We start from the raw sequence: 72,089 nt of genomic DNA on the forward strand, positions 1-72,089 counted from the left end.
TGTGAATAAATAGATTTAATGGTTTGTCGAGTACTTATGTTGTACACTTTCTTAAATATGTGGTAGAGTTATTTTGAACTTGGCCAAGGGACAATGTAAATATTTTAAGTAGCATTGTCATGGTAGGGAGGGTAAAGACTTAGGGAATCATTAACATCCAAAATTCCCAATACTTATCAGAATCTTCAGCTTATCTACACACGGTCGGCGTGTATCATTAATATCAATATAAAGCCATTTCTTTTGTTAATCGATAATCCACTTTTGAATATTGTTTATGAGTAAGACGCACTTATTAAAATGTAGTAGCGTTCGTACTATCCTAAGCTAAAAGAACCCCGACCTACGGCGAGCTAGACCCGAGCATAGCAAGAGTGCGCATCCCTAGCGAAGGAAGTACAAGGTCCTCTTTATTAGTAATTATCACCCACTATTAAAAGACCCACTAGTTAAAAATCGATCGAACTACGTACACTACAAGTTTTGAATATTGTTTATGAGTAAGACGCACTTATTAAAATGTAGTAGCGTTTCGTACTATCCTAAGCTAAAAGAACCCCGACCTACGGCGAGCTAGACCCGAGCATAGCAAGAGTGCGCATCCCTAGCGAAGGAAGTACAAGGTCCTCTTTATTAGTAATTACCACCCACTATTAAAAAACCAACTAGTTAAAAATCTATCGAACTACGGTACACTACAAAAGCTCCTCACTGTGTTACCGGTTTGTTAATTTTCCCATGATTTTCAGGATTCATTTTATGGAAAGCTCATCGCTGTGTTACCAGTTTGTTAATTTTCCCATGATTTCAAGGATTCATTTTATGGAAAGTTTATCGCTGTGTTACCAGTTTGTTAATTTTCCCATGATTTCCAGGATTCATTTTATGGAAAGCTCATCGCTGTGTTACCAGTTTGTTAATTTTCCCGCCAATTTTGCCACCAGTTAATTGTCCCATGCTTTGAAGGATTCATTTAATGGAAAGCTCATCACTGTGTTACCAGTTTGTGATCGATTTAGGTACAGTGAATCTATTTAGATTTTTTGATCTAGTAGCGTTCTTATCATACTATGGTTTGAAAATTTGTTATCCTATTAGCTTTGAATTCAAGAAATATTACGATTTTAGTTTAGAGTCTAAAAACAAATCCACTGTTAGCTTTGAACAAAAAATCTATCTTTGTTGCCATTGCTATGTCTGCATTATCAATCAAGCTTGTCTAACTCTACCCCTACAAAACTTTAAGTTATTTTTCAATGTCATGGGCATAGAAAATTGCCGGCATATCCTGCGGCTTTTGATATTCCCAGACTGTTTCAACATACCTCTGTATGCACTCCTAATTTGCGGTTGCATATTTTTTTCCTGCGCTTTTCAACTTTTTTGTGTGATTTTGGCCATAATTATTTTTCTGGCTTCCTTTGAAATGCACTGGTCATACCTCTGTATGCACTCCTAATTTGCGGTTGCATATTTTTTTCCTGCGCTTTTCAACTTTTTTGTGTGATTTTGGCCATAATTATTTTTCTGGCTTCCTTTGAAATGCACTGGTCGTGAGTTTTCGCCCCACACAGCACCATCGTCCGATAGGTGTATGTTGCTTAATAGTTGACCCATGAAATGGAATCGGTCCACTGTGCATTTCTCGCTGCACGTCCTCTTGGTCGCACGCTATATTCTTCAATTTGTAAACATATCCTGCGGTGTCGGCGTTGAAAGCTGTTCTGAAAGGGGCGGCATTAGTTGGCCACGCCCACACTCCGTCACCGCCGGGGGTGAAATGCATTTGCTTCATTTGTTTGGCGTGTATTTCATGTCAACTTAATGTTTATTAGAAAACGTCTACTCGAATCGCGCGGGGCAGCAGAAAGGCAAAGGACGAAGCTCCAGCTGTCAACTGACGCAACCCCTGCCCAGTGGAGCTCATTCATCAGCCAACGGAAGGAAGGAATGGTCTCTGCCGTTCTCTAAACGCCACTTGGGAAAGGTAAACTAGAATAATTCCGAACGGCAGACAAGGTTTTAGTCCCCCATCCTCTGCTGTGCTGAAAAGTCATCTAAGTTCAAAAGCCATTTTCCTATTAGCATAGCAATGTGAAAGTACTAAGAACAGTAATTAGAAAAAAATTAACTCAGTCCTAGGAAAAAATCTATTAATATTCATCGCATTTTCTTGTATATCATATAAGGATTTTTTTTTTAAGCTTGATTATGTTCTCAGCTCAGATACACCTACTCCAGATTTGTTTTGTTGATAATCTAGTTAGTGAAATTCCAATCCACAGCAGAAATGTTTTGTTTGAGACTAAAAAGGCATAAAAAAGTACTTTGAGGCGCATTTGCGTTATCAGTAAAATTATTGATAAGTCGATTCTCAGTTCTTCAGGGAGTAAATTCCTATCATGAGGCTCTCATATGAGAGTCTCTCTCACTGAGTAATAACTATAAATGGAAACTAATTGGCATTTTTTAGGGATCTATTATTTAAAAAAATATGTTTTAAAAGAGGAATTACTTTAAATATTTATACTCACCATATGCGTTTATGCGCGAAGATGTCGGCTACAGCCTGTTATCAATCAAGTTAAATAGAAATAGAAATATAAATATAAGTACACATATGTATGTAAGCACATAATATCATAACATGAGCGGACTAAGCTCCCATATTAGTTTAGTACATGCAAATGCATCTCGCAGCCGTGTTCTGCTGAAAATAAGAGTAAAATATCATAAATAGCGTGAAGTTTAAACGTAGAAACATGTTACTAGTAACAATAAGTTTGTTGGCCATATTTTCGGGAGCTTTTGGGAGAAGCAGAAGATAGCGATGAGAGTGAAGATCTAGGCTTCGGTTTACCAGATTATACCATACTCACATCGACCACATCGATCCAATCGATCACAACTGACACAATTCCTAAAACAGAAATACAACGGAAATGCGGCCCTTATAACAACAATACCTGTGTTAAGCGATCTGATTGCCCAACCACTATGACCAGTGGTGCAAAACTCACCGTAGATCTAAAGGTACGGTCGAAAAATGGCTGTCATTATCTTGAGGTTTGCTGTCATCCCGATGACATGGTAGGTTGCTTGGAAATGTATTTTAAATAAGTGATCTATATTATGCCTTTCTCTACTTTCAGCTGACTCCAGTGAACGCGTGGATTCCTTTAGGGTACGTGCAATGCGGCATTGGCAATGTTGGTGGCATGTTTATGAATCTAATAGGTGGTCGTCTGGAGACGAGCCTCGCCGAATACCCGTATATGGTGGCCATTCTGGACACAAGTCACAGATTTGTATGCAATGCTGTTTTGATTGGCTACAAAGTAGTTCTCCCAACAGCCACTTGCTTAGCTCCCGAGCAAACACTTCTCGTAAGGGCTGGGGATTGGGATCTGGCAAGTGATCGCGAGTTCGTGCCACACGTGGACCTCAATGTCGAACATCAAATTGTTCATCAGTGGCTCCTCTAATTTGTCCCACCGAGAGCAGCAGGTACTATGTGGTTGGCGCATGGAGCACCAGCCTCAATGGATCTATACAGTTCACCGATGTAAGAAAGTTCAAGGAATGGATTTATCGGGAGGTACTTGCGTACAATATTGTACTTTAAATATTGTAGATACTTGTTCCTTTTCAGACACTAATTATTAATACAAAATATAATTATATAGTAACATATCCATTATTACACCCACAACTCCCCATAAGATAATTATAAGCAACATACACTAGTATAAGCTCATATACACACATTAATGTATAAACACAAAATATCTAAGTCTAAGCACAAAATGTAATCAAAGAACGAGAGCCCTTCGATTAACCTTGGACACAGCGTCATGTTCCAAAGCCACCCTTTCTCACAGATCGCAAATCATAAACATAGACACTTGTCGCCTTATCATAAACACAGACTCTCGTCCCCTAATCATTTGCATTCGACCACTTGGCGAGCCAACTGAAATAATAAAATTTCGCGATCGGCGCCTACGCCTACGCACTTGTCCCAGGATTCTCCAATTACCCCTATTCTTCAGAAGACTCTCTTCCAACAAGAAAATAGAGGTTTACAACCCTACTCTCTTAAATTTCGCTCTTTGCCTTCCCCAAATTGCCTATAAAACAGCAAGCATGCCTCCATGCAGTAGTTCAGTACTGAGTACGTTATCAACCGCGAAAACACCGCTTAAGCCAATTTAACTTTCCAATTTCGTGATAATCAAATGGCTCTAGTTGTTTCCATAAATGGAATTAATAAAAAGGTTTAATAAAATATAAAACTCAATCGTGTTTTTTTTTTTATCAAACCCTCGGTCTGAATTCGTAAATGGCGCAGTCGGTAGGATAAAAAGAAAAAGTTGTACGACTCGTTTGCAAATATCAATCTAGTGACAAAAGATCCTTGTACGACCAAGCGTATCTTTTAATGATTGAACCACGCGAATCGGCGCTAAGTGAACGTAAATCGTAATACAATAAAACTCTATTTATCCGCAAAAGAACTACATATATTCGGTGGTTGTCACACAACAGTCAACCTACTGCATACGATTAATAAAAGTGTAAAAACAAAAAACCAAAAGACTCTACAGAAACAAAAATCAACCATGGCAACCGAACAAATCCAACTATTATCAGAATCCCACTTGAATCAAGCCTTAAATCAAATTAGGCAAATACCTTCATTCAGTGGAGACACCCAAGAGCTCAGTGCCTTTATACGAAGGATAGAGTTCATACTCCAACTGTATCCAACAACGGACCCCACACAAAAACATGTATTCTTCAGCGCAATAGAGATGCAGCTTGCAGGAGATGCCTAACGAGTCTACTAAACAAAGCCCGACTAAACAAACATTCTTTATTCACAATTTCTCAGAAAAATATGATCTACTATTAGGCAGAAACTATTTAGAGTCAACCAACACTCAAATTAACTATTCAACACAAACAGTCAACATAAATGGCTACCCATTTAAAATGTGGTACGATCACATCCAAAAAGATGAGTCAAAAGTCACCAATGAGTATTCCAAGTAATCTAACCTAGAGGAAACCCCTCTACATACCCAAAAAAAGGAAAAATCCCTCCGTAAAATTAAGCGGAAACCCCACTTAAAACCAGATGAGCCAAAGCCATCCAATCCAGAAGAATCCAAGACTACCAATGAGTGTCCCAAATCTTCTGAATCTGAGGAAAACCCTTTTATTACCCCTTACATAGAAGAAGCCCTTCTAGTAACATCCTCTAACTACGCTTTAAACGACGAGTTAAGAGAATCCAACGTATTCAGATTAGAACATCTAAATACGGAAGAAAGTGAACAACTTTCACACGAATACAGTGATATTCAGTACAAAGAAGGTGAAAATTTGACCTTCACAAGTACGATTAAACACTCTATTCAAACAAAGCACGAAGACCCTAACTAAAAAAAACCATATAAATACCCCCAAGCATTTGACCAAGAAGTTAATAAACAAATCAACGAAATGATAGAACAAAAAATAATTAGGAAATCAAAATCCCCCTATTGTTCTCCAATTTGGATCGTCCCAAAGAAAAGCGATGCTTCTGGCAAACCAAAATTTCGATTAGTCATAGACTATCGTAGCCTCAATGAAATAACCATTGACGACAAATTCCCTATTCCTGTAATGGACGAAATATTAGACAAGCTTGGACGCTGTCAATACTTCACAACCATTGATCTAGCTAAAGGTTTCCATCAAATTCAAATGGACCAACAGTCAATACCCAAAACCGCATTCTCAACAAAACATGGACATTACGAATATACTCGTATGCGTTTCGGTTTGAAAAATGCACCAGCAACCTTTCAACGTTGCATGAATAACCTTCTAGAAGATTTAATCTATAAGGATTGTTTAGTCTACTTAGATGACATTATCGTTTACTCCACTTCACACATAATGTCATTGAAAAGGGTATTTGATAAGCTACGATCAGCAAATCTAAAATTGCAACTTGATAAATGTGAATTTCTAAAGAAAGAAACAGAATTTCTCGGTCACATTATCACGACAGACGGTATAAAACCAAACCCTAACAAAATAAATGCAATTGTTAACTTTCCTATACCAAAAACTACAAAGGGAATAAAATCTTTCCTTGGACTCTGCGGATTCTACCGTAAGTTCATTCCCAATTTTGCAAAAATAGCAAAACCCATGACACTTAAATTGAAAAAAGGAGCAACAATTAACACAAAAGATAATGACTACATGTCCGCCTTCGAGAAACTTAAAGTACTCATTACGTCCGATCCGATCCTAATATATCCTAACTTCGAAAAGAAATTCTCATTAACGACAGACGCAAGTAATATAGCTATAGGCGCTGTATTATCTCAAGAACACAAACCTATTTGTTATGCAAGCAGAACTCTAAACGAACACGAACTTAACTATTCAGCAATAGAAAAAGAACTATTAGCTATAGTATGGGCAACAAAATATTTCAGATCTTACCTATTCGGTAGAAAATTCGACATATTAAGCGATCATAGGCCACTTGTATGGCTAAACAACATAAAAGACCCTAACATGAAGTTACAGAGATGGAAGATAAAACTTAACGAATACGATTATAATATCCAATACCTACCTGGTAAAGAAAATCATGTCGCGGATGCTCTATCCAGAATTCAAATTCAAGAAAACTTCCTAGGAGAAGATGATCCAATCTCCCTTCCCACAGCAGCTACTATACATAGTGCATCAGAAGATAACCAAAATCACATTCAAATAACAGAAAGGCCCCTTAATTATTATAACAGACAATTCGAATTCATAAAAGACAATTTTGACGACGTCCAGATAATAAAATATTTCCACAAAACTAGAATAAAAATCAGTTATAAAGAAATGACCGACACCCTTCCTAAAGACTTAATTAAAGAATACTTCTGTAATAAGAAAAGTGTTATTTACTTACCTAATGAAATCGACTTTCAGATATTTCAAAATGCTTATATTCAAATCATAAGTCCCGACAATTTCACTAAAACCATGAAAACCAGTAACAAACTAATAGACATTCAAACATATGCCCAATTCAAGGAAATCATTCTTAAAACACATAAAGAATATTTACACCCTGGCATAGAAAAACTAACACAACTAACAAAACTAACAGATCAAAGAACTTTGTTATTACCCCGATTACCAAAAGCTTATCCAAAACATCATAAATGAATGTGAAATCTTTAACATCGCTAAAACCGAACACAGAAACACAAAATTAACTATCGAAACAACCCCAGAAACCTTTAACCACAGAGACAAATATGTCATGGATTTCTACTTAATAAACAATAAACAATTCCTATCATGTATTGACATTTATTCTAAATACGCCTCCCTGATAGAAGTAAATAGTAGAGACTGGCTTGAAGCTAAAAGAGCTATTTTACGTATATTCAACGACATGGGTAAACCCATAGAAATAAAAGCCGACAAGGACTCCGCTTTCATGTGCATCGCACTTAAACTCTGGTTAGATTCAGAAGGAGTAACCTTAAATATAACGACAAGTAAAAATGGAATTTCTGACATCGAGAGATTTCATAAAACCATTAATAAAAAATTAAGAAAAAAATCACAAAATTCGAGAAAATACTGTACAATCACAAAACAAAACACAACACAACTGGTCGAACACCAGCAGACATTTTTATTTTTGCAGGAACCCCTTGCTATAACACACAAGAAAATAAAGTGAACAAAATTAACAAACTCAATGAAACTAGCCAAGACTTTTGTATAGACACCAATTTCAGAGAATCCCCTCTAGTTAGATCAAAGACGACTAACCCATTCAAAAAGACAGGAAATTTAAGACAAATAGACGAAAAACATTTTGAGGAAACAAATAGAGGTAGAAAAATAATACACTATAAATCTAAGTTTAAAAAGAAAAAGAAAATTAATAAAAGTAAATATAATAACGATAATTCCAGGCCTACTCCCGAGCATGATACTCATGTTATGCCTCCTATCGACAATTAACACACAATACTTAGAAGTAACACCTATCCAGGCCAAAAACGGTTACCTAATCTTTCAAACCGGATCATTAGATTTACCAATAAACTATGAATATCACTACTTATCTGTTAATTTAACTAAAACCGAAAACACTTATGAAGAACTTATCAAGCAAGCTCAAATCTTTGAAACTCTACCACAAATTCAGTACCTAACAGAAAAACTTAACAGAGAAATGAACGGTATAAGAATTGCAAAACGTAGTAAACGCGGTCTCGCTAATTTTATAGGAACAATGTACAAATACTTATTCGGCACCCTAAATCAAGAGGATAAAGAAGAATTACAACAACAAATAGGTGACATCGCTAAAAATAATGTACAAGTAAGCGAACTCAACCACGTAATAGAAGATTCACTGAATACATAGAAGACATAGAACTTGGTATCTTTAACCCAAAACTTTTGAAACACGATTCATTAACACACGTCAATTCTGAAAAAATTCTTAATATCAAAACTTCTGCTTGGCTTAAATCTGATACGAACGAAATCCTGATAATATCCCACATTCCGAGAGAAATAATTAAAACACCAGTTTTTGAAATAATACCATACCCAGACGAAAACAGTAACATACTGACTGAAACAATACATGACAAATATTTTTTACACAATAATTAAACTTACACAGCAAGTTCCCAAAGCTTGGTCATAAATAAATGTATAACTGGTATACTAAACCAACTCTCAACACAATGTAGATACAGTAAAACACATTCTGATTTTGAAATAAAATATGTAGAACCTAATATAATTACAACTTAGAACCTTCCCAAGACTATTTTAAACCAAAATTGTATTAATAGAGAAATTATAATAGAAGGTAACAATATGATAAAAACATTTAATTGTTCCGTTCAATTAGAAGATATATTAATTAGCAACACAATGTTAGATTACACTCAAACTATCTATGTAAATAATAACGTAACAAAAGTTGAACCACTAGAATACAATCACACAAAAGAAATAATCGAATTACACAATCAGACGAATAATATCTTTCAAATAATAACACTTACAGCATTAATCATACTAGTTATAATTGTTGCATTGTACTTTATTTATAAATATAAAACTATACCCCGAAAATTAATTGTAAAATTCAAAAATCAAACCCCAGAAAACGAAACTATTATACACCCTGAAACAGAAAACGTTGTACCCCAGGTAAATACCACTGTATTGTACCCTAAAATAAGCGCCTGAGGACAGGCTTTTTTCTTAAGGATGGGGAAGTAACATATCCATTATTACACCCACAACTCCCCATAAGATAATTATAAGCAACATACACTAGTATAAGCTCATATACACACATTAATGTATAAACACAAAATATCCAAGTCTAAGCACAAAATGTAATCAAAGAACGAGAGCCCTTCGATTAACCTTGGACACAGCGTCATGTTCCAAAGCCACCCTTTCTCACAGATCGCAAATCATAAACATAGACACTTGTCGCCTTATCATAAACATAGACACTTGCCGCCTTTATAAACACAGACTCTCGTCCCCTAATCATTTGCATTCGACCACTTGGCGAGCCAACTGAAATAATAAACATTCGCGATCGGCGCCTACGCCTACGCACTTGTCCCAGGATTCTCCAATTACCCCTATTCTCCAGAAGACTCTCTTCCAACAGGAAAATAGAGGTTTACAACCCAACTCTCTTAAACTTCGCTCTTTGGCTTCCCCAAATTGCCTATAAAACAGCAAGCATGCCTCTATGCAGTAGTTCAGTACTGAGTACGTTATCAACCGCGATAAGCGGCTTAAGCGGGCCAATTTAACTTTCCAATTTCGTGATAATCAAATGGCTCTAGTTCTTTCCATGAATGGAATTAATAAAAAGGTTTAATAAAATATAAAACTCAATCGTGTGTTTTTTTTTTATCAAAACCTCGGTCTGAATTCGTAAATATATAATTTATTTGGTAATCTATCCTTTGCGAGTATCGGGTGTAAATATTCATACAACATAGTTTTACAATATAAGTTAATTACGAAAAAATACATTAATGGAAGCTAGCTTCGACATTACCTTTGCAGTAACTTGAACTGTTTCTTCAACTTGTCCGACTCTTCTTTCTTTTTTTTTTGTCTTATGTTATATGTAATATTACATGTTTTTCATATACCGATAGAAATTGGCAGATCTAATTATAAAACGAAAAAATATCAAATCTTATTTTAAAAGGAATGTGCTTAAGGGATGAGTTGGCCTAAGCTTCTGCTATGTTCCAAAAGTTGTTAGATGGAGATGCCCAGTAAGCATATATAAATCGGCTTGCCGGTTGGCCGACACGTTGGGAATCATAATCTCCTTTTCTGCGCAACTTTTTATATCTGCAAAAAAATATTTTGCGGCGTCACTGAGATGGCGAGCCCCTACTAATTTTAAGCTATAAACTAGCTACAAGTCTTCATTTTAGGGATTTCTACTTTCCAAATTTCTTCCATTATTTATAAAATATCCTTAGAATATACTCTGCATTTTGTTTATGAAGGACTTAACTATGGTAATGAACATTTTTCTCTAGACAACATTTTGAACACTAAGGACGGACTTTTATTACCTTTGCGCTTGTTTATTTTGCCTGTTTTTCTTATAAGAAAAATAAATGAATAAGCCTCTGAAAGAAAATTAAAATCTCAAAATGGGCTTTAAAATTTCCGAACATTTTACTCTACATCGTCAAATCAAACGCCGAATTCTACACTCAAAGGGAATTCTACCGTAAGGCGACGAGAAAATTCTTCGATACCATATTGCATGGAAATTTTTGGGCTACACGAACAATAGCTGGCACTAAAAGAAGTAAATCTTATATTTAGAATTTCCGAAAAGTTTAGAATCCTTTTTTTTTAAATATTTGTATGATATTGTCTTTATGATTTAGAATCTGCACTTGATTATTCCTGTCCGCCTATTAAACGATCCACAGCTTCTACAACCACCTGATGATGACGAAAAAGCTCCACCAAAATTTGAAGAAAGGTTCTCTCCAGAAGTTATCGGACCATTTCCGTTCATTTCCGGCATTGAGCGGCCGTTTGACCGGCTTATCTTTATTTACAGATAGTAAAGCTAGATTAAAATAATAATTTTGAGATATTTATGCTTACTATCGGTATTTCAGGGAACCTTTGTCTAAATTTATTAGCAGAGGCAATTTCGATTCCTAGGAGCTGAGGTGACATCTTAAGCTTAACAAGAGTGTTTTGAGGAAACTGATATAGGCACCGAAACTGTCGTCCCATTTATATAAATTTCAAAAGGCTTATCAGCAGGACATGAAATACCAGTGGACTTCATGAACTTTACTGATTTCTTCGAACTTTACATTATTGTCGTTCGATGTTGACGGGCTCATGCTTTTCATGGAAGCATTGCTTCCACTTAGAACCTATTATACAATTTATTAAGAATTGCAATATGCATTAACTTTAATTCTCTCTTGATCAGCAGATAAGCTGGGGTTTCCCTCGACAAATAGGTATAAATACGCTCAGATTTCCAGCCAAAGTCACAGTGTCTTCCAGCCTCTCCAGCCAAGCTAAAGATGTCTCCTAAATTCGCACTTGCAATCCGGCTCCTCAGCTGCGTTCTCCTAGGAATGGCCAATGCCCAGCTAAACAGGGGCCATCTGAAGACTGTGCGTTATCCCGTCAGTACTAAATATTGTTATTGATTGGGAAAATATTTTAATCAACATTTTGTAATCATAACTAGACGCGCCCTCGGATGAATGGGGAAAACAAAATGCTTATATTCAAATCATAAGTCCCGACAATTTCACTAAAACCATGAAAACCAGTAACAAACTAATAGACATTCAAACATATGCCCAATTCAAGGAAATCATTCTTAAAACACATAAAGAATATTTACACCCTGGCATAGAAAAATTAACACTTCAGTTCAAAGAACTTTATTATTACCCCGATTACCAAAAGCTTATCCAAAACATCATAAATGAATGTGAAATCTGTAACATCGCTAAAACCGAACACAGAAACACAAAATTAACAATCGAAACAACCCAAGAAACCTTTAACCCCAGAGACAAATATGTCATGGATTTCTACTTAATAAACAATTCCTATCATGTATTGACATTTATTCTAAATACGCCTCTCTGATAGAAGTAAATAGTAGAGACTGGCTAGAAGCTAAAAGAGCTATTTTACGTATATTCAACGACATGGGTAAACCCATAGAACTAAAAGCCGACAAAGACTCCGCTTTCATGTGCGTCGCACTTAAACTCTGGTTAGATTCAGAAAGAGTAACCTTAAACATAACGACAAGTAAAAATGGAATTTCTGACATCGAGAGATTTCATAAAACCATTAATGAAAAATTAAGAATAATATCAAGCGAAAATGAACCCGAAAACAAATTCACAAAATTCGAGAAAATACTTTACGTATACAATCACAAAACAAAACACAACACAACTGGTCGAACATGTAGTGACTAACGTAACTTTACACTGCAATAACTCTTCAAGACACCCTCGCCCTCGCCCCGCACCAGCTCATGGTTTAAACCCCGTTCGCTCCAAGAAGAGGCCACGAGGCGACATAACCTTTTGGCATTTGAATAGAACCTTTAAAGTTTGACCTACAGCTCGACAATGTCAACGTGAACTTGGGCCCAACTTTACGCACATCATGGAGTGGATATTTAAGGTCGTGAGTACTACAAAACAACAATGATAAAAATCTTATTATGAATCACCTATAATTAAATTCTAACAAAATGCCACTCGAACGTCTAAATAAAATAATATCTGCATTTGACTAAAGATTATATAATTATATTTGGTAATTTTATATTCAATTGCTTATAACTATTTGCATTGTACTTTACTTTTATATACTTTATTTTACCCACTGAATATAAACAAAAATGAAGAGTTAGAGAATGACTAGGATAATTATGCGTAGATAAAAATATTGTTAGTTTGTAAAAGAGATTTAATGGAACCGTTTATTAAACTTAATTTGTATAAATGGACTTATGATTGAAGATATATTGGAAAAATAATGAATTGTGAATAAATAGATTTAATGGTTTGTCGAGTACTTATGTTGAACACTTTCTTAAATATGTGGTAGAGTTATTATGAACTTGGCCAAGGGACAATGTAAATATTTTAAGTAGCATTGTCATGGTAGGGAGGGTAAAGACTTAGGGAATCATTAACATCCAAAATTCCCAATACTTATCAGAATCTGTAGCTTATCTTGACACGTGTCGGCGTGTATCATTAGTATCAATATAAAGCCATTTCTTTTATTAATCGGTAGTCCACTTTTGAATATTGTTTATGAGTAAGACGCACTTATTAAAATGTAGTAGCGTTTCGTACTATCCTAAGCTAAAAGAACCCCGACCTACGGCGAGCTAGACCCGAGCATAGCAAGAGTGCGCATCCCTAGCGAAGGAAGTACAAGGTGCATTTTTGGCGCCCAACGTGGAGCACGACAAGTACTATACATTTTTAAAGCCAATGCGTGGGGCACGACAAGTACTACACATTTTTGGCTCAGACGTGAAGCTCGAAAAGTCCTTAACTTGTTATAGCACACTAAGCTCTAAAGTAATCCATCCACAGTTAAAACACAATATAACTAATTCCAATAAATTAACATATTGGATTGAGAGTATCTATTTGGAAGGGATAGTAAAACTTAGGAACATGCGATTCAATTTGAAAGAGAATTGATCGACCAAGTGGAACTGTTTCGAATCCACAGGAGCTCATCACCATACGTTTCTTTCCTTAACTTTATTTACAATTTGATTTTTCTGGAATACATTATACTTACACTTCAATAAGTCTGTATATTGTCCGATTTTCAAGTAAATAAAAGCATGAGGCAATAGACCAGCTACAATCCACTAACAAATAGAGATACAACTAAGATTGTGATAGAAGTGATCGACATAAAGAAAGACAAACCAAATAATTACAACATATCTTAACAACAATATTATGGCAGCGAAGAATAGAGCAGGTAATGCAGTTGAAGTTTCACAAGGCGTTGAAAATAGCTGTGTCATATGTAAAGAAATCTTAGCACCAACCGTTTTGTCAGCAACAACATCGTGCAGGCATACATTTCATAAAAAGTGCATTATAAACCACTTAAAAAGCACACAAACATGTCCAATTTGCAATGCAGATTGCAACGAATCGAATTTATCTCACTCTAATAACACTCTGTTCGCTGAATTAGATGCTGCAACAGCTGGCACATCCGGCGTAAACGAATGTCAAGATAATAATGATAGTTTCCCATTAAGGAGAAATACCAGATCAGGCAGGATCCGAGGTACACCTCCTAGACGAGGAGTGTCTACAAGAAATACTTACAGAGGAAATTTGGATAGGATCTTAACAGAACCTCCAACGAATTCCAGTATGGCTCTTTGCACTCAACCAGAGTTGATGGACTTTATACAGTTTACTTTTAGCCAACAACAGGCTCATGGATAACCTTACCTCTTATTTAGGGAAGACTATAGAGACATCTATTAAAACTCATTTAGACAACTTACAATTATCTCAGCCCACACATACAAATTCCACACCTGACAATGTCCAACTAAATACAGATTTGAGCAGGAACAATTCCAATCAAAATCGGTATTCTCAGAATTTAGACAATAATGTAGAAGAAAGAGGCGGAAACAGGAGCAATGCAAGCTCATATGTTAGCCCGGAAAAAGTATCAGGAATCATTCAAAAATGGGGATTAAAGTTCGATGGTAGCAAAATAAGCATCAGGATAGATGAATTCATTTACAGGATATGCTCACTCACCAAACAAAATCTAGGTAATGATTATAGACTTTTATGTGACCATTTGTACCTTCTGTTTGCAGGAAAAGCAAGCGATTGGTATTGGAAGTTTCATCGAAACAATCCAAATTTCGATTGGAACACATTTTGTGGCGAATTTAGGAAGAGATTCGAAGATATAGAGACAGATTATGATATTTGGGAGGGAATCCGAAAACGCAAGCAAGGAGAAAATGAAGCATTTGAAGATTTCCAGGAAACCATGGAACGGTTGATTGACAGACTGCAAAATGGAGTTTCCGAAACACAATTAGTTGAGTTATTGGTTAGAAATTCGAAGCCTAGCTTACATCATGAGTTGTTGCATCTTAAAATCCCAAACAGAACACAACTCCGATACGAAGTGCGCAGGCACGAACAGTTTTATAACAATCTCAGGACGTTTAAGCCGAAACCTTATCGCTCCTGCGTGGCAGAATTAACCACTGAAGAAGAGGAGACAGGTTTAGTAAGAGTAGGTGAAGAAGTAAACCAAATTCAACGTCGAAATACCACAACTTGTTGGAATTGTGACAAACAAGGCCACAGATTCGATGATTGTATGGCTAAAAGAATTATATTTTGTTACGGTTGCGGACTTAAAGAAAAGTACAAGCCGACTTGTCCAAACTGTAATCCGGGAAACCGACAAAAGGATGTTTCTCTGAGCAACAAGATACATTCGTAGATTCAGAAGTTGCTAAGTCAAAGTCAACCACTGAAGCCCGTGAATTTCAGGAGATGGAACCTTTAGGTCAGCCTGATATTCATTTTTCTTTTATACCCTTACACATAAGAATTCAAAATTACAATAATAAGCGTAGAGAAATATTTAGTAAAGTAGATAGTATAGGGACTCATTTAAAACCCAGACGATCTACTAGCCGATTGAGAGAATTTTGGAAGAAGGTTCGTCGTGATCGACAGAAACTTATTTCCGCTATAGTACTTAGCTCTGACCAAAGACTCTATACGGATATCAATAAAGAGGGTCAGACTTACAAGGCTTTATTAGATTCTAGAGCAACAATAAGTTGTGTAGGCGGATTAGCTGCTCAGAACTTCCTTAAACACAACAACGTAAAAAAATGTTCTGGCGAAATTCGCGCTGCGAACGGAACAAAAAGCAAAGTAGTGTCAAAACTTATAACTTCCATTAAGAATGGAGATACGATAGACAATCTTGAATTATTTATAATACCAGAACTTCAACAGGATGTATATTAGGCATTGATTTTTGGCAAAAGTTCGGATTATTAAATAAAATTACGAGCAATCCGACCATCGCTGAATTAGACATCGGTACTTTGGATGATGATGAAGGTTCTCCAAAATATCATGAGCTGAACGAAAGAGAAAGACTTCGGTTTGAGACAGTAATAAAAACATTTCCATCCTTTGCTTCCGAAGGTTTAGGTCGTACTACCTTGTCCACACATAGCATTGATGTAGGAAATGCGAGTCCTGTTAAACAACGGCATTGGCCAGTTTCACCTGCCATTGAAAAGCTGATGTTCGCTGAAGTGGATAACATGCTAGCCTTAGATGTTATCGAAGAGTCAACTAGCGCTTGGAGCAGTAATTGCGTGTTAGTAAAGAAAGGAGACAAGTACCGTCTATGTCTTGATTCTAGAGAGGTAAACAAGGTTACTCAGCGAGACGCATATCCTCTACCTCATATAGACCGCATCTTAAGCCGGTTACCACCAGCTAAATTTATAAGTGGTATCGACATGAAGCATGCATATTGGCAGATACCGCTCGACGAAAATTCTAAGCAATACACTGCGTTTACAATACCGAATAGACCGCTATATCAGTATAAAATGATGCCCTTTGGTCTATGTAACGCGGCCCAAACTCTTTGTCGTCTTATGGATCGAGTCATTCCAGCTCATCTTAGGAATAGAGTATTTGTTTATCTTGACGACTTATTAGTTTCGTCTGAGGATTTTGAATCCCATATGCTTTTACTACAGGAGATAGCTTTATGCTTACGTAAAGCAAATATCACTATCAATGTCAGCAAATCTAAATTTTGTATGAAGGAGATCATATATCTCGGTTTTATAATTGGGAATGGACAAATAAGAACCAATCCAGATAAGGTTAAAGCGATAGTAGAATTTCCACAACCAACTTCGATTAAGCAGTTACGAAGATTTCTAGGATTAGCGGGATGGTACCGACGGTTTGTAGAAAACTTTGCCACTATTAGTTTTCCTTTAACGGAACTTCTTAAAAAGAAGAATACGCTTGAATGGAACGAAGAGGCTCAAACCGCTTTTGAAACCTTGAAATCATGTCTTACTGCCTCACCAATTCTCATAACACCAGATTTTTCTAAGCAATTCATTTTGTTGTGTGACGCCAGCTCTTTTGGTGTTGGTTGCGTACTGGCTCAGGAACGAGATGCAGTAGAACTTCCGATTTCGTATATGTCCGAAAATTTGTCCAAAGCACAACGTAACTATTCAGTTTCCGAATTAGAATGTCTTGCCGTTATAAAAGGAATTAAAAAATTCCGCGAGTATATTGAAGGCCTGGATTTCCTAGTCATAACAGACCATGCAGCCCTTCAATGGCTAATGCGGCAGAAGGATTTATCAGGGAGGTTAGCTCGATGGTCAATGAAGTTGAGAGCGTTTACGTTGTAGTGTACGTAGTTCGATAGATTTTTAACTAGTGGGTCTTTTAATAGTGGGTGATAATTACTAATAAAGAGGACCTTGTACTTCCTTCGCTAGGGATGCGCACTCTTGCTATGCTCGGGTCTAGCTCGCCGTAGGTCGGGGTTCTTTTAGCTTAGGATAGTACGAAACGCTACTACATTTTAATAAGTGCGTCTTACTCATAAACAATATTCAAAACTGGATTATCGATTAACAAAAGAAATGGCTTTATATTGATACTAATGATACACGCCGACACGTGAGAAGATAAGCTACAGATTCTGATAAGTATTGGGAATTTTGGATGTTAATGATTCCCTAAGTCTTTACCCTCCCTACCATGACAATGCTACTTAAAATATTTACATTGTCCCTTGGCCAAGTTCATAATAACTCTACCACATATTTAAGAAAGTGTTCAACATAAGTACTCGACAAACCATTAAATCTATTTATTCACAATTCATTATTTTTCCAATATATCTTCAATCATAAGTCCATTTATACAAATTCAGTTTAATAAACGTTTCCATTAAATCTCTTTTACAAACTAACAATATTTTTATCTACGCATAATTATCCTAGTCGTTCTCTAACTCTTCATTTTTGTTTATATTCCGTAAGTAAAATAAAGTATATAAAAGTAAAGTATAAAGCAAATATATATAAGTAATTGGATATCAAATTTACAAATATAATTATATAATCTTTAGTCAAATGCAGATATTATTTTAATTAGACGTTCGAGTGGCATTTTGTTAGAATTTTAATATAGGTAATTCATAATAAGGTATTTATCATTGTTGTTGTAGTACTCACGACCTTAAATATCCACTCCATGATGTGCGTAAAGTTGGGCCCAAGTTCACGTTGACATTGTCGAGCTGTAGGTCAAACTTTAAAGGTTCTAAGTTAAATTCCTATTCAAATGCCAAAAGTTCCGTCAATCTGCGAGTATTTAATTCATTATAAATCGCAATACAAAAGAAAATCGAGAATCAAAACAAAACACAAAATATAACTGCAGTATTGCAGCGATAAGACCTTAGGAAACCGCTGGCTGCTACGCTGCGTTGCGATAAGACGAAATCACAAAGTTGGACCTCCGTTGGTCATAGGAGATGATCTTCACTGCGTGACGATGATGATGTTCAAATATAATTAAATCTGCTCCGGTCGTCTAAACTTCTGCATAGTTGAATATCTGGATGAACTCTAGCCTTCCAATATATTTGGCCAGTTATCATTCGGCAGGTGGCTGGTTGCGTAACTTGTTGCTGAAGGTTATGTCGCCTCGTGGCCTCTTCTTGGAGCGACGGGGTTTAAACCATGAGCTGATGCGGGGGTCGACGCGACGGGGGGTAGTCGGCTGTAGAGCAATCAAATGCTCTTATATATAGGCCTGGTCTTCCTTACGCCTTGGGGTCGAATCTCTTTGCCACTTTCACACGAATCGCACACGGAAATTTATTGCGATATCCCAACTCTTGTTTTATGAGATTGGATATATATAACTAAATTATATTTCCACGTGTATGAAGTTTAAACGGGCAGCGTCAAAAATTGTGAGCGTTCGCCACGAAGATTTATCCGATAATGATCTAAGCTCTGGGGAAGCTGCATGCTGGTGGTCGCTGTTATAGCTTTTGTTTCCCTAACTGTATAATCGTACGATCATATTCTGTTCTGATTGGCCTAAGACAATTCTCTCGCTTTTTGTTTTACACAAAAGCTGCTATAATTTAGGGCGAGGGTGTCTTGAAGAGTTTTTGCAGTGTAAAGTTAAGTTGGTCCCTACAACGTTCACTATAAAACATCGTAGCAGTTCTCAGAACGTCGTTGCAGACACCTTATCCAGACAGAACGACCCAGCCATCGATGAATTTTGTCAAAATGGACCCATAGTTGACGTAGATTCTCCACATTTCAAATCCACTGAATACTTGGACTTAATAAAGACAATATCTAACAATCAATCAAGATTTCCCGATCTACAAATCAGGGATGGATATATTTACAAAAGAACTACTTTTGTATCAGATGATATAAAGCAAGAAAATCCATGGAAACTATGGATACCTTCGGCTTTAGTACCCGATATATTGTTTCAGGCTCATGATGCACCAAGTTCATCTCATTGTGGCATGAGTAAAACTGTAGAGAAACTAAAAAGATATTTGTTTTGGCCTTGCATGGTTACGCAAATACGCAACTATATATCTAAGTGTGTAATTTGTCGTCCAAACACGGTTCTAAAACCGCCAATGGGTAAACCGTTAACTTCAGACAGGCCATTCCAAAAATTATATATTGACCTCTCAGGCCCATACCCTCGCACAAAAAAAGGTCACATAGGTTTGTTGATTGTCGTTGACCATAACACCCGTTTTCACTTTTTGTTACCTCTTAAGAAGTTCACCGCTCCTAAAATCTGTGACTACTTAAAGGGGGCTATATTCTATACGTTTGGCGTTCCAGAAGTAATACTTTCTGATAATGGAAGTCAGTTTAAGTCAAGCTATTTCCAAGCTTTCCTTACTAGTTTTGGCGTACAGCAAAAACTTACAGCCATATATTCTCCACAGGCTAACGCGAGTGAAAGACTTAACAGATCGGTATTAGCCGCTGTAAGAGCTTATATAGGGAAAGATCACACAAATTGGGATGACAACTTAGACGCTATTAGCGTATCTTTAAGATCATCGTTACATAGAAGCACAGGTTCGTCACCTTACTTTCTGACATTTGGACAAAATATGATCCTTAACGGCAAAGACTATAGTCTCCTGCGTATTCTAAATATGTTAGCGGACGACACTCGGTTATCTAAACCGGAGGCTTTAGAACTGCAGAGACGGCAAGCTAAACTGAACCTAAACCGATCCCATGAAGAAAACGCGAATAGATACAACCTACGCACACGACAGATAGAATTTAAAAACGGCGATTTCGTTTATGCTAGAAACTTTACACAAAGTAATGCCGTAAAGAAATTCAGTAGTAAATTGGCACCCGTATTTATCCCAGCTAAAGTTTATAAGAAACGTAGCTCGTACTACTATGAATTAGAGGATGAGAGAGGAAAGAAATTAGGAGTATTCCATTTGAAGGATATACAAGCTAGAAAACAAGGAGTTTCTTCAGATAAGGCTTCCTTGAAATAGTCTCGTTACCCTTATCTGTGGTGTAGTGACCAACGTAACTTTACAAATATAACAATAACAATAACAATATATGCAATAACTCTTCAAGACACCCTCGCCCTAAATTATAGCAGCTTTTGTATAAAACAAAAAGCGAGAGAATTGTCTTAGACCAATCAGGACAGAATATGATCGTACGATTATACAGTTAGGGAAAGAAAAGCTATAACAGCGACCACCAGCATGCAGCTTCCCAGAGCTTAAATCATTATCGGATTAAACTTCGTGGCGAACGCTCACAATTTTTGACGCTGCCCATTTAAACTGCACATACACGTGAAATATAATTTGTTATATATATATCCAATCTCATAAAACAAGAGTGGGATATTTCAATAAATTTCCGTGTGAGATTTGTGTGAAAGTGGCAAAGAGATTCGACCCCAAGGCGTAAGGAAGGCCAGGCCTATATAAGAGCATGTGGTTGCTCTACAGCCGACTACCCCCCCCCCCCCCCCGTCTCGTCGACCCCCGCACCAGCTCATGGTTTAAACCCCGTTCGCTCCAAGAAGAGGCCACGAGGCGACATAACCTTCAGCCAACAAGTTACGCAACCGGCCACCTGCCGAATGATAACTAGCCAAATATATTGGAAGGCTAGAGCTCGTGCAGATTATTCAGCTATGCAGAAGTTTAGACGACCGGAGCAGTTTTAATTATATTTGAACATCATCATCGTCACGTAGTGAAGATCATGTCCTATGATCAACGGAGGTCTAACTTTGTGATTTCGTCTTATCGCAACGCAGCGTAGCAGCCAGCGGTTTCCTAAGGTCTTATCGCTGCAATACTGCAGTTATATTTCGTGTTTTGTTTTGATTCTTGATTTTCTTTTGTATTGCAATTTATAATGAATTAAATACTCGCAGATCGACGGAACTTTTGGCATTTGAATAGGAATTTAACTTAGAACCTTTAAAGTTTGACCTACAGCTCGACAATGTCAACGTGAACTTGGGCCCAACTTTACGCACATCATGGAGTGGATATTTAAGGTCGTGAGTACTACAAAACAACAATGATAAAAATCTTATTATGAATCACCTATAATTAAATTCTAACAAAATGCCACTCGAACGTCTAAGTAAAATAATATCTGCATTTGACTAAAGATTATATAATTATATTTGGTAATTTTATATTCAATTGCTTATAACTATTTGCATTGTACTTTACTTTTATATACTTTATTTTACCCACTGAATATAAACAAAAATGAAGAGTTAGAGAATGACTAGGATAATTATGCGTAGATAAAAATATTGTTAGTTTGTAAAAGAGATTTAATGGAACCGTTTACTAAATTGAATTTATATAAATGGAATTATGATTGAAGATATATTGAAAAATAATGAATTGTGAATAAATAGATTTAATGGCTTGTCGAGTACTTATGTTGAACACTTTCTTAAATATGTGGTAGAGTTATTTTGAACTTGACCAAGGGACAATGTAAATATTTTAAGTAGCATTGTCATGGTAGGGAGGGTAAAGACTTAGGGAATCATTAACATCCAAAATTCCCAATACTTATCAGAATCTGTAGTTTATCTTCACACGTGTCGGCGTGTATCATTAGTATCAATATAAAGCCATTTCTTTTATTAATCGGTAGTCCAGTTTTGAATATTGTTTATGAGTAAGACGCACTTATTAAAATGTAGTAGCGTTTCGTACTATCCTAAGCTAAAAGAACCCCGACCTACGGCGAGCTAGACCCGAGCATAGCAAGAGTGCGCATCCCTAGCGAAGGAAGTACAAGGTCCTCTTTATTAGTAATTACCACCCACTATTAAAAGAACAACTAGTTAAAAATCTATCGAACTACGTACACTATAAACACCAGCAGACATTTTTATTTTTGCAGGAACCCCTTGCTATAACACACAAGAAAACAAAGTGAACAAAATTAACAAACTCAATGAAACTAGACAAGACTTTAGTATAGACACCAATTTTAGAGAATCCCCTCTAGTTAGATCAAAAACGACTAACCCATTCAAAAAGACAGGAAATTTAAGACAAATAGACGAAAAACATTTTGAGGAAACAAATATAGGTAGAAAAATAATACACTATAAATCTAAGTTTAAAAAGAAAAAGAAAATTAATAAAAGTAAATATAATAACGATAATTCCAGACCTACTCCCGAGCATGATACTCATGTTATGCCTCCTATCGACAATTAACACACAATACTTAGAAGTAACACCTTTCCAGGCCAAAAACGGTTACCTAATCTTTCAAACCGGATCATTAGATTTACCAATAAACTATGAATATCACTACTTATCTGTTAATTTAACTAAAACCGAAAACACTTATGAAGAACTTATCAAGCAAGCTCAAATCTTTGAAACTCTACCACAAATTCAGTATCTAACAGAAAAACTTAACAGAGAAATGAACGGTATAAGAATTGCAAAACGTAGTAAACGCGGTCTCGCAAATTTTATAGGAACAATGTACAAATACTTATTCGGCACCCTACATCAAGAGGATAAAGAAGAATTACAACAACAAATAGGTGACATCTCTAAAAATAATGTACAAGTAAGCGAACTCAACCACGTAATAGAAGCCATTAATAAAGGAATTGAATTGACCAATCATCTAAATAATAACTTTGAAGGAGAACAAATGTTAGCCTTAGTAATTTTCAACCTACAACAATTCACTGAATACATAGAAGACATAGAACTTGGTTTGCAATTGACACGTTTAGGTATCTTTAACCCAAAACTTTTGAAACACGATTCATTAACACACGTCAATTCTGAAAAAATTCTTAATATCAAAACTTCTGCTTGGCTTAAATCTGATACGAACGAAATTCTGATAATATCCCACATTCCGAGAGAAATAATTAAAACACCAGTTTTTGAAATAATACCATACCCAGACGAAAACAGTAACATACTGACTGAAACAATACATGACAAATATTTTTTACACAATAATCAAACTTACACAGCAAGTTGCCAAAGCTTGGTCATAAATAAATGTATAACAGGTATACTAACCCAACTCTCAACACAATGTAGATACAGTAAAACACATTCTGATTTTGAAATAAAATATGTAGAACCCAATATATTTACAACTTGGAACCTTCCCAAGACTATTTTAAACCAAAATTGTATTAATAGAGAAATTATAATAGAAGGTAACAATATGATAAAAACATTTAATTGTTCCGTTCAATTAGAAGATATATTAATTAGCAACACAATGTTAGATTACACTCAAACTATATATGTAAATAATAACGTAATAAAACTTGAACCACTAGAATATATTCACACAAAAGAAATAATCGAACAACACAATCAGACGAATAATATCTTTCAAATAATAACACTTACAGCATTAATCATACTAGTTATAATTGTTGCATTGTACTTTATTTATAAATATAAAACTATACCCCAAAAATTAATTGTAAAATTCAAAAATCAAACCCCAGAAAACGAAACCATTATACACCCTGAAACAGAAAACGTTGTACCCCAGGTAAATACCCCTGTATTGTACCCTAAAATAAGCGCCTGAGGACAGGCTTTTTTCTTAAGGATGGGGAAGTAACATATCCATTATTACACCCACAACTCCCCATAAGATAATTATAAGCAACATACACTAGTATAAGCTCATATACACACATTAATGTATAAACACAAAATATCTAAGTCTAAGCACAAAATGTAATCAAAGAACGAGAGCCCTTCGATTAACCTTGGACACAGCGTCATGTTCCAAAGCCACCCTTTCTCACAGATCGCAAATCATAAACATAGACACTTGTCGCCTTATCATAAACACAGACTCTCGTCCCCTAATCATTTGCATTCGACCACTTGGCGAGCCAACTGAAATAATAAACTTTCGCGATCGGCGCCTACGCCTACGCACTTGTCCCAGGATTCTCCAATTACCCCTATTCTTCAGAAGACTCTCTTCCAACAAGAAAATAGAGGTTTACAACCCTACTCTCTTAAATTTCGCTCTTTGCCTTCCCCAAATTGCCTATAAAACAGCAAGCATGCCTCCATGCAGTAGTTCAGTACTGAGTACGTTATCAACCGCGAAAACACCGCTTAAGCCAATTTAACTTTCCAATTTCGTGATAATCAAATGGCTCTAGTTGTTTCCATAAATGGAATTAATAAAAAGGTTTAATAAAATATAAAACTCAATCGTGTTTTTTTTTTTATCAAACCCTCGGTCTGAATTCGTAAATATATATACAAAATATAAATTTCATTAATTTTTGTAGGTATTTTGTTTTCTTAAAATATGAATGCATGCGAGGAGAGTCCACGTGGTAGAATTCGGTAGCCATGCGTTCGGTGGCATAGTAATCGTAGAGCTGAACCCAAGAAGGTTTCTGCTCAGCCACTGCATGGGTGTATATGGCCTTCAGGGTCAGGCACTTGGGGGCATTAGGGTGCAGCTTTTCGAAATAGATATGAACCTCGGTGTCACCGCGTTTGGTCTCCACACGCTTTACGTCTGGAATGGCCGCGATAAGGGTGAAGGAATCCGTGTCGCAAACATAGCCAGATGGTAGCTGCACCTGCATTAAAGCCATATTGGTGGGCTTACTCCGCCGGTACTTATCGGACTGCACAACCTTAGTCCTTAGTTTGAAGCTGGGACTCTTCACCGCGGTGGCCACATTGTACCGGTAAGACAGCTGAACTAGAGGACGTCCTTGACCTGTGGCCGTACACTTCACCTCGGTTGCATTTTCAGGAAGCCGATGGGTCTGAACTTTGAATTTATTGTCTTAGCTTACCCTCACATGTTTTCTGTGTTTGTCCAAATACGAAAGCTGAACATCAATACCTTCCGTCGTCATTTGTGATGCGAGTTCGTACTTGGTTAGGGCCATGATACCCAAAACGGTGTCCTGCGAGGTAACGAAACCTCCGTTGCTGTTTCGCTTGCTTATCAGCCAATCGACAATCGGCTTGGCTGAATCCATCCCGTTTTGCTCAAGAAGGGCGAGTAGCACATATGAGGTGGTCTCCACATCGCTGCTCTTGCTGTTATCTGAACCGGTCCACCACTTGTGGTCAGCACGCCTCTTGGCCAAACTTTCCAACTTGGCCAAAGTGTTTTGAGCACTGCGATGTTTTGCTAATGAAAGGGCCAGGGCGGCGATGGCCAGATCATAGGTGTTATTCGACCTGGTCACCTCGGCCACCCAATTCACAGCCCTAGCGATCACTTTCTGATATTTATTTTTATATTTCTGCAGAGAGGCGTTTAAAAAAAAAGTGGCTAAGCGTGAGTATCTTACTATTAATATAAATCTCAATATAAATCAAAATAGAGCAAAACGAATGGAAGCTCACCTCGTTTTCGAAGAAAGTCAGCAGGACAAAGGATGTAAGCGCCAACGGACTTCCATGACTGTTTTGCCCAATTCCTTAAACGTCCCATTTGCACTTTGTCGGGACACGATGAAATCCAGTCCAGCTGCCAGTACACTGTCGTCAATGACGATGTACTTGGCAGCCTGATGAAAGGACCTTATCACATATGCAGTGAGCCACGTGCTGCCTGCAGGATCATATGTGCCCCAAGCGCTGAAGGAGCCGTCGGAACTTTTGTACGAGAGCTCGTTTTGGTAACCAGTTTCGACATAAATCCTGGCAGTATGTGCTATTTTTTATCACTCCGATTACTTGCTTCTAAATAGCCCAACGCCAGGATACTGGGCACAAAGTTAAACATGTTCTGCTCGCCACATCCATAGGGCATGCGCACCAGACCGTCGAGGTGTTCCAGTTGAGGCGCTTGGCTACTTCCGCTCACTTGGATTTCCCTATTAACGGAACCCTCCACAGCATCGTGGATTTCTTCTATGACAAGTGTTTTTTCCGGCGGTGTCAGACTTCGTCGCTTCCGCCTGTGAACGTTAATTAATACGGCTTTGTTGACGTACTTTGGGACGCCTTCGGCCTCCACTTTCAGTATTTGATGGAGTCTGTCGCCGGCATTTGGCGAGATGGCGGAGATCTTTAGAGTGGTCAGACCTACTTTCTTCGGGCGGATCATGAACGAGATGCTTCGTCCGGTATTGGCGGGTATCCACAATTTTTTTTCCCTTTCCACTCTCTTCTTCTTTTGGGACACGTTAGCGCTGGTGGTCTTAATGAATTCGTACTCACCCTCAGAGTTATCCATAGATACTCTCGCCTCCACATCCATTCCCAAGTAGTTGAAGACGACCACGGGAATGGCGATCACTTCGCCGCGCTTCACCGAGTACGGCAAGTTGGTGGTCACAAAGAACGGTTGGAATACACGAATTCTGTTAGGATTCCTGGTTACGGCAAGGCCGGTTTGGTAGTTGAGGGAGAAGCCGGTGATAACCCAGGAGGTCATCGTATAGGGAACTGTCGTGTTGATGGAGGTTTCGCCGCTGGCTTCCACGCTGTAAACTGAAATGTATTTTGTTTGCTTTCGAAGCATAATAAAAACTTACCTCCTTATATTTGAAAACAGCCAGGTTTCGGGAAAGAGCTTGCGAACTGGTGGAAGTGAAGCTTGTGCTTTGCTTGAACTGACAGTTGGAACAGGAGCTGAGTTCCTTAGTGGAATTATTTAAGATGTCTTTGGAAAAGAGAGAATTTAAGCAATTGTGCGATTGGCTTACCTGATTCAACTTTTTGAAAAACCGTTCGACTTATAGGAGCACCAGTACAATTGTTTTGGTCTATATTATATTATATTATATTATATAAATTATATGTTCGCTTTAATGACTTACCATCATTGGTATAGCAGCCACCTAAAGGGTTAATCCAGTTTAGCATTAGCAGCCAGAAGCGTACAAATAGAACTTACCCGAGCTTTTGGGGATAAATATATTCGTGTTTGTTAGGGTCACCAAGTCGGTGTTGTCCGTGGCCAGATTGTTCAATATTTGATCACGGTTTAGGTCGTTTCCTGACCTTAAAAGCAGCACACTCTGGTCCACTCCAAGGAGACCCACAAAGGAATGGGGATTGGTTTTCACCTTTAGGCTGACTTTATCCCCGGGCCTTGCTTCCTTTTCTATTGATATTTCAATCTGTCGGGAAGTGTATTAAAAATAAGTTTGTCAATCTTTTGGAAAAGATATCGACAGCTTATTTGGCAGACATGAAATCCCCGTTGAAAATGTAATGGACAAATATCGTAGCTTGGGGCACCATTTCAAAGGTCGGTACGAACTTAAATTTGTGGCTCTTTTTTCTTTCTTCTACCTTTATATATTGACTTAGAAATATGTTACCTCGTGCTACAATAGTCACAATAATGTATGGAAGACAGATATTGGACTTAATATTTATTTTAAGCTCTTTCCTTAGTTGCGGTCTAAAAGTAAAAGAAGTACAATTGATCAATCTCAAAGCAAGACTAATGTTACTCACCTTTTGGTAATGACCGCAATATTGAGTGTCGCATCGAGCTTATATATGTATCGTCCTAAATTGGCTGCAGTGTCAAATGTAACCGTCACAAGACAACTTTTGCACGTTGTAGCTGGGTAGCAATGCTATTATATTTTGAAGGAAAGCTGGGAAATTTCTAGAAGCGTGACAGCACTTCACGTTGAAGTTCACGTTCTTAGAAGAGTCCGTGACAGGAGAACCGTCCAAGTTTCTAACCACTGTCTTAAATTCATACATTACACCTGGCCTATAGTGCGTTGGCCAAAATAGATCCTCCAGCTTGTGACGGTGTTGGTGGATGGTCACGTATGCAGTAGCGTTGTGTTTGAGGTTCGTCAGCTCCTCGGCAATAGTGGCAGTTATTTTCAAAAGACTCTTGCCGGTCGCTGGAATGGGAAACTCCACACTCACCTGTCCATCAATGGGCAGGTTTTTCTTCGCCGAGCTGCCCTCGATCGAAGCGACGACGTGGCCCTTTACGGGCTTTTTAAAGGTGTGCCTGGCTCTTATCGTTGCCCTTATGTACCCAGCACTAGCCGCGACATCCTTAGCGGTTATAACGAACACCTCAAACTTCGGCACCACATACTTGTCCACCACCAGCGTTTTCGTCTCCTTGCCATCGTCTTGCGCCGTGACGGTTAAAGCCCAGTTGCCTAGAACCGGTCTGACGGACAGCTGGAGCTCTCCGGAATAGACACCCCTGGGTATGATATCCTTCCATTGCTTAATCAGATTATGGTCTCCATCGCGAATCTCAATCGCAATGACCTTATCGATTACGGCTGGTCGGGTGTGTTTGTCCAGGAAAAGTACTCTAAACTGGATCTTATCGCCGGGCTTATAGGTGGCCTTGTCCGTTTGAATGTATATCCTGTTCTTGTCGGTTGCAAAGTCCAGCTTGGTGGAGTTCTGGAATTCGATGCCGCCACTACCCACAACTTTTAGCTTGTACTTGCCTTCGGTTAGTTTCGGAATGTCAAATCTAACAGTTTTCGAGGACATTGCTGAAACCTCAACATGCTTTCCCAAACTAAATGAAGGTCCGGTCAGGCTGACTGAGACATTAGTAGGTCGCGGTGCATTTTGGACGGCAACTACAACATTATAGGCACTTTTGGATCGCAGGGTCTTGGGTGCCACAACGGAGTACAGGCTGTGAGATTAGAAGAAGGAACACAAATATATTCCGCTGGGCTACTGCATATTTTAATTTTCAGGCAATACATGCTACTTGTACCCGTTACTCGTAGAGTAAAAGGGTATACTAGATTCGATAGTTCGGAAAATGTTGAAATTTCTTGCTTGCACTTCCACTAGCTGAGTAACGGGTATCTGATAGTAGGGGATCTCGACTGTAGCATTTTATCTTCTTACATATTATCAATATACAATTTATGAAATTCCAAGAAAAATCCAATATTAATTATATTAATTTTGTTAAAGTGCTGATAAAGGCTCGTTGTAGATCTGCAATCCATAGTCAAAAGTTTTCTATATTCTTTTGCATCTATAAAATTTATTTATTTAATCTGTAGGACCACAAAAACTTTTCAAGAAAATTGTTTTTTTTTTCTAAGAAGAACTGTTTGAACAAGGGTTATGCTTATAGTCAAATTCCGATGAATATATGCTTTATATACAAAAGATATAGGTTTTGAATTTGATATTTATGTCGCTTTAATACAAACCCGTCAGCATTGATTAGCAGCACACAATGCAAAATTGCCGAAGTTAGTATTAGCCACAGCATAATGCAGTCTTTTTTGCATGAATTTAAATTTTTTCACTGAATATTTTAGGACGTGCCAGCTTGCCCGACTATAAAAAACTCAGCTTTTAATCAGAGCGGGAGACTTTATATACGCTCGAGGAAGTGGCAATGCTAATACACGGAATAAGTATCGGCTTAAAGATTATTTTCTTCTATATAAATATAAAAAGAAAGTTTATAAATATGACTGAAAGTTTGTTTGACTTGTGGATAAAAGAGTGGACGTGTGATTGTACTGAAGCAATCTTGCTTAGTGTAGTTATGACAGAATCGCAATTCTTAAACCCAAATATGTAGCTAGCTCACAATATGTAGACAGGTATACCGACGTACCCAAGATCGGCTTGCCAAGTAATTCCGATCAGGAATATATATTCTCTACGTCATCGGAAAATCTCATTTCTACTTGTTAAGCGCATTTTTAGCAATACTATATTGTTGTGGGTGTTCTAAATCCTTTGCCATAACCATATGTACCAACGCACCAGACCCCACAGATAAGCGCCCCAATGGCATTTAAAATTTTTTATTTTCCTCTTGCTCCCAGTTACAATGGGATATGGTCCACAAATGTTTATACATTAGCAACATTTGTGCAAATGCTTGGGCGTCGTCAGGTGCTGATTATATTGAAAATTATTTGGGAAACATTGCAGCATTCAGACTCGCGTGGAGCTGGAATGCTCAGTGGGCTAAAATGGTATGAAGTGGGCTAAAAGGGCGGTTTCCGTCGGCTGGGCACTGCATGTGGGCTATAAAAATTGATTGCATACTTTGTGGCGCACTAAGTGTGCTATGATACACTGAATACACATATCCCCAAAGCATATATTTATAAGTTTTTTTAAAACAATTTGAAGAATGTGTGATTTGAAATACTTCATGAACATACTTTGCTAATATATTTAGTTGCAATTTCGAAGGTTGCCCTTCAGTTCGGGCACAAGTAAAATCATAGATAATTAGTACTTAACATATTTAATTATTTTTGTTTAAGAACCCCTGCTTGCTGTACTTGACAATAATTTGAAAGCTGATGATGTGCACACAATAAAGTGTCATATATCGACACACATCAGCGCACCGGGAGACCGACATCATGACTGCCGATGTGAGAGCTATGGAGACAGGACACCTTTGGCAGCTTCGAAAAATAATATAAAAGTCCAGGTGAGTCGTGCCAAGAAGCAATGTGTGAAAAAAGGTATGGAAAAATGTACAAAAATTGATTGAGCGCATGATGCGAATGAGTTGATCTGAAAGATGAAGTGGCGCTAAAAAAATAAGGTGATTTGGAATGCTGCGAAGCACGGATGTCGCAGTGCCTTTTCCCCCTTTATTACACAACTTTTTATGTTAAATATATTTGCTTGACTTATTTATTTTTTTTCGCTCTTAGCTTCGGCTGAAGCTGAAATTTGATCAAAGTTCGAAATTCAATTTCTTAGATGAAAATGAAATTGTGCCTGCAAACAGCTCCTTCAACATCTGTTTTGTATTGTGCATACCTAAATTAGTTTTTAAAGCCATTAACTCTGATTTTTACTTGTCATTGAGAGTATCGACCATGCTTTTCATTTGTTATCAATAACCATATACCTGTATACAGGAATGCGTTATACTTACACTTGGCTTATTCACTTGAGTTCCTTTTAATTGTTGCTGCAACACAAGACACGTGTTATATTTATATAAAACAACCACCACACAAGCTTCGATGACGAGAATAAGCAAAGTTGCATCTGGTCCTTGACGGCGAAGTTATCCCGGTAACACACTGCAAATAGAGCAAAGAAATATGGTTATAAGGCTTCTTCCCCCAAAAGCACCAATGTGCAGCTGATCGACTACAAGATGTTCATTGCTGCTCGTCGCATCGAATCCTTCTGGCGTGGCTACAGCGTCCGAAAGCTGCTCCTCCAGCGCTGGCAGGCTGCAATTGTCATTCAGCGCTGGTGGCGCGGCTTTCACACGCGGCGTATCCTGTGTGGAAAAGTGGGGCGACGGTTGCAGGATACGATTCTCAAACACTTCCACCGGTCGGCAGTTCCCATTCAGGCCTTGTTTCGGGGTTGGTTGGTCAGGAAGTTCATCCACGACGTGCGAGACCTGCACCGGATGCAATCCTCTGCCGCCGAGGATCTGATCAATTGCGTTATCCATGAGCTACATGACATCAGAAAAGCCGACTGCTTACCCGGAGTCGTCTCCCTTCGAAATTCAGCGTAAATGACAAATGTGTTGCAAACATTCACGAGTTTGAAACACTTTAAGAATCATTTTATCTTTCAGCTGCCTTTCAAAAGTCGAAAAACTATTGACCACAATGATATTCCGCTTCCACAACGATCGGGTGGTCTTGATGGTAGCCAACAGGATGTCCCGAAAGGAAGGATATCGCAGGCACTTCAGGGACGGCAGATCCGTTACCCAGATTCCCTATTCCGGACCCAACTTCAACGAACTATGTTATGTTAGAGAGAAGGAGCATATGGTACTTAAAGAGGTTTTATATTTTTCATAGGCAATGTTCAAAGGCAGATAAATCACATTAACATGCAAGAACTGCATTTAAAGCGCAAGTTCTGCGCAGATGTCATAGATCGTATGCGTAAATGGACCATATGGAGTAGCACGAGTGCAAGCCATAAGAAAAATATTTATGAAAATCGAAAAAATATACAAGTATTTTTTAGGCGAGTCGAGCATCTGATGAGTTATTTCTGCGTGAGCAAAGCCGAAGATCTCTACAATGTCTCGAGCTGGGCCACTTAAATCAATTGTCAAATTGGGTTTGGTTAATATTCTGTTGTCGCGCGACAAAGTCATTGAAATATTGCGTGGAATCATTTTATTAATATTGGGTGTTTAATTGAAGGTGATTAAAGAACTGGCCTAAATTTGGCACAAAATACCGATATTTTTTAAAAGCTTTGTTTTTTTCCTGGCAACCCAATGAATTGACAGACTTTGGGGATTTGTCAAAAGGTCCTGGATCGACTAATTTCCAGTTGCTGTCCCTGCTTGTTTTCCTCCATTCCGCCCAATTGAGGCGTTGCCGTAGACAAATTTTTAAGTTTTTAATTAATTTGTTTTTGCTGCGGTCCAGGCCGCCGCAACGCTGCTTTTTTAAACTTAACCTCCTCCGTCTGCTCATTTCTCCTTCGGTAGCTGGAGGAAAAAAAGGTTAAGTGGTTTCATTTGGCAAACATTTACCCAGACCCGAAACGGAAAGTTCCCCATCCGCTCATCAATGCCCAAGTGTGTAAGACTTTTAATGGGCTTTTGTGTGGAAAATAAATTGATGCGGTGCACCTGTAAAGCGCTTCAACAATGAGCCTCCGCCTGAGCCAGACGAATGTCTGTCCGTGTGATGCGGCCAACCGCATCCCAGCCAGAAAGTTTGGAAGGGAAGGCGGTAGGGATTCAGTTAATTTTGAGTAAATTGTTAGAGAATTGTTTGCTGCTGCTGATGCCGCTTCTGGGCAACGGCCTCATGTGGGTGACTTGTGGCCTTGCCACGAAATTATGGCATTTAATTACCAAGTGTTCTGAGATACTCACGGGTGGTACTGAAGGTGGTGATACTGAAGCTGACGATGACTAAAATTCTCGAGCTAAAGCTATCGTTGCAAAAGCTCTGTAACTTTATTCCAAGGAACTTGTAGTCTACCCATAGCTGGTGAAGTATCTTAGGATGTACGCCATTGCCGTCGGGTTCTCCTGCTGCACCAGATGTCCCGCCCGACCCAGAACATACTAAGTCGTCCGCCGTGCTTTTCGTACCCCTCCAGCATCCCGTCGATCCGAATGGCGGTTCGGTTCGCCTTGGCATACTCCGAGCGGAGGCGCCACTTCAGTTGGCGGATCCAGCTTACGGTGCCGGGCGTTGCACACAGTAGGTCCAGAATGCCAGAGTAAATGCCCACCTGTATGGGTGGCCACTGAAAGGGAAACGTAAAGGGATCAAATCTTCTCATTTTGCCAATGTAAGATAATGTACAAAATATTTTCATTTCTGTAATAAAATGTGTACTTCAAAAAATTCATTTTCACCACAAGCATGAAGGTAATTACCAATATGATTCGCTGGCTTAAAAATATCCTGACTGAGTCGCTCGAATACTGTAGAGTTCTGCTCCATCCACACGGGCATATCGGCCAGTCCCAGTGCCTTAGTCACGTTGGAACGCATGAAGTGGCTCATTTGCGGGTCCTCGCCGTACCGGTAGACCCCGTCATCATCCACAATGCCCGATTGGAGCAGAAAGGGGGCATAGGACAGAATGTTTTCCAGTGGGGAGGTCCAGGGATTGCCCACTACCACGGACTTCAGTTCGCACTCCAATCCGCCCCTCTTCCTTGCCAAATGCAGTTCCAACGCGAATTCGGCAGCCATTTTTCCGCCATAGCTCTCGGAGAATATGTGCAGGGGCACCTTTCGAAAATCGGGATACTTCTGGAGAAACTGCTTCATCAACTGTACGAGATCGAGGGCCTATTGTTTCTGGCATACAGGCCGTGTTGCTCCACGTAAGCGAATCCCGTGCCCACCGGACTGTCCACAAGAACATTCACGTGATCCACCCAACTGCTTTCCCGCTTCCTGCCCTCGATGTCGATGGGCCCTAACTGCTCGAAGACCCCGCTGCCGGTGGAGGCCACTCCGGGCCCCCCTTGCAGCCAGACTTGGGTAATGAGTATTTTGGTACAATGTACACACCTTGCACGCAGATCAGTGCCAAAAGAAAACACAGGGCACACACCCATATCTGATTTTTATTCCCATTGAGGTGCATGATCGCGATGATCACGTCAATGGAAAGGAAAGTAGAACTAAACTGCCTGCTCGGCGGGAAATGCGCGCTGATTTTGAGCTGTTTGCTTACTTTACTAGGAAATATGTACATTCTTCCAATAAACACTACAACTGGCTGTGATCACCGAAATGGAAATCACCCTTTCTTTTCTAATATTAGGACTGTAAAGCGAGTATGTTTGGATTCTAGAAATTCGCCCAAATTAAATCTCTGAACAGTTGTAAAACATTTGATGAAATTCTGTGAGAGTGTGCTAAAGGTTTGTACCATATGAGCTTGGTGGAAGTGCCTTGGTAGACCTCTAGACAAAATCGAACTTATATACGCTGCTTAGAGTAAACACTGACCCCCGCCGACAGACCCATCCACTATACATACTACCTCGCACTTAAGGCTAAGACGTCAGCATAGAATACCGAAAGTGGGCATCTGGCATGCGACGTCTATATGGTAGCAGTGTTTTATTCCATGTGTCTAATAATTTCAATAATAATTAAATCAATTATTTGGCATAGTCGCTGTCATACTGAGTAACGGACTTGAGGACGTACTGCATGGCAACAAGATTATCTGAGGGTACCAGGTGGCCCGAGCGATTTATCCAGTACATGCCGAAGTTGCCTCCGACCTTTTCGTAACCCTGAAGTATGCCCTTGATAACGATGGCTGTGCGATTGGCCCGCAGATACTCGGACTTGTTGTTCTATGCCCAGTCCTTGATCACAGCCAAAGTGGCTGTGGTGGGCACTAGAATGTCCAGCTGGCCAGAATAAATGTTGATCTTAACGGAGGTCTCGTTCAGCAGGCGGGGTACTGAAATAAATGTTAAAGAGTACGTGAACACATTCAAAATGAGCGGCTAACACCAATTACTCACTCGTATTAATTTCCGATTTAAATTGATCTCCGTGCAGGCTAGCTAACACCTCCATAACCTGGGACGCAAAAATAGTGCCGTTGATCTGCAGGGCCTCACTAACATTTCTGTCTATAAAGTCGATGAAATCACTTCCGTAGCCGTAGGTTCTGTCCTCTGCGGGATCCAGGTCCAGATCCTCATTGTTGCTAACCAGCAGACTGGTGTTATCCGCATATCTGAACCCCGATCCCACGGGATTGTCAATGAACAGCACGTTGACATACTGTACCCAGTTCCCCTCCCGCGGCTCGCCATTCGTGTCCACGGGTCCTAGTTCCTGAAAGTTTCCAAGGGACGTGGAGGAGCCACCAGGTCCGCCCTGGAGCTACAGAACCAGCGGTCGATCAGTATAGCTGCTCACATTAGCAGTGGTGTAATATAGCCAGTAGAACATGTGCGCCCCTTCGCGGACGTCCACGTAACCCCAGTCCTGCTCGCCAGGACCAAATCCTTTGCGGGCATCGGAAATTCCGAACAGGAGACACATAATCGACAAGGCACCGCACCACATTCTCGATGGTAAGATAGGAAATCACTGGACTCTTCGCCATCGAAGTCGCGGCTTTTTATCGGGGTGGAGAGCGTTTTAGGCCGGATGGAACATGACCATGAAAACTGTTAAAGTTCTCTTTGTATCCGATAAAGGTATGTTTATAAAAGTAAAATGGTTTTCTGTTCACACTGGGTGTAAGACAACCTAAAATACGAAAGTATTTTGGTAGTTTAACACTGATAATTTAACAGTCTTATAATTATTAAATAAATAAGAAAAAACAAAGCAATATACTGAAAGCAAAAGGAAGCTCAACCAAAATTTGTCACGTCCACAATTTTGAAGATGTTTACATATTTTTCCGTTTTACGCACCGACACTAACTGAATAGCGGGTATCTGATAGTCGAGGAACTCGGCTACAACGATCTGTTGTTTATTTATTAAATTAAGTACTATCCTCTCATTTGTTTACCATATCCCGGCACGAGCATCATTTATTTAAGTTCACTTATAAACACCACTGCCTTTTATTTCCAGAATTATTTACCCTTCTAAACAATTTATTACCTTTTTATGATTTTCATTTGCCGAAGACTGGATATTAAGTAAGATTGATTAAGTATACACTTTAAATTACATTAGCTATCCGATAAGGTACATATTTATTTAAATGCTTTATCCAAATATCCAAAGGCAATAATGGAGCATCATTTTAATTTAGTTGTTCAAATTAAAAGACAGTCCTATGAGAGGCTTTTAAACTAATTTACAAATATTCTAAAGTAATTTAGGGCCTTTAGTTGTTTTTAAAATAGTGTAACATATTTTTGGGATGCTTTAATAAAAGAGTTTTAGAGCTTTAGTCTAAGCTTTTAAAATTCTCTGATTGCATTTGATCTACTTAATATACTGCAATTTAATGTTGACTAAATAAAAAAATATGAGTGATTACCAAAATCTCCCCTTCACCATTTACCATTATATTTCCAAGCAACTTGTCTGCATTTCATGTGCAACGTCGATGGTTTTATGTCGTAATTGTCAAAGTTAAAATTGCTTAATTTCAATTTCAACGCGTCTAAAACAATGGAAAAGTCCTGCGCCAAAAAAAGGTCGAAAGAAACCAACTGTCTGTAAGCCGGACAAGAGCAGTGGAAAATGAATCCGATTTCTGTTTTCTGTGGCTGCACCCGAAAAAATAAATAAACAAATATTTGTTTGTCTCACGCAAGTCAAAAGCAGGACGACAAAAAAGCTTATGATGCAAGCAGCTCCTTCGTCCTGGGCACGATTATACTGGGTTTGACAATGATAAGTTGTTGGACCCGTCAGGGCCACCCACCAGCCAGGCCAAAACGAAAAGCTCCCAACAAAACGACCTGCACTACTGCAATTCTGACCCGGTTGCAGTGCAGTTTTAATGAGTGCGCCACCTGGCGGCGGCTGCTGTCATCAGGAGCCAGTTGACGCTGGGATGCGACCGCAAACGGAAATCAATTTGCCACGGGAGCAAAACCGAAATTGCCAGTTTAATGCGTTTTCGATTGTCCATTAAGCAGCTCCGGCAGCTCGCTTTGTGGCCGCTGCCAAAAGTCATTTTCAAGCAATTGGCCCGACTGGCAGAGCAATTCTGCAGATACGGATATGAAAGCCGAAAACGAGTTGGTTGGTATACCCTTGCAGAGGGTATAATCCGACCATTATACTGTATGGCTTTTAAAGAAACTGAGAAATTAATTGAAAGTAAGAACAAGAAAGCATAGTTTCGTTTTGTTTTTAATCATTAAAACGTAATTTCTGATATTAAATCTTATAACGTAAAATTATCTTGAATTTATAAATACACTATACACAATTTACTCACTTCTGGTGAACTTCTCACTTGGTTGACAAAAGTTTTTTAATATCTAATTACATTAGTCTGCCGGACCTACTTTCCTGCCTTGTCTTAAGATACTGAAAACTGCTTATTCTACTTTAAACTATTAATCGTTGGCCTGACTTATAAGAAGCATAGCCAGAAGAATATAATCTTGCTTAATTTGTGTAAAAATGATTTGAGATGACATTACCAAACTCATTTTTACTTTCCATGAATTGATGGAAATCCCAATTTTAACATATGTACGGGGTGTGTATATCTTATTATGTAACTTAACAAATTCAGTACACTGCAGTTGTCGCTAGAGCAACACTTATACGCCAAATAATTTGCTCCTAGAGCTCCTAGCCCAGTTTTTGCCCCTATGGCAGTAGCTCAACAGGGAGCTGGGATGCAGATATGCATTCGAGTGCGAAATTGCAAGCGGGCAGTAATCTGTGGGATGAGACCCCACCCACCCGTGTAGCGCACTGTGAAAAATGGCTGTTGCCAAAATCAGCACCATCCATTTGACGCTGGTTTTCATGTCATTCCGCCAATTGCGACTCCAAGTATCCAATCCTGTTGCTAACAGAGCGTTGTTTTTGTCACGAGAAAAACAAGTTTTCCATTTGCGGCTCGGCTTGAGAACTTGGTCCTTCGTATTCCCGTTTCAGCTGTTTTTCCACACAAATGGAATAGGAAGGGTCTACCAAATAATATATAATATACTACATAAGAAAGTATAATGTTGGGAATTTTGGCACCCACAACAAGTGAGTACAGACTAAGGATCTGAATGAAATAGGTACTTACCATCCCGAGCCTTAGAAGTGAAAAGAACAGCAACTAAGTGATCAAATAAAATCATCTTTATTTGGCTTCCATCAATACGCACACCTTCAACTTAAGATCACACTAAAGTTAAAGCTACGGCTAATCATTTTAGTTGTACAGACACAGACGAACAGAACAATGAATCTGCATAGAAACCACAATCTTAACAATAAATCGTCGAAAACCCAACGAAAGCAAACATTTAGAATCCTGCTTAGAGAGTAGATATATATATCTTGTATGTAGTATATATATTCCTGTTGAGTATGCGAGGAAGTGCTCGATGCCTATTTACACTTTACTTAGGAATAGAGGAGTACGGGTCCTTGGAAATGCATTTGTCTTTATAGTTACGTACTTAACATAGATGTAGGTGTATGTATGTGAATAGGTATATTCGGTATGCTGAGGACCCTTCACTGTTGATTTGCTAATCGATTCGCTAAATGTGGGTTCCGTTATTGCCGAGCCTGAGCAGGGTTTCCCATCCGTGTCAAGTCCCGCCTGAAGTCCATCTCTCCTGCCACTGGCCATCCTATCACCGCAGCGCCCTGCCGGAATGTCGAATCTCCAACAGGTTCCGCAGCCAGTTCTCCCAGCTCTCCCAGGCGCCCAAAACCCAAAAACTTGGCCACAACAGCAAAAACAGAATCGGATGCCAGGCAAATTGTCCGCAAGCCGCATCTGAAATAAAACAGAACAAAACAGATTGGCTTAGGCGGGGCTAGAGATTGAAATCCGCTTCGGAAAGGGCACTCGGTGGTGAAATTAATCTTTGAATTAATTGCTTCCAGCTTAGCGCAGAGCATTAATAAATCGCTGCCGGTCAGAGGGCCAAACACACAAGGATAATAAGGTGCTCGGTCCTTTTTCGCTAACTTTGATTTAATGCCCTACAGTTTATCACTGTAATGGCGGGCGTACAAATGTTTCCCCTGTCCGAAGTATGACTGGATATTCTAAATTAAATAAATATGTAGACCTTCCAGCCAACGGTATTTTTCAACAAACACAAAAAATTCTATACCCAGTCCTTTTTACCTTATTATGACATTTTTTAGGAAGAAAAATACTAATGGAAAATAACGGTTTAATAGACTACCATGATTAACGAAAAAAGATTCATTCACAAAGAACTAGATCCATGTGATGGGAGCTATTCAAAAAATTTTAATGCACTCTTACAAGAAAACAACTTTACATCAGAATTAAACTATGCCACACATACAGACTAGAACATTTAAAGATTGAGGAAAAATACAGACTTACAAATTTATTAAAGAAGTTCAGTGACATTCAATATTGCAAAAATTAAAAACTTTCATTCACAAGTATAATACGTTATGATATAAAAACCGTTCACGAAAACCAAGTTTACAAAAAAGCAGAAATAAATAAGCAAATTGAGGAAATGTTAAAACAAGGGATTATACGCGAAAGCGACTCCCCTTATTACCCCTACTACCCAAAAAGATAGATGCCTCTGGCAAACCGAAATTCAGGTTGGTCGTGGACTATCGAAATCTAAATGAAATAAAAATAAATGATAAATTTCCGATTCCTAATATGGACGAAATACTAGGAAAATTAGGAAAATGCCAGTATTTTACTACGATTGACTTAGCAAGAGGCTTTCACCAAATCGAAATGAACCCTAGGTCTTCTACCAAAGACGGCGTTTTCGAACAAACATAGTCACTATGAGTAGACTCGCAAAATGCTCCAGCAACCTTCCAACGGTGCATGAATTACGTCCTAAAAGACCTCATTAACAAGCACTGCCTTGTTTATTTAGATGATTTGATCTTTTATTCAACATCTCTCAACGAACACATGGACTCACTGAGAAAGGTTTTTGAGAAACTTAAAAATGCCAATTTTAAACTCCAATTGCACAAATGAGAATTTTTAAAAGCAAAAAAAAATTTCTTAGGTCATATTATAAGTCCAGAAGGCATACGACCTAATAAAGAGAAAGTTAAAGCAATCGAAAAATTTCCTCTCTCAAAGCAATCGAAAAATTTCCTCTCCCAAAGACACCAAAAGAAATTAAATCTTTCTTGGGCTTATGCGGAAGTTCATTCCAGATTTTGCAAAGATTGCAAAACCTCTGACAATATTTCTAAAAAAAGGGATTTAAAATAGACATTAGAAACGAGGACTAAAATAAACATTTGAAAAATGTAAAACACTCATAATGAACAACCCAATTTTGATTTGCCCTGATTTCACAAAAACATTTTAAGTCACTACTGACGCTAGCAATTTCGCCATAGGAGCCATGTTATCGCAAGATAATAAACCAGTAAGTTTTGCAAGCAGAACATTAAATGATCATGAACAAAATTAAACTAATTTGCAAGGCAAATTGAATTTATTAAAGATACCGTAGAGCTAGTAGGGATAACGAAATACTTTTCCAAAACAAAACTGACCATCAAGTACACTGACATGACCCTTACAAAGACAACAGATATCCTCGTTAAATAATTATTAAATAATAATAAAGTAATAAATACTTTTTTAGTTTTTCAAAAAGCAGATCGAGAAACAATTAACCCACACACTAACGTAAAAATTCTGAAAAGCATCATAAGAATTTAAAGAATTTATTATTAGTCAACATTCTAATTTGTTACACCCTGGTAATGAAAAAATTATAATATTATTTAAAGACACTCATTATTTTCCCGATTATAATAAACTTATTCAAAACATTATCAGTGATTGTTAAATCTGTAACCTTGCAAAGGCAGAACATAGACCAACAAAACTAGTTTTTGAAATAACTCCGGAGACAAATACCCCACGAGAAATTTATGTTATTCCTTTTTATGCAATTGACAACGAACAGTATTTATCTTGTATAGACGTATATTCAAAATTCGCTTCACTTATTAAAACAAACAGTAGAGACTGGTTAGAGGCAAAACAAGCCCTTACTAGAATTTTTAACGAAATGGGGAAACCAAAGAAAATTAAAGCAGACAAGGACTCCGCGTTTATAACTACTTCTTTAAAAATTTGGCTTAACAACGAAGACATACAAATAGATATTACCACAAGTAAAATAGGAATAAAACCATAAATGAAAAAATCAGAATTATCAATACTGAGAACAATAGAGAAAATAAAGAAACACGAATGGAGACAATTTTATACATATACAACCAAAAGAGTAAATATAACATAACCGGACAGACACCGGCTAACATCGTTCTGTACGCAGGCACACCTACTTATGATACCCAGATGATTAAAGAAATTAAAATCAAAATACGACAGGATTTTGAAATCGACACAAAATTTATACAAGCCCCCTGTACGCGCGAGATATAATCCTGTGGCCGGGGGAGGAAAAGTTTTTAAAAAACAACTGTGTAGTTCGGGGTATGAAACGAGAGTGAGTCTCTTTATTACAAAAAGTTGTATGCTTAGGCAAAATGTCTCTTCGGCCGAGTTCGTGTTGGCGATCTTCGTTAAAACTCCTCGGCTCTGGATTTGTTGCCGGGTCGGTGTTGTTTCCCTGTGGCCGGGGAGAGGGGCATGTTAACTCGCGCAATATCAAAGAATACCTATAGAAAAACAGGCAGAATAGAACAATTAGACGAAAAACATTATAACGAAAATAATAAAGGCCAAAACGTTATTATTTAAAAAACAAATTCAAAAAAAAAAAGAAAGTTAATGACAGCAAATACTTGCCGCAAACCGACACCTCCCAATCATCGAAATCAAACCAATAGAAAGCAATCAAGGATTTATCTTGTTTGAATATGAAACAACACAAATACCCACTTTTATGCATCACTGTCTCACAATAAATATTACAGAAGTATTATCTAACTTAAAAGTTAACTTAAAAGCTATCATGGAAAAAGCTTCATAGCGGCCTCTGCCAATGTGCAGAGCTTCTGCCGGCTACGTGCGAGCCTCCGTCCAAATGCTTGGTCAGCAATTTTACCGGTGCTGGTAAGCGGACGATCGGTTCGGTTAACTTAGTTAACTTATACATATTATATTCCCACGTAAGGTATATTACAAAATAAAATTCCTTGCCCCCCACGAAAATAATAACTAATAAAAATAGTGATTGGCAGTCGCCCAAAAAAATAAGCAATGCCAGAACTAAAAATAAAAAAAATCGACAAATAAGAAAATAAAAAATGAAAGGAAATGAAAATCAAAAGTATGAAAATTTAAATAAAAGGTTAAACTCATTTACTCTAATTTGCTCATGCTAATGCTACTTCTGGTTTTTTTTTTCTTTCTGCAGTATTTTTAATCTTCTTAAATGGTATTTAATTGATATTGTGTTACTGTGTGAATGTATGTGTATAATAATATGTAAGTTTGTGCGTCACTATATATTTTTTCTGCATTTTGTATAAATTCTTTAAATATAGTTGTTTTGTAGTTGAACTGGTCTCTATATACGTTCGCTGCTCGCCAAGATTTTTCCCGCTTTCCAAAAGAAAGGTGTAAAGAGTGTGCAGTTCATTTTCTGCACAGAAGAAGTCACTGTGGAGCCCTATCCGCAGAGACGTGCACTCTAACAGTCGGGATGCTCCCCTGCCCGTGGCAATGTGGACTCTAGATTTGCCTCCTATATTAAAAAAATATTACATCACTTTTCAAACTTTTCTTTTTACAAACCCACGTTTTTCTTGAAGATAAAAAAACCTTCTTTACAGACTCCACGTCTGATCGTTGCGACGGCCAAATAGGAAAATAACTCTATGAGGGAGTAAGTGTCTCTCGAGCAGCGCAAAGCTACCATGCAACTCAAAGCTTTAATTGGAGCTTTGAAGTGATTAGAGTCATCTGATAATGACTGCTAATTATAGAGATAGTAACCGTTTTCAGATTGTGTTATTTTTTCTCGAAAACTAAAATTTATCGTTTTTCGGAGCGTATGTTTCAACAAAATCGTTTTTTTTTTTTAATACAATTGCCCACATTAAAAACACGACGCTGTGGCGCTGAGCAATAACTCTCGGCCGGCGGCTCCAATGATGTCAACCCTCTCGTTTAATTTTAATGCCCCTTTTAAACAAACTCCTCCGAACAGACAACAGCAATTTGATCAGAACATAAATTTATACAACGAATTCAGAACAGACTTACTGCATGACCGTCAAAACGACACACGAAACATCCCCCCAACAACCAAGAGTGCCGAATAAGCGTTTTAAAGAAGACAGCGGACAATCACGTACGCAGACAAATGAAATTCATCACCAGTACGAATTAGATTCCGATAACGAAAGTAAACACTACATTAATAACGACGAACAGTTCCACGATGATCAATTACAGAATACTCTGACAAAAATGTTTACAGATCAGCAATATCAACAAGCTGAAAATTTTCCAATACCAGCCTGGGATCCCACCAATACATAGAGATCATGGTTAATAATCACAGATATAGATGCTTAGTTGATACTGGCTCTTCAATAAACTTGATGAGCTCAATCTTTAACAACATTCAAGTTAAAGATAAGCAAATAACTGTCCGAAGTATGACAGGATATTCTAAATTAAATAAATATGTAGACCTTCCAGCCAACGGTATTTTTCAACAAACACAAACATTCTATACCCAGTCATTTTCACCTTATTATGACATTCTATTAGGAAGAAAAGTACTAAAGGAAAATAACGGTTTATAAGACTACTTTCGGAAGGAAACAATAATTAACGAAAGAACATTCATTCACAAAGAACTAAATCCATGGGATGGGAGCTCTTCAAAAAATTTTGAAGCACTTTTAAAAAAGAAGTTTACATCAGAAATACACTATGCCATGGACAACAACATAGACTCAGAACACACATACAGCCTAGAACATTTAAGGAGTGAGGAAAAATACAGTCTTACAATTTTATTAAAGGAGTTCAGTGACATTTAATATTGCAAAAATTAAAACCTTACATTTACAAGTATAATACGTTATGATATAAAAACCGTTCATGAAAACCCAGTTCACAAAAAAGCAGAAGTAAATAAGCAAATTGAGGAAATGTTAAAACAAGGTATTCTACGCGAAAGCGATTCCCCTTACTGTAGTCTATTATGGATTGTCCCCAAAGAAATAGATGCCTCTGGCAAACCGAAATTCAGGTTGGTCGTAGACTATCGAAATCTAAATGAAATAACAATAAATGATAAATTTCCGATTCCTAATATGGACGAAATACTAGGCATATTAGAAAAATGCCAGTATTTTACTAGGATTGACTTAGCAAGAGGCGTTCACCAAATCGAAATGGACCCTAAGCCTATACCACAAACGGCGTTTTCGAACAAACATGGTCACTATGAGTTGTAGTGTACGTAGTTCGACAGATTTTAACTAGCTGGTCTTTTAATAGTGGGTGGTAATTATTAATAAAGAGGACCTTGTACTTCCTTCGCTAGGGATGCGCACTCTTGCTATGCTCGGGTCTAGCTCGCCGTAGGTCGGGGTTCTTTTAGCTTAGGATAAGTTAAGATAAGTTAATAAGTGCGTCTTACTCAAAAACAATATTCCAAACTGGACTATCGATTAATAAAAGAAATGGCTTTATATTGATACTACGGATACACGCCGACACGTGTGAAGATAAGCTACACATTCTGATAAGTATTGGGAATTTTGGATGTTAATAATTCCCTAAGTCTTTACCCTTCCTACCATGACAATGCTACTTAAAATATTTACATTGTCCCTTGGCCAAGTTCAAAATAACTCCATATAACACCATATATTTAAGAAAGTGTTCAACATAAGTACTCGACAAACCATTAAATCTATTTATTCACAATTAATTCTTTTTCAATATATCTTCAATTATAATTCCATTTATATAAATTCAGTTTCCATTACAAACTAACAAATGTGAACCTACACATAATTATGCTAGTCATTCTCTAACTCTTCATTTTCGTTTATATTTAGTGAGTAAAATAATGTATAAAGCAAATAGTCATAAGTAATTGAATATAAAATTAGCAAATATAGTTATATAATCTTTAGTCCTTCTTCATTTTCGTTTATATTTAGTGAGTAAAATAAAGTATAAAGCAAATAGTCATAAGTAATTGAATATAAAATTAGTTATATAATCTTTAGTCCAATGCAGATCTTATTCTATTTAGACGTTCGAGTGGCATTATATAGAATTTTAATATAGGTAATTATACATTATTATGAATGTTTTTTATCGTTGTTGTTTTGTAGTACTCACGACCTTAAATATCCACTCCATGATGTGCGTAATGTTGGGCCCAAGTTCACGTTGACATTGTCGAGCTGTAGGTCAAACTTTAAAGGTTCTGAGTTAAATTCCTATTCAAATGCCAAAAGTTCCGTCAATCTGCGAGTATTTAATTCATTATTAATCGCAATACAAAAGAAAATCAAGAATCAAAACAAAACACGAAATGTAACTGCAGCACTGCAGCGATAAGACCTTAGGAGACCGCTGAGGTGATCTGCTTGCGTAACGTTGATGATGTCCAAAAATGTAATTAAATCTGATCCGGTCGTCTAAACTTCTGCACAGCTGAATAATCTTTTTTATATTTGGACAGTTATCATTCGGCAGGTGGCCGGTTGCGTAACTTGTTGGCTGAAAGTTATGTCGGTCTCGTGGCCTCTTCTTGGAGCGAACTGGGTTTAAACCATGAGCTGAAATATCCCACTCTTGTTTTTATGGGATTGGCTATATATAATTAAATTATATTTCCACGTGTATGTGAAGTTTAATTGGGCAGCGTCAAAAATTGTGAGCGTTCGCCACGAGGTTTAATCCGATAATGAATTAAGTTCTGGGAAGCTGCATGCCGGTGGTCATTTCTATAGCTTTTCTTTTCCTAACTGTACAATCGTACGATCATATTCTGTCCTGATTGGTCTAAGGCAATTCTCTCACTTTTTGGGTTACACAAAAGCTGCTATAATTTAGGGCAAGGGTGTCTTGAAGAGTTATTGCAGTGTAAAGTTAAGTTGGTCACTACACCCACAGATAAGGGTAACGAGACTATTTCAAGGAAGCCTTATCTGAAGAAACTCCTTGTTTTCTAGCTTGTTTATCCTTTAAATGGAATACTCCTAATACTCTCATCTTCTAATTCGTAGTAGTACGAGCTACGTTTCTTATAAACTTTAGCTGGGATAAATACGGGTGCCAATTTACTACTGAATTTCTTTACGGCATTACTTTGTGTAAAGTTTCTAGCTTAAACGAAATCGCCGTTTTTAAATTCTATCTGCCGAGTGCGTAGGTTGTATCTATTCGTTTTTTCTTCATGGGATCGGTTGAGGTTCAGTTTAGCTTGCCGTCTCTGCAGTTCTAAAGCCTCCGGTTTAGATAACCGAGTGTCGTCCGCTAACATATTTAGAGTACGCAGGAGACTATAGTCTTTGCCGTTAAGGATCATATTTTGTCCAAATGTCAGAAAGTAAGGTGACGAACCTGTGCTTCTATGTAACGATGATCTTAAAGATACGCTAATAGCGTCTAAGTTGTCATCCCAATTTGTGTGATCTTTCCCTATATAAGCTCTTACAGCGGCTAACACCGATCTGTTAAGTCTTTCACTCGCGTTAGCCTGTGGAGAATATATGGCTGTAAGTTTTTGCTGTACGCCAAAACTAGTAAGGAAAGCTTGGAAATAGCTTGACCTAAACTGACTGCCATTATCAGAAAGTATTACTTCTGGAACGCCAAACGTATAGAATATAGCCCCCTTTAAGTAATCACAGATTTTAGGAGCGGTGAACTTCTTAAGAGGTAACGACGATCAGCAAACCAATGTAACCTTTTTTTTTGTGCGAGGGTATGGGCCTAAGAGGTCAATATATAATTTTTGGAATGGCCTGTCTGAGGCAACCGTGTTTGGACTTTTCGTGGTACGTCAAATTACACAATTAGATATATTAACCATTCAAGGCCAAAACAAATATCTTTTTAGTTTTTCTACAGTTTTACTCATGCCACAATGAGATGAACTTGGTGCATCATGAGCCTGAAACAATATATCCGGTACTAAAGCCGAAGGTATCCATAGTTTCCATGGATTTTCTTGCTTTATATCGTCTGATACAAAAGTGGTTCTTTTGTAAATATATCCATCCCTGATTTGTAGATCGGGAAATCTTGATTGATTGCTAGATATTGTCTTTATTAAGTCCACGTATTCCGTGGATTTGAAATGTGGGGAATCTACGTCAACTATGGGTCCATTTTGACAAAATTCATCGATGGCTGGGTCGTTCTGTCTGGATAAGGTGTCTGCAACGACGTTCTGAGAACCGCTATGATGTTTTATAGTGAACGTAAACGCTCTCAACTTCATTGACCATCGAGCTAACCTTCCTGATAAATCCTTCTGCCGCATCAGCCATTGAAGGGCTGCATGGTCTGTTATGACTAGGAAATCCTGGCCTTCAATATATGCGCGGAATTTTTTAATTCCTTTTATAACGGCAATACATTCTAATTCGGAAAGTGAATAGTTACGTTGTGCTTTGGACAATTTTTTGGACATATACGAAATCGGAAGTTCTACTCCATCTCGTTCCTGAGCCAGTACGCAACCAACACCAAAAGAGCTGGCGTCACACAATAAAATGAATTGTTTGGATAAATCTGGTGTTATGAGAATTGGTGAGGCAGTAAGACATGATTTCAAGTTTTCAAAAGCGGTTTGAGCCTCTTCGTTCCATTCAAGCGTATTCTTCTTTTTAAGCAGTTCCGTCAAAGGAAAACTAATAGTGGCAAAGTTTTCTACAAACCGTCGGTACCATCCCGGTAATCCTAGAAATCTTCGCAACTGCTTAATCGAAGTTGGTTGTCGAAATTCTACTATCGCTTTAACCTTATCTGGGTTGGTTCTTATTTGTCCATTCCCAATTATAAAACTGTAGTGACCAACTTAACTTTACACTGCAATAACTCTTCAAGACACCCTCGCCCTAAATTATAGCAGCTTTTGTGTAAAACAAAAAGCGAGAGAATTGTCTTAGACCAATCAGGACAGAATATGATCGTACGATTATACAGTTAGGGGAAGAAAAGCTATAACAGCGACCACCAGCATGCAGCTTCCCAGAGCCTTAATCATTATCGGATTATACTTCGTGGCGAACGTTCACAATTTTTGACGCTGCCCATTTAAACTTCACATACACGTGGAAATATAATTTAGATATATATATATCCAATCTCATAAAACAAGAGTGGGATATTTCAATAAATTTCCGTGTGCGATTTGTGTGAAAGTGGCAACGAGATTCGACCCCAAGGCGTAAGGAAGGCCAGGCCTATATAAGAGCATTTGGTTGCTCTACAGCCGACTACCCCCCGTCTCGTCGACCCCCGCATCAGCTCATGGTTTAAACCCCGTCGCTCCCAGAAGAGGCCACGAGGCGACATAACCTTCAGCAACAAGTTACGCAACCGGCCACCTGCCGAATGATAACTGGCCAAATATATTGGAAGGCTAGATTATTCAGCTATGCAGAAGTTTAGACGACCGGAGCAGATTTAATTATATTTGAACATCATCATCATCACGCAGAGAAGATTATCTCCTATGACCAACGGAAGTCTAACTTTGTGATTTCGTCTTATCGCAACGCAGCGTAGCAGCCAGCGGTATCCTAAGGTCTTATCGCTGCAGTGCTGCAGTTATATTTCGTGTTTTGTTTTGATTCTTGATTTTCTTTTGTATTGCGATTTATAATGAATTAAATACTCGCAGATTGACGGAACTTTTGGCATTTGAATAGGAATTTAACTTAGAACCTTTAAAGTTTGACCTACAGCTCGACAATGTCAACGTGAACTTGGGCCCAACTTTACGCACATCATGGAGTGGATATTTAAGGTCGTGAGTACTACAACAACAATGATAAAAACATTATTATGAATTACCTATATTAAATTCTAACAAAATGCCACTCGAACGTCTAAATAAAATAAGATCTGCATTTGACTAAAGATTATATAATTATATTTGCTAATTTTTATATTCAATTACTTATAACTATTTGCATTGTACTTTACTTTTATACACTTTATTTTACCCACTGAATATAAACAAAAATGAAGAGTTAGAGAATGACTAGGATAATTATGTAGATTAGAAATTGTTAGTTTGTAAAAGAGATTTAATGGAAACGTTTACTAAACTGAATTTATATAAATGGAATTATGATGAAGATATATTGAAAAATAATGAATTGTGAATAAATAGATTTAATGGTTTGTCGAGTACTTATGTTGAACACTTTCTTAAATATGTGGTAGAGTTATTTTGAACTTGGCCAAGGGACAATGTAAATATTTTAAGTAGCATTGTCATGGTAGGGAGGGTAAAGACTTAGGGGATCATTAACATCCAAAATTCCCATTACTTATCAGAATCTGTAGCTTATCTTCACACGTGTCGGCGTGTATCATTAGTATCAATATAAAGCCATTTCTTTTATTAATCGGTAGTCCACTTTTGAATATTGTTTATGAGTAAGACGCACTTATTAAAATGTAGTAGCGTTTCGTACTATCCTAAGCTAAAAGAACCCCGACCTACGGCGAGCTAGACCCGAGCATAGCAAGAGTGCGCATCCCCAGCGAAGGAAGTACAAGGTCCTCTTTATTAGTAATTACCACCCACTATTAAAAGACCAACTAGTTAAAAATCTATCGAACTACGTACACTACAAAACCGAGATATATGATCTCCTTCATACAAAATTTAGATTTGCTGACATTGATTGTGAGATTTGCTTTACGTAAGCATAAAGCTATCTTCTGTAGTAAAAGCAGAAACTAATAAGTCGTCAAGATAAGCAAATACTCTATTCCTAAGATGAGCTGGAATGACTCGATCCATAAGACGACAAAGAGTTTGGGCCGCGTTACAGAGACCAAAGGGCATCATTTTATACTGATATAGCGGTCTATTCGGTTTTGTAAACGCTTTGTATTGCTTAGAATTTTCGTCGAGCGGTATCTGCCAGTATGCATGCTTCATGTCAATACCACTTATAAATTTAGCTGGTGGTAACCGGCTTAAGATGCCGTCTATATGAGGTAGAGGATATGCGTCCCGCTGAGTAACCTTGTTTACCTCTCTAGAATCAAGGCATAGACGGTTCTTGTCTGCTTTCTTCACTAACACGCAATTACTGCTCCAAGCGCTAGTTGACTCTTCGATAACATCTAAGGCTAGCATGTTATCCACTTCAGCGAACATCAGCTTTTCAATGGCAGGTGAAACTGGCCAATGCCGTTGTTTAACAGGACTCTCATTTCCTACATCAATGCTATGTGTGGACAAGGTAGTACGACCTAAACCTTCGGAAGCAAAGGATGGAAATTTTTTTATTACTGCCTCCAGCCGAAGTCTTTCTCCTTCACTCAGCTCATGATATTTTGGAGAATCTTCATCATCATCCAAAGTACCGATGTCTAACTCAGCAATGGTCGGATTGCTCGTAATTTTATTTAGTAATCCAAACTTTTGCCAAAAATCAATGCCTAAATATACATCCTGCTGAAGTTCTGATATTATAAATAATTCGAGTTTGTCTATCGTAACTTTCGTATCGTATTTCGCCAGCACATTTTTTTACGTTGTTGTGTTTAAGGAAGTTCTGAGCAGCTTATCTGCCTACACAACTTATTGTTGCTCCATAGTCTAATAAAGCCTTGTAAGTATGACCCTCTATATTGATATCCGTATAGAGTCTTTGGTCAGAGCTAAGTACTATAGCGGAAATACGTTTCTGTCGGTCACGACGAACCTTCTTCCAAAATTCTCTCAATCGGCTAGTGGATCGTCTGGGTTTTAAATGAGTCCCTATACTATCTACTTTACCAAATATTTCTCTACGCTTATTATTGTAATTTTGAATTCTTATGTGTAAGAGTATAAAGGAAAAATGAATATCAGACTGACCTAAAGGTTTTATCTCCTGAAATTCACGGGATTCAGTGGTTGATTTTGACTTAGCAACTTCTGAATCTACGGATGTATCTTGTTGCTCAGGGAAACATCCTTTTGTCAGTTTCCCGGATTACAGTTTGGATAAGTCGGCTTGTACTTTTCTTTAAGTCTGCAACCGTAACAAAATATAATTATTTTAGCCATACAATCATCAAATCTGTGGCCTTGTTTAACACAATTCCAACAAGTTGTGGTATTTCGACGTTGAATTTGTTTTACTTCTTCACCTACTCTTACTAAACCTGTTTCCTCTTCTTCGGTGGTTAATTCTGTCACGCAGGAGCGATAGGGTTTCGGCTTAAACGTCCTGAGATTGTTATAAAACTGTTCATGCCTGCGCACTTCGTATCGGAGTTGTGTTCTGTTTGGGATTTTAAGATGCAGCAACTCATGATGTAAGCTAGGCTTCGAATTTCTAACCAATAACTCAACTAATTGTATTTCGGAAACTCCATTTTGCAGTCTGTCAATCAACCGTTCTTCTTTTGCTACCATCGTTCTTTAATCCCCATTTTTTAATAATTCCTGATACTTTTTCCGGGGGAACATATGAGCTTGCATTGCTCCTGTTTCCGCCTCTTTCTTCTACATTATTGTCTAAATTCTGAGAATACCGATTTTGATTGGAATCGTTCCAAATACAGATTTATTTGGTTGGATATTGTCAGGTGTGGAATTTGTATGTGTGGGCTGAGATAATTGCAAGTTGTCCAAATGACTTTTAATAGATGTCTCTATAGTCTTCCCTAAATAAGAGGTAGGGTTATCCATAAGTTGAGCCTGAGGTAAGGTTATCCATAACAGTAAACTGTATAAAGATCATCAACTCTGGTTGAGTGCTAAGAGCCATACTGGAATTCGTTGGAGGCTCTGTTAAGATCCTATCCAAATTTCCTCTGTAAGTAGTTCTTGTAGTCACTCCTCGTCTAGGAGGTGTACCTTGGATCCTGCCTGATCTTCTGCTTAATGGGAAAATATCATTATTATCTTGACATTCGCTTACGCCGGATGTGCCAGCTGTTGCAGCATCTAATTCAGCGAACAGAGTGTTATTAGAGTGAGATAAATTCGATTCGTTGCAATCTGCATTGCAAATTGGACATGTTTGTGTACTTTTTAAGTGATTTATAATGCACTTTTTATGAAATGTATGCCTGCACGATGTTGTTGCTGACAAAACGGTTGGTGCTAAGATTTCATTACATATGGCACAGCTATTTTCAACGCCTTGTGAAACTTCAACTGCAATACCTGCACCATGCTTGGCTGCCATATTACTGTTATGAAGATATGTTGTAATTATATGGTTTGTCTTTCTTTATGTCGATCACTTCTATCAGAATCTTAGTTGTATCTCTATTTGTTAGTGGATTGTAGCTGGTATATTGCCTCATGCTTTTATTTACTTGAAAATCGGACAACATACGGACTTATTGAAGTGTAAGTACAATGTATTCCAAAAAATCAAATTGTAAATAAAGTTGAGTAAAGAAACGTATGGTGATGAGCTGTATGGATTCGAAACTGTTTCTCTTGGTCGATCAATTCTCTTTCAAATTAAATCGCATGTTCCTAAGTTGTACTATCCCTTCTAAATCGATGCTCTCAATCCAATATGTTAATTTATGAAATTTGTTATATTGTGTTTTAACTGTGGATGCATTACTTTAGAGCTTAGTGTGCTATAACAAGTTAAGGACTTGTCGGGCCTCACGTCTGGGCGCCATAAGTGTGTAGTGTACGTAGTTCGACAGATTTTAACTAGCTGGTCTTTTAATAGTGGGTGGTAATTACTAATAAAGACGACCTTGTACTTCCTTCGCTACGGATGCGCACTCTTGCTATGCTCGGGTCTAGCTCGCCGTAGGTCGGGGTTCTTTTAGCTTAGGATAGTACGAAACGCTACTACATTTTAATAAGTGCGTCTTATTCAAAAACAATATTCCAAACTGGACTCTCGATTAATAAAAGAAATGGCTTTATATTAATACTACGGATACACGCCGACACGTATGAAGATGAGCTACAGATTCTGATAAGTATTGGGAATTTCGGATGTTAATGATCCCCTAAGTCTTTACCCTCCCTACCATGACAATGCTACTTAAAATATTTACATTGTCCCTTGGCCAAGTTCAAAATAACTCTACCACATATTTAAGAAAGTGTTCAACATAAGTACTCGACAAACCATTAAATCTATTTATTCACAATTCATTCTTTTTCAATATATCTTCAATTATAACTCCATTTATATAAATTCAGTTTAGTAAGCGGTTCCATTAAATCACTTTTACAAACTAACAAATGTTAACCTACGCACAATTACCCTAGTCATTATCTAACTCTTCATTTTCGTTTATATTTAGTGAGTAAAATAAAGTGTATAAAAGTAAAGTATAAAGCAAATAGTCATAGGTAATTGAAAATAAAATTACCAAATATAGTTATATAATCTTTAGTCAAATGCAGATCTTATTCTATTTAGAAGTTCGAGTGGCATTTTGAAGAATTTTAATATAGGTAATTCATAATAATGTTTTTTATCATTGTTGTTTTGTAGTACTCACGGCCTTAAATATCCACTCCATGATGTGCGTAAAGTTGGGCCCAAGTTCACGTTGACATTGTCGAGCTGTAGGTCAAACTTTAAAGGTTCTAAGTTAAGTTACACAAAAGCTGCTATAATTTAGGGCGAGGGTGTCTTGAAGAGTTATTGCAGTGTAAAGTTAAGTTGGTCACTACACCCACAGATAAGGGTAACGAGACTATTTCAAGGAAGCCTTATCTGAAGAAACTCCTTGTTTTCTAGCTTGTTTATCCTTCAAATGGAATACTCCTAATTTCTTTCCTCTCTCATCTTCTAGTTCGTAGTAGTACGAGCTACGTTTCTTATAAACTTTAGCTGGGATAAATACGGGTGCCAATTTACTACTGAATTTCTTTACGGCATTACTTTGTGTAAAGTTTCTAGCTTAAACGAAATCGCCGTTTTTAAATTCTATCTGCCGAGTGCGTAGGTTGTATCTATTCGCTTTTTCTTCATGGGATCGGTTTAGGTTCAGTTTAGCTTGCCGTCTCTGCAGTTCTAAAGCCTCCGGTTTAGATAACCGAGTGTCGTCCGCTAACATATTTAGAGTCTTTGCCGTTAAGGATCATATTTTGTCCAAATGTCAGAAAGTAAGGTGACGAACCTGTGCTTCTATGTAACGATGATCTTAAAGATACGCTAATAGCGTCTAAGTTGTCATCCCAATTTGTGTGATCTTTCCCTATATAAGCTCTTACAGCGGCTAACACCGATCTGTTAAGTCTTTCACTCGCGTTAGCCTGTGGAGAATATATGGCTGTAAGTTTTTGCTGTACGCCAAAACTAGTACGGAAAGCTTGGAAATAGCTTGACCTAAACTGACTGCCATTATCAGAAAGTATTACTTCTGGAACGCCAAACGTATAGAATATAGCCCCCTTTAAGTAATCACAGATTTTAGGAGCGGTGAACTTCTTAAGAGGTAACGACGATCAGCAAACCAATGTAACCTTTTTTTTGTGCGAGGATATGGGCCTAAGAGGTCAATATATAATTTTTGGAATGGCCTGTCTGAGGCAACCGTGTTTGGATTTTTCGTGGTACGTCAAATTACACAATTAGATATATTAACCATTCAAGGCCAAAACAAATATCTTTTTAGTTTTTCTACAGTTTTACTCATGCCACAATGAGATGAACTTGGTGCATCATGAGCCTGAAACAATATATCCGGTACTAAAGCCGAAGGTATCCATAGTTTCCATGGATTTTCTTGCTTTATATCGTCTGATACAAAAGTGGTTCTTTTGTAAATATATCCATCCCTGATTTGTAGATCGGGAAATCTTGATTGATTGCTAGATATTGTCTTTATTAAGTCCACGTATTCCGTGGATTTGAAATGTGGGGAATCTACGTCAACTATGGGTCCATTTTGACAAAATTCATCGATGGCTGGGTCGTTCTGTCTGGATAAGGTGTCTGCAACGACGTTCTGAGAACCGCTATGATGTTTTATAGTGAACGTAAACGCTCTCAACTTCATTGACCATCGAGCTAACCTTCCTGATAAATCCTTCTGCCGCATCAGCCATTGAAGGGCTGCATGGTCTGTTATGACTAGGAAATCCTGGCCTTCAATATATGCGCGGAATTTTTTAATTCCTTTTATAACGGCAATACATTCTAATTCGGAAACTGAATAGTTACGTTGTGCTTTGGACAATTTTTTGGACATATACGAAATCGGAAGTTCTACTCCATCTCGTTCCTGAGCCAGTACGCAACCAACACCAAAAGAGCTGGCGTCACACAATAAAATGAATTGTTTGGAAAAATCTGGTGTTATGAGAATTGGTGAGGCAGTAAGACATGATTTCAAGTTTTCAAAAGCGGTTTGAGCCTCTTCGTTCCATTCAAGCGTATTCTTCTTTTTAAGCAGTTCCGTCAAAGGAAAACTAATAGTGGCAAAGTTTTCTACAAACCGTCGGTACCATCCCGCTAATCCTAGAAATCTTCGCAACTGCTCAATCGAAGTTGGTTGTGGAAATTCTACTATCGCTTTAACCTTATCTGGGTTGGTTCTTATTTGTCCATTCCCAATTATAAAACCGAGATATATGATCTCCTTCATACAAAATTTAGATTTGCTGACATTGATAGTGAGATTTGCTTTACGTAAGCATAAAGCTATCTTCTGTAGTAAAAGCAGAAACTAATAAGTCGTCAAGATAAGCAAATACTCTATTCCTAAGATGAGCTGGAATGACTCGATCCATAAGACGACAAAGAGTTTGGGCTGCGTTACAGATTGATATATTATACTGATATTGATATTTTATACTGATATATTCTCTGAACGAACACATGGACTCACTGAGAAAGGTTTTTGAGAAACTTAAAAATGCCAATCTTAAACTCCAATTGGACAAATTCGAATTTTTAAAAGCAAAAACAAATTTCTTAGGTCGACTTATATGACCTAAGAAATTTGTTTTTGCGTTTAAAGGCATACGACCTAATAAAGAGAAAGTTAAAGCAATCGAAAAATTTCCTCTCCCAAAGACACCAAAAGAAATTAAATCTTTCTTGGGCTTATGCGGAAGTTCATTCCAGATTTTGCACAGATTACAAAACCTCTGACAATATTTCTAAAAAAAAAGGGTTTTAAAATAGACATTAGAAACGAGGACTAAAATAAAACATTTGAAAAATGTAAAACACTCATAATGAACAACCCAATTTTGATTTGCCCTGATTTCACAAAAACATTTTAAGTCACTACTGACGCTAGCAATTTCGCCATAGGAGCCATTTTATCGCAAGACAATAAACCAGTAAGCTTTGCAAGCAGAACATTAAATGATCATGAACAAAATTATAGCACTATTGAACTAGCCATCGTTTGGGCAACCAAATCTTTCCGCCCATATCTATATGGAATCCCCTTTGAGATTTTGAGCGATCACAAACCACTTGTTTGGCTAAATAATATTAAAGAACCTGAAACTACAACGTTGGCGAATAAGACTTAGTGAATATAATTTCAAAATCAAATATTTAGAAGGTAAACTTAATCATATAGCAGATGCTTTACATGGCGTCAAAATTGAAGAAAACATGGTAGGCGAAGAAGAAAATATTTCAACAGCAGCAACAATACACAGTTCATCAGAAAGCAACGAAACCTACATTGAAATTACAGAAAAACCAATTAACTATTTTGCAAGACAAATTTATTAAAGATACCGTAGAGCAAGTAGAGGTAACGAAATACTTTTCCAAAACAAAACTGACCATCAAATACACTGTCATGACCCTTACAAAGACAACAGATATCCTCGTTAAATAATTCTTAAATAATAACATTGTTATTTAGAGCAGATCGAGAAACAATTAACCCACACAGTAACGTAAAAATTGTGACAAGCATCATACGAACTTAAAGAATTTATTATTACTCAACTTTCTAAATTGGTATTGAAAAAATTATAATATTATTTAAAGAAACTCATTATTTTCCCGATTATAATAAACTAATTCAAAACATTATCAGTGATTGCGAAATCTGTAACCTTGCAAAGACAGAACATAGACCAACAAAACTAGTTTTTGAAATAACTCCGGAGACAAATAACCCACGAGAAATTTATGTTATTCCTTTTTATGCAATTGACAAGGAACAGTATTTATCTTGTATAGACGTATATTCAAAATTCGCTTCACTTATTAAAACAAGAGATTGGTTAGAGGCAAAACGAGCCCTTACCTTAATTTTTAACGAAATGGGGAAACCAAAGAAAATTAAAGCAGACAAGGACTCCGCGCTTTTAAGAACTTCTTTAAAAATTTGGCTAAACAACGAAATAATTCAAATAAATATTTAAAACAGGAATAGCAGACATAGAACTCCTTTATAAAACCATAAATGAAAAAATCAGAATTATCATTACTGAGAACAACAGAGAAAATAAAGAAAGACAGAGTCAATTTAATACATACACAACTACAAGACTAAACATAACAGAACCGGACATATACCGGCAAACATTCTTCTTTACTTATGATACCCAGATGATTAAAGAAGTTAAAATCAAAAAACTTAACAAAAACCGACATGATTTCGAAATGGACACAAAATTTAGACGAGCGCAAAGTCAAAGAATCCCTTTAGAAATACAGGCAGAATACAACAATTAGACGAAAAACAATATAATGAAAATAATAGAGGCCAAACGTTATTCATTATAAAAGCAAGTTCAAAAAAAGAAAAAAAAAAAAGAAAAAAAAAGAAAAAGAAAGTTAATGACAGCAATTACTTGCAGCAAACCCACACCTCCCAATCATCGGAATCATCACCATAATAACTTGTACTGCAACATAAACTACAGCAGGAACACTTTAAATCAAACCAATAGAAAGCAATCAAGGATTTATCTTGCTTGAATCTGAAACAATACATATACCCATCACCTTTATGCATCACTGTGTCACAATAAATATTACAGAAGTAAAAGAAACATTTAATAGTACAATATAATTAAACAATGTCAAGAATTTAAAAACGTTACACAAATTAAATATTGAAACGAGAAAATGGGAAGAGAAATTAATGGCATACGCATCTCAAAACGAAACATTAAAATATCTTTTTGGCACACGAAACGAAGACGACAGACTACATATTCAACAACAAATTTCGACTTTATCACAAGACACAGTACAGGTCAGCACTCTAAACCACGTTATTGACAGTCTCAATAATGGCATAGAAATAATTAAAACGCAGTCCAATTCTTTGAAAAAAGAACAAAAAAATAATCAATTAATATTAATATAATACATTGAACATTTTTCCGAATTTATGTATTCCGACTAGGAATATTTAATCCTAAACTACTAAAACATGACAATATTGGCAACGTTAATTACAAAAATCTGATAAACAAAAACTTCCTATTGGTATGACGTAGCTACTAATGAAGTATTCCTAATGTCCCACATTCCAATTGAACAATCAACTTTCATAATTGCACCTTACCCCGACAATAATGTCCAAATTTTAAAGAAAATATTGAAGGAAAATTATAGTCGCATAACAACTATGTTCTTAATACACTAACAAAGAATATTGTCAAAGACCATTGCATAGCAAATATAGTTATATAATCTTTAGTCAAATGTAGATCTTATCTTATTTAGACGTTCGAGTGGCATTTTGTAGAATTTTAATATAGGTAATTCATAATAAGGTTTTTTATCATTGTTGTTTGGTAGTACTCACGACTTTAAATATCCACTCCATGATGTTCGTAAAGTTGGGCCCAAGTTCACGTTGACATTGTCGAGCTGTAGGTCAAACTTTAAAGGTTCTAAGTTAAAATTTCTATTCAAATGCCAAAAGTTCCGTCGATCTGCGAGTATTTAATTCATTATTAATGGTAATACAACATAAAATCAAGAATCAAAACAAAGCACGAAAACGAAAACACGATAAGACCTTAGGAGACCGCTGGCTGCTACACTACGCTGCGATAAGACGGAATCACAAAGTTAGACCTCCGTTGGTCATAGGAGATGATCTTCTTTGCGTAACGTTGATGATGTCCAAATATAGTTAAATCTGCTCCGGTCGCCTAAACTTCTGCACAGCTGAATAATCTGGATGAGCTTTAGCCTTCCAATATATTGGTTTGGCAAATATCTCCCTTCCGCCTTTTTGTCTTTTGAATTTCGCGGCTATGTACAAAGCGCTACAGAGCTCGTATCTGGATTGCCAGATTTCCTTCAGTATTGACTATACATAATTTGAAAGGTCTTGACATAACCTAATCATGATGCTATGCATGATTAGTTTGGATATTGCGTTCAACAGTTATAGACGTGTAAACATGGAGTTCACTAACGCCGAAATTCACGCTATTTTAAAGTTTTCCTTCGTTAAAGGCAAATCCGCCAGAGAAACGTTCCGTGAGATTAATGGTGTTTTGGGGGATGGTACTCTATCACTTCGAACCGCGGAGGAATGGTTTCGACGATTCAGAGCCGGTGAAAACGACACCATGGATAAGCCAGCCGGCGGAAGACCTGTGACGACAAATACCGATCAAATCATGGAATACATCGAGTTAGACCGGCATGTGGCATCTCGTGACATCGCCCAGGAGATGGGAGTTAGTCACCAAACCATTTTAAACCATCTGCAGAAGGCTGGATACAAAAAAAAGCTTGATGTTTGGGTGCCGCATGATTTGACGCAAAAAAACCTTCTGGACCGAATCAACGCCTGCGATATGCTGCTGAAACGGAACGAACTCGACCCATTCTTGAAGCGGATGGTGACTGGCGACGAAAAATGGATCACATACGACAATATCAAGCGAAAACGGTCGTGGTCGAAGGCCTGTGAATCGTCCCAAACAGTGGCCAAGCCGGGATTGACGGCCAGGAAGGTTTTGCTGTGTGTTTGGTGGGATTGGAAGGGAATCATCCACTATGAGCTGCTCCCATATGGCCAGACGCTTAATTCTACCATCTACTGCGAACAACTGGACCGCTTGAAGCAGGCGATCGACCAGAAGCGTCCAGAATTGGCCAACAGGAAGGGTGTAGTGTTCCACCAGGACAACGCCAGACCACACACTTCGTTGATGACTCGTCAGAAGCTAAGGGAGCTCGGATGGGAGGTTTTATCGCATCCACCATATAGCCCGGACATAGCGCCAAGTGATTACCACCTGTTCCTGTGCATGGCGAATGCCCTTGGTGGTGTAAAGTTGAACTCAAAAGAGGCTTGTGAAAAGTGGCTGTCCGAGTTCTTCGCAAATAAGGAGGGGGGCTTCTACGAGGGAGGTATTATGAAGTTGCCATCTAGATGGAAACAGATTATCGAACAAAACGGCGCATATTTGAACTAAATCCGATCACTGTAACACTTTTTATAAGGCATTGAATAAAGAGCAAAAAAGCGGAAGGGAGATATTTTCCAACCTATTATTTGGCCAGTTATCATTCGGCAGGTGGCAGGTGGCCGGTTACGTAACTTGTTGGCTGAAGGTTAGGTCGCGTCGTGGCCTCTTCTTGGAGCGAACGTGGTTTAAACCATGAGCTGATGCGGGGGTCGGCGAGACGGCGAGACAATAATGTCCAAATTATTAAAGAAAATATTGAAGGAAAATTATAATCGCATAACAACTATGTTCTTAATACACTAACAAAGAATATTGTCAAAGACCATTGCATAGCTAACATAATAAAACACGAAACACACAAGTTGGTATTACTTTTAAAAAATATCTTAAACAATCCTATATTCAATACATTAAACCAAATATACTTATATCCTGGAATAAGACAAGAGAAAAGCTTTATCACAATTTTAACGTTCAATAGATTTATATTGAAAATAATAAAATTATATAAATATCCAACTGCACAGCAGAATTAAAACAAATTACAATATCTAATAGTAACCAAAGTCGAACCAATGTCACACATAGAAATGATTTTGTTAAACAATGAGAATAACACAATTTACAGAAACACACTAATAATCTTCATATCTGTTTTAGTTTTAATTTACATATTTTATTTTTATATGAAATGTAAAACAGCGCCACACAAAATTATTATCTCTTACCTAAAACCAAGTAAAACCAAGTAAAATATCGAAAAAGAAACAGAATCAAAAACAGAAATAGTTGAAACTGAAAATCCAATACCATAATTATATCCAGAAATAATCGCTTGAGGACAAGCTTATATCTAAAAGGTGGGGGAGTCACTTTTCATATAAACAGCTAAAGCCCATCTTTTGGAAAGCTTCACTCTTCAAAAGCCTCATCAATAACATTGTTACATATTACCTCTTCATTTAAACAGCTATAGCCGATTTTTTGGAAAGCTTCACCCTTCAAAGCCTCATAAATAACATTCTCCCAAGACACCAACCGCTTAACGGTAACAGCATAATGATCCGGTAAGCTTTACATATAATGCTAAGTAGAACTTATAACGCTTATGTTAATCCTCTGTAAAAGGTTTGCTGGGCCGAAAGAATACATTCGTAAATTAGTTCAAAACTGACCTCTGGTGAAACTTATCCAATAAAGATTATAAAAAGAAAAATATATTTTTTAATTAAAACTATAACCTAAAAAGTCTATTGGCGCAGTCGGTAGGATACTGAAAAAAGTCCTAGTATATAACGAGTTATCCTTTGACAATCTAGTGAAAAGAGGAAACTTGTACGACCAAGTAACCTTTTCTGGGCCTTGGCCGCAACAAAATGATTTCGGTTCGTTTAAAGTGACTAAAATCGGTATCCGCAAAAGAACCTGTGCGATCGGAGATAATTTAAAGACCTAATTTTGTGACCTGCTTCGTGAAGTGAGACCGCCACTAAGGTGTAATTAATTACAAGTACAATTAAAAGGTGCACAGTGCAGTTCACTAAGACATAAGTCTCGACATTCGGTAGCAGTCTGTAAACAAAAACAGTAGCCCACTAAAATCAAAAGTGCGACCGCTACTATTGTATAAAACAACAAAAAGTTAAAACAAAACAGTTCACTTACGCAAATACGCCATATCCCGCAATTCTTTGAAGACCATCAAATCTCATATCGTTCATCAGATGTATCGAATACCTGTTGAACATTCAACAGAAGGCAATTATATTTGGAGCCATCAAACTTCAAATTGTCGGAGATGCGGAAAAGGTTTCCCAATTTGGAATGCACAACAAATGGACAACTTTAAAAGACGCCCTAATCACGGAATTCAAGACACTACTAGGAACTACTTGGATGGTTGTATCGCACACCTTTTAGAGGTAACTTACGTGTATTCTGCGAACAATTAGAAGATTAGTCAACTGTAATTATAAATAAGTTAGCATTAGAAAATGACCGAAATAATATAGCGGTTTATACACAAGCAATGGCAACTACTATAAAAAATGCAAATATTCAACGCTCACTCCCCGATAGGTTGTTCATGACCTTAGCGAGGCATGACATTTCAACCGTTCAAAAATTAAGACAAACCGCCCAACAAGAAGGTTTATACGAAAACCCAATTTCAAAAAAATCCGATAGTCAGCCAAGACTTAACTCTAATTCACTTAACACCTATAAACATACAAATGAAATTCATCACCAGTACGAATTAGATTACGATAATGAAACTAAACATTACATTAATAACGACGAACAGTTCCACGAAGATCAATTACAGAATACTCAGAAAAAAAAATCAAACCAAAAATGCTATGCTCGGGTCTAGCTCGCCGTAGGTCGGGGTTCTTTTAGCTTAGGATAGTACGAAACTCTACTATATTTTAATAAGTGCGTCTTACTAAAAACAATATTCAAAACTGGACTATCGATTAATAAAATGGCTTTATATTGATACTACTGATACACGCCGATACGTGTGAAGATAAGCTACAGATTCTGATAAGTACTGGGAATTTTGGATGTTAATAATTCCCTAAGTCTTTACCCTCCCTACCATGACAATGCTACTTAAAATATTTACATTGTCCCTTGGCCAAGTTCAAAATAACTCTACCACATATTCAAGAAAGTGGTCAACATAAGTACTCGACAAACCATTAAAAATCTATTTATTCACAATTCATTCTTTTTCAATATATCTTCAATTATAATTCCATTTATATAAATTCAGTTTAGTAAACGGTTCCATTAAATCTCTTTTACAAAGTAACAAATTTTAACCTATGCATAATTATCCTAGTCATTCTCTAACTCTTCATTTTCGTTTATATTTAGTGAGTAAAATAAAGTATATAAAAGTAAAGTATAAAGCAAATAGTCATAAGTAATTGAATATAAAATTAGCAAATATAGTTATATAATCTTTAGTCAAATGCAGATCTTATTTTATTTAGACGTTCGAGTGGCATTTTGTTAGAATTTTAATATAGGTAATTCATAATAATGTTTTTTATCATTGTTGTTTTGTAGTACTCACGAGCTTAAGTATCCACTCCATGATGTGCGTAAAGTTGGGCCCAAGTTCACGTTGACATTATCGAGCTGTAGGTCAAACTTTAAAGGTTCTAATTTAAATTCCTATTCAAATACCAAAAGTTCCGTCAATCTGCGAGTATTTAATTCATTATTAATGGTAATACAAAAGAAAATCAAGAATCAAAACAAAACACGAAATGTAACTGCAGTACTGCAGCGATAAGACCTTAGGAGACCGCTGGCTGCTACACTGCGCTGCGATAAGACGGAATCACAAAGTTAGACATCCGCTGGTTATATGATGTGATCTTCTTGCGTAACGTTGATGATGTCCAAAAATGTAATTAAATCTGATCCGGTCGTCTAAACTTCTGCACAGCTGAATAATCTGGATGAGCTCTAGCACAATATATATGGCCAGTTATCATTCGGCAGGTGGCCGGTTGCGTAACTTGTTGGCTGAAGGTTATGTCGGTCTCGTGGCCTCTTCTTGGAGCGAACTGGGTTTAAACCATGAAGTTTAATTGGGCAGCGTCAAAAATTGTGAGCGTTCGCCACGAGTTTTATACCGATAATGAATTATTCTCTGGGAAGCTGCATGCCGTTGGTCATTTCTATAGCTTTTCTTTTCCTAACTGTACAATACTCCCACTTTTTGGGTTACACAAATGCTGCTATAATCTAGGTCGAGGGTGTCTTGCAGAGTTATTGCAGTGTAAAGTTAAGTTGGTCACTACAGAGTACACTCGCAAGCCATTTGGCATAAAAAATGCTCCTGCAACCTTCCAACGTGTAGTGTACGTAGTTCGATAGATTTTTAACTAGTGGGTCTTTTAATAGTGGGTGATAATTACTAATAAAGAGGACCTTGTACTTCCTTCGCTAGGGATGCGCACTCTTGCTATGCTCGGGTCTAGCTCGCCGTAGGTCGGGGTTCTTTTAGCTTAGGATAGTACGAAACGCTACTACATTTTAATAAGTGCGTCTTACTCATAAACAATATTCAAAACTGGATTATCGATTAACAAAAGAAATGGCTTTATATTGATACTAATGATACACGCCGACACGTGTGAAGATAAGCTACAGATTCTGATAAGTATTGGGAATTTTGGATGTTAATGATTCCCTAAGTCTTTACCCTCCCTACCATGACAATGCTACTTAAAATATTTACATTGTCCCTTGGCCAAGTTCAAAATAACTCTACCACATATTTAAGAAAGTGTTCAACATAAGTACTCGACAAACCATTAAATCTATTTATTCACAATTCATTCTTTTTGAATATATCTTCAATCATAATTCCATTTATATAAATTCAGTTTAATAAACGTTTCCATTAAATCTCTTTTACAAACTAACAATATTTTTTTATCTACGCATAATTATCCTAGTCATTCTCTAACTCTTCATTTTCGTTTATATTCCGTAAGTAAAATAAAGTATATAAAAGTAAAGTATAAAGCAAATATATATAAGTAATTGGATATAAAATTAGCAAATATAATTATATAATCTTTACTCAAATGCAGATATTATTTTAATTAGACGTTCGAGTGGCATTTTGTTAGAATTTTAATATAGGTAATTCATAATAAGATTTATATCATTGTTGTTGTAGTACTCACGACCTTAAATATCCACTCCATGATGTGCGTAAAGTTGGGCCCAAGTTCACGTTGACAATGTCGAGCTGTAGGTCAAACTTTAAAGGTTCTAATTTAAATTCCTATTCAAATGCCAAAAGTTCCGTCAATCTGCGAGTATTTAATTCATTATAAATCGCAATACAAAAGAAAATCGAGAATCAAAACAAAACACAAAATATAACTGCAGCACTGCAGCGATAAGACCTTAGGAAACCGCTGGCTGCTACGCTGCGCTGCGATAAGACGAAATCACAAAGTTGGACCTCCGTTGGTCATAGGAGATGATCTTCACTGCGTGACGATGATGATGTTCAAACGTAATTAAATCTGCTCCGGTCGTCTAAACTTCTGCATAGCTGAATAATCTGGACGAGCTCTAGCCTTCCAATACATTTGGTTATCATTCGGCAGGTGGCCGGTTGCGTAATTTGATGCTGAAGGTTATGTCGCCTCGTGGCCTCTTCTTGGAGCGACGGGGTTTAAACCATGAGCTGATGCGGGGGTCGACGAGACGGGGGGGGGGGGGGGGGGGGGGGGTAGTCGGCTGTAGAGCAATCACATGCTCTTATATATAGGCCTGGTCTTCCTTACGCCTTGGGGTCGAATCTCGTTGCCACTTTCACACACAAATCGAACACGGAAATTTATTGAAATATACCAACTCTTGTTTACATGAGATTGGATATATATATAACTAAATTATATTTCTACGTGTATGTGAAGTTAAATGGGCAGCGTCAAAAATGTATGAGCGTTCGCCACGAAGATTTATCCGATAATGCTCTAAGCTCTGGGGAAGCTGCATGCTGGTGGTCGCTGTTACAGCTTTTCTTTCCCTAACTGTATAATCGTACGATCATATTCTGTTCTGATTGGTCTAAGACAATTCTCTCGCTTTTTGTTTTACACAAAAGCTGCTATAATTTAGGGCGAGGGTGTCTTGAAGAGTTTTTGCAGTGTAAAGTTAAGTTGGTCACTACACCACAGATAAGGGTAACGAGACTATTTCAAGGAAGCCTTATCTGAAGAAACTCCTTGTTTTCTAGCTTGTATATCCTTCAAATGGAATACTCCTAATTTCTTTCCTCTCTCATCCTCTAATTCATAGTAGTACGAGCTACGTTTCTTATAAACTTTAGCTGGTATAAATACGGGTGCCAATTTACTACTGAATTTCTTTACGCCATTACTTTGTGTACTTTTTAAGTGGTTTATAATGCACTTTATATGAAATGTATGCCTGCACGATGTTGTTGCTGACAAAGGGGTTGGTGCTAAGATTTCTTTACATATGGCACAGCTATTTTCAACGCCTTGTGAAACTTCAACTGCATTACCTGCACTATTCTTGGCTGCCATATTATTGTTGTTAAGATATGTTGTAATTATTTGGTTTGTCTTTCTTTATGTCGATCACTTCTATCAGAATCTTAGTTGTATCTCTATTTGTTAGTGGATTGTAGCTGGTCTATTGCCTCATGCTTTTATTTACTTGAAAATCGGACAATATACAGACTTATTGAAGTGTAAGTATAATGTATTCCAGAAAAATCAAATTGTAAATAAAGTTGAGTAAAGAAACGTATGGTGATGAGCTCCTGTGGATTCGAAACAGTTCCACTTGGTCGATCAATTCTCTTTCAAATTGAATCGCATGTTCCTAAGTTTTACTATCCCTTCCAAATAGATACTCTCAATCCAATATGTTAATTTATTGGAATTAGTTATATTGTGTTTTAACTGTGGATGGATTACTTTAGAGCTTAGTGTGCTATGACAAGTTACGGACTTTTCGAGCTTCACATCTGAGCCGAAAATGTGTAGTACTTGTCGTGCTCCACTCGTAGGGCTTCAAAAAATGTGTAGTGTATTTTCTCGGCCCCACACGTTCGGGCGCCAAAAATGTGTAGTGTACGTAGTTCGATAGATTTTTAACTAGTGGGTCTTTTAATAGTGGGTGATAATTACTAATAAAGAGGACCTTGTACTTCCTTCGCTAGGGATGCGCACTCTTGCTATGCTCGGGTCTAGCTCGCCGTAGGTCGGGGTTCTTTTAGCTTAGGATAGTACGAACGCTACTACATTTTAATAAGTGCGTCTTACTCATAAACAATATTCAAAACTGGATTATCGATTAACAAAAGAAATGGCTTTATAATGATACTAATGATACACGCCGACACGTGTGAAGATAAGCTACAGATTCTGATAAGTATTGGGAATTTTGGATGTTAATGATTCCCTAAGTCTTTACCCTCCCTACCATGACAATGCTACTTAAAATATTTACATTGTCCCTTGGCCAAGTTCAAAATAACTCTACCACATATTTAAGAAAGTGTTCAACATAAGTACTCGACAAACCATTAAATCTATTTATTCACAATTCATTCTTTTTGAATATATCTTCAATCATAATTCCATTTATATAAATTCAGTTTAATAAACGTTTCCATTAAATCTCTTTTACAAACTAACAATATTTTTTTATCTACGCATAATTATCCTAGTCATTCTCTAACTCTTCATTTTCGTTTATATTCCGTGAGTAAAATAAAGTATATAAAAGTAAAGTATAAAGCAAATATATATAAGTAATTGGATATAAAATTAGCAAATATAATTATATAATCTTTACTCAAATGCAGATATTATTTTAATTAGACGTTCGAGTGGCATTTTGTTAGAATTTTAATATAGGTAATTCATAATAAGATTTATATCATTGTTGTTGTAGTACTCACGACCTTAAATATCCACTCCATGATGTGCGTAAAGTTGGGCCCAAGTTCACGTTGACAATGTCGAGCTGTAGGTCAAACTTTAAAGGTTCTAATTTAAATTCCTATTCAAATGCCAAAAGTTCCGTCAATCTGCGAGTATTTAATTCATTATAAATCGCAATACAAAAGAAAATCGAGAATCAAAACAAAACACAAAATATAACTGCAGCACTGCAGCGATAAGACCTTAGGAAACCGCTGGCTGCTACGCTGCGCTGCGATAAGACGAAATCACAAAGTTGGACCTCCGTTGGCCATAGGAGATGATCTTCACTGCGTGACGATGATGATGTTCAAACGTAATTAAATCTGCTCCGGTCGTCTAAACTTCTGCATAGCTGAATAATCTGGACGAGCTCTAGCCTTCCAATACATTTGGTTATCATTCGGCAGGTGGCCGGTTGCGTAATTTGATGCTGAAGGTTATGTCGCCTCGTGGCCTCTTCTTGGAGCGACGGGGTTTAAACCATGAGCTGATGCGGGGGTCGACGAGACGGGGGGGGGGGGGGGGGGGGGGGGGGGGGTAGTCGGCTGTAGAGCAATCACATGCTCTTATATATAGGCCTGGTCTTCCTTACGCCTTGGGGTCGAATCTCGTTGCCACTTTCACACACAAATCGAACACGGAAATTTATTGAAATATACCAACTCTTGTTTACATGAGATTGGATATATATATAACTAAATTATATTTCCACGTGTATGTGAAGTTAAATGGGCAGCGTCAAAAATGTATGAGCGTTCGCCACGAAGATTTATCCGATAATGCTCTAAGCTCTGGGGAAGCTGCATGCTGGTGGTCGCTGTTACAGCTTTTCTTTCCCTAACTGTATAATCGTACGATCATATTCTGTTCTGATTGGTCTAAGACAATTCTCTCGCTTTTTGTTTTACACAAAAGCTGCTATAATTTAGGGCGAGGGTGTCTTGAAGAGTTTTTGCAGTGTAAAGTTAAGTTGGTCACTACAAACGGTGCATGAATTACGTCCTAAAAGACCTCATTAACAAGCACTGCCTTGTTTATTTAGATGAAGTGATCATGTATTCAACATCTCTAAACGAACACATGGACTCACTGAGAAAGGTTTTTGAGAAACTTAAAAATGCCAATCTTAAACTCCAATTGGACAAATGCGAATTCTTAAAAGCAAAAACAAATTTCTTAGGTCATATAAGTCCAGAAGGCATACGACCTAATAAAGAGAAAGTTAAAGCAATCGAAAAATGTCCTCTCCTAAAGACACCAAAAGAAATTAAATCTTTCTTGGGCTTATGCGGAAGTTCATTCCAGATTTTGCACAGATTGCAAAACCTCTGACAATATTTCTAAAAAAAAGGGATTTAAAATAGACATTAGAAACGAGGACTAAAATAAAATATTTGAAAAATGTAAAACACTCATAATGAACAACCCAATTTTGATTTGCCCTGATTTCACAAAAACATTTAAAGTCACTACTGACGCTAGCCCTGATTTCACAAAAACATTTAAAGTCACTACTGACGCTAGCAATTTCGCCATAGGAGCCGTGTTATCGCTAGATTTATATTGAAAATAATAAAATTATATAAATATCTAACTCCACAGCAGAATTAAAACAAATTACAATATCTAATAGTAACCAAAGTCGAACCAATGTCACACATAGAAATAATTTTGTTAAACAATAAGAATAATACAATTTACAGAAACACACTAATAATCTTCATATCTGTTTTAGTTTTAATTTACATATTTTATTTTTATATGAAATGTAAAACAGCGCCACACAAAATTATTATCTCTTACCTAAAACCAAGTAAAACCAAGTAAAATATCGAAAAAGAAACAGAATCAAAAACAGAAATAGTTGAAACTGAAAATCCAATACCATAATTATATCCAGAAATAATCGCTTGAGGACAAGCTTATATCTAAAAGGTGCGGGAGTCACTTTTCATATAAACAGCTAAAGCCCATCTTTTGGAAAGCTTCACTCTTCAAAAGCCTCATCAATAACATTGTTACATATTACCTCTTCATTTAAACAGCTATAGCCGATTTTTTGGAAAGCTTCACCCTTCAAAGCCTCATAAATAACATTCTCCCAAGACACCAACCGCTTAACGGTAACAGCATAATGATCTGGTAAGCTTTACATATAATGCTAAGTAGAACTTATAACGCTTATGTTAATCCTCTGTAAAAGGTTTGCTGGGCCGAAAGAATACATTCGTAAATTAGTTCAAAACTGACCTCTGGTGAAACTTATCCAATAAAGATTATAAAAAGAAAAATATATTTTTTAATTAAATCTATAACCTAAAAAGTCTATTGGCGCAGTCGGTAGGATACTGAAAAAAGTCCTAGTATATAACGAGTTATCCTTTGACAATCTAGTGAAAAGAGGAAACTTGTACGACCAAGTAACCTTTTCTGGGCCTTGGCCGCAACAAAATGATTTCGGTTCGTTTAAAGTGACTAAAATCGGTATCCGCAAAAGAACCTGTGCGATCGGAGATAATTTAAAGACCTAATTTTGTGACCTGCTTCGTGAAGTGAGACCGCCACTAAGGTGTAATTAATTACAAGTACAATTAAAAGGTGCACAGTGCAGTTCACTAAGACATAAGTCTCGACATTCGGTAGCAGTCTGTAAACAAAAACAGTAGCCCACTAAAATCAAAAGTGCGACCGCTACTATTGTATAAAACAACAAAAAGTTAAAGCAAAACAGTTCACTTACGCAAATACGCCATATCCCGCAATTCTTTGAAGACCATCAAATCTCATATCGTTCATCAGACGTATCGAATACCTGTTGAACATTCAACAGAAGGCAATTATATTTGGAGCCATCAAACTTCAAATTGTCGGAGATGCGGAAAAGGTTTCCCAATTTGAAATGCACAACGAATGGACAACTTTAAAAGACGCCCTAATCACGGAATTCAAGACACTACTAGGAACTACTTGGATGGTTGTATCGCACACCTTTTAGAGGTAACTTACGTGTATTCTGCGAACAATTATAAGATAAGTCAACTGTAATTATAAATAAGTTAGCATTAGAAAATGACCGAAGTAATATAGCGGTTTATACACAAGCAATGGCAACTACTGTAAAAAATACAATTCAACGCTCACTCCTCGATGGGTTGTTCATGA

At 37.4% G+C, this 72,089-nt stretch overlaps 1 protein-coding gene and 3 pseudogenes across 1 annotated transcript; 1 reads left to right on the forward strand and 3 right to left on the reverse strand.

Annotated features, from left to right (window-relative positions):
• Positions 1-25,139: 25,139 nt before the first annotated feature.
• On the reverse strand, positions 25,140-30,025 carry LOC6555997 (alpha-2-macroglobulin-like protein 1; the record flags this gene model as incomplete). The annotated part of the gene is given in 12 exon segments (XM_026983593.1): positions 25,140-26,081; positions 26,185-26,249; positions 26,252-26,503; positions 26,506-27,269; positions 27,321-27,448; positions 27,502-27,551; positions 27,606-27,626; positions 27,683-27,920; positions 27,958-28,195; positions 28,252-28,358; positions 28,360-29,428; positions 29,964-30,025. Coding segments are annotated over 12 exon segments (3,936 nt in total), but the record flags the coding sequence as incomplete, so codon positions are not given.
• Positions 30,026-31,658: 1,633 nt separating this feature from the next.
• LOC6555996 lies at positions 31,659-32,821 on the forward strand (annotated as a pseudogene).
• Positions 32,822-33,683: 862 nt separating this feature from the next.
• On the reverse strand, positions 33,684-34,845 carry LOC6555993 (annotated as a pseudogene).
• Positions 34,846-35,368: 523 nt separating this feature from the next.
• LOC6555998 lies at positions 35,369-36,296 on the reverse strand (annotated as a pseudogene).
• Positions 36,297-72,089: the final 35,793 nt, after the last annotated feature.

The sequence above is a fragment of the Drosophila erecta genome, unplaced genomic scaffold, assembly GCF_003286155.1.
Source record: "Drosophila erecta strain 14021-0224.00,06,07 unplaced genomic scaffold, DereRS2 tig00000529-arrow-arrow-pilon, whole genome shotgun sequence".
Classification (NCBI taxonomy): Eukaryota; Metazoa; Arthropoda; class Insecta; order Diptera; family Drosophilidae; genus Drosophila; species Drosophila erecta.